The sequence below is a fragment of the Zalophus californianus genome, chromosome X (assembly GCF_009762305.2).
Source record: "Zalophus californianus isolate mZalCal1 chromosome X, mZalCal1.pri.v2, whole genome shotgun sequence".
Lineage (NCBI taxonomy): Eukaryota > Metazoa > Chordata > Mammalia > Carnivora > Otariidae > Zalophus > Zalophus californianus.
In genome coordinates, this window is record NC_045612.1 from 89,155,208 (window position 1) to 89,227,296 (window position 72,089).

Sequence of the window (72,089 nt, forward strand, 5' to 3'; positions counted from 1 at the left end):
AGGCCAGGCTTTGGCTGACCACCCCTCCCACCCCCACCCCCACCCCCACCCCCACCCCCACCCCACCCCACCCCACCCCCATTTTCCTCTGGAGCAGTGATTCTGGAGCTACTGCATGAATTTTATTCTATTATCGAATGAACAAAGCCAGGGCTGGTGATGTTGAGAAAGCACGAGAGGGAAAAAAAAAAAAGAAGATATCACGGTGACAGCACACTTTTGCAGAGTTCCATCCAAAAGCAAATAAATGACCTACTTATGGTTCTGTAAAGAACAGGGCAGATTCTCACATGGAAAAACTGCCCTCAAAAGGGTGCCTGAGACCCTGGTATGTGGAAAGGAATTTATGCAGGGCTCTCTTCACATTGGCATGCAGGTATGCGAGTGTGGGTTAGTAGACATTCCTTTCTGACTCATTACCCATTTTGCCCCTGCGCCCCTTAGTGCTTGAGGTACTTCTTTTCTGGCTTTCCCTGGGCTGGGACAGAGTTTGATGGTATCTTGGTGCTTTCCGAGGAGAAGCTGACTGTGTCCCTTTGCACTTTCCTTTTGCAGCGAGTTGTTAAGTCTTGCTGCCAAGCTCCATCAAATCAGCATGGCGCAGCTGTCTCTGAGCTGAGAGCTCTAACCTGTCACCAGGCTCTGGTATATGTAGACTTTCCTGGCAGTCTGGCAGTCAATACATATTTATCAACCAGACAGACAGTGAGACAGTAATGTAGGGGAAGAAACGCTTTCACTCTACCCTCTTATGTTCTGTACCTTGGACCTGCGAACTAAACTGACCAAACGCTAGATTAACAGGAGAAATTGATAGTAACATTTTTTTACATTCACAGGGACTTCACAGAAAAGAAGGGAAAACCCAAGAAGTAATTAGGCCTGGGTGCTGATATATCATTTTGACAAAGGGTGACAAATTGTGGAGAAGTGACTAGATAAAGGCTTGGGCTTTCAGGTGCAAGAAAGGTGGGAAGGGTGACTAAGAAATATACGGGAGAAATTAGTGGCAGGTAAGGGTGATTTAATAAGGTTTGTTTAGGCAAACTCATCTTGGTGCCTTCTCTGTCTCCAATGTTAAGTGTTGTTTCCCTCTTCCTAGTGTGGGAGAGGGGGACTCCTCCACGAGGGAAATTTTTGCCTTGCTTTTGGGCAAAGAACTTTCGGTGTTTGATTTTTCTCGATTGCCTTTGGTTCAAAATAATCCTTATGCCAAAGTGGCAAAACTTGGGGTGTCATGTTCTGATCCCGTTCAGTGAGAAGGCATCAAGATGGCCTGCAAGACTTTCAAATACTTGTGCTACTAGAGTAAGAAAGCAAACGTCTAGCATGGCCTAGGGATCCAGAGGCCAGGGTCGATGAAGCCGACATCCCCCATCTGAGTAGAGGGCTCGGAGGCCTGGGGGGAACCGAAAGTAGGGGTGGGAGCCAAGGATGAGAAGGAGTTCCAGGAAGGGCCTGAGAAAGAAGGTCTTTGATCAAGAGTCACCCTTGGGTCCAGCTACTCCTCCTGCCCCAAACCTACATCTTGGAGGTGGGATGAAGAAAGAGTTGATGTTTAGCATCTCATGTCCTGAAAAGAGGCTGAGGGAAAGAAAAAGATGGAGAAAGGAGTCACGTGCTATGAATCTGCTCCCGTGCCTCAAGTTCCTGGAAGTGTCCTGTTGGTTCCTGTGGCCTGTTGTTCTGTTCCCTCTGCAAAGGAAAGATGAAATCTGTTGCCTTGTAGGTACAGACAATCACCAATGAAGGGAATCAGAGTATAGTACCCCGAAATGTGCCACTTTGGCATAAAGGTTATTTGGAGCAGAAGGCAATTGGAAAGCAGTCGTCACAAGAACTCTCCCTTTCTGCCTAAAAGCAGGGAGTAAATTTCCCTTTGTAAAAGCGATATACATTCCCATTTGTAAAGACATCCCCTTCTCCCATACCAAGAAGAGGACAAGACCCTTTTCAGAGAACACCTTGCGCCTCCATAGCAAACTCACTAAACAATCCTTACCTACCGTACATTTCCTAGTCACCTTCCCACAGTTCACTGCCCCTAGGAGCCCAAACCTGTTTTCCTTTGCATGGTCACTTCTTCACAGTTTACTGCCCTTGGTTAAAAGATCTTACTGCCGGGCGCCTGGGTGGCTCAGTTGGTTAAGCGACTGCCTTTGGCTCAGGTCATGATCCCGGAGTCCCGGGATCGAGTCCCACATCAGGCTCCCTGCTCAGCAGGGAGTCTGCTTCTCCCTCTGACCCTCTTCCCTCTTGTGCTCTCTATCTCTCATTCTCTCTCTCTCAAATAAATAAATAAAATCTTAAAAAAAAAAGGTATTACTGCCTTTGGGTTTCATGTCTGTTCTGTGAAACCCCTGTGCACATAAAAATATTAACATCAACAAAGAAACATATGTCTTTCTCTTGTCAGTCTGTCTTTTGTCAGTTTAATTCACAGGTCTCAGGAACAGAATATGACAGGATAGAGGACGTTTCTCCTCCACTTGCTTCACTTGACTTCGCTTGATTGCTCAGGAAAAGAGTTCTTGGATTTTTTTCCCCACCGTTTCTATTAAACACATGGTTTAACACCAATTAGAGATCCTTGTAGAAGCTCCTCTAAAATGTTGCTTATTCTGGGAGGACAGTAAGTAAGACCCTCATGGCCACGTGTTCAAGCTTCCCTGAGGGCCGCTGCTTTGTACCTTGGCAGAGCTGCTCTATTGAGTCATAGCAGTCCAGGAAAATTCCCTGGATTCAGACAGTCCTATTATTCCGGAAGATTCATTTTTCCTTTCCCCCACACGGGCCTGCTTAGACAGAGGGACCATAGATCACAGACTATAAAGTCATGGTCAATTAAAGAAAATGACTCCTCCATTCCATGTCTTCAGGGCTAATCGCGGAGGCCCAGGGACTTCCGAGCTGTCAGACTGAGGCCCTAGGCTAGTTTCCCAGTGAAATCAAGCAGAGAAAAGCAAAGAGAGGAATCATCAGGGGAGCCCTAATTATTGTTTGAATTTTATGTTCGCAATTTAACTCTATGAATCAAAAAAAGGGACGTCCACCCTGGTTTGTTAGGACACATGGTAATACCACAGTATTGCTATCAACAGCTTTTGGCTCTCTTCGTGATCAGTGGCCTCTTCGTAAAAGTGTGTATTCTGAGTTTTGCAATACCTGACACATAAATTGTAAAGAAGAGGAGTTTTCCACAGGCTAAGGAGATATGAGAAAAGCAGTAAAACCTTCTAGAAATCTGGAACATTTCTGAGGGCTGTATGTTTGGAAGAGTGTCCAGTTATTCTGTGACTAACTTCATTCCTACGGTTTTCTCAAGAAAGGTTTTGTGAAGATATCCACTTATAAACGCCAACTGCCTCCCTTGAACTATCCATGATGCCTACATTGATTTCCCCTAAATATTTATACAGCCAGGATGTTGGAGAGCTTGGGCGCCATCTTCTCTAACATAAACAATTTTCTGTGAAACCTTTCCATGTTAACTTGCGGTACCTGATTCTCAAACCTGATATAAATTTAATGCATTCCCTTTTCCCACAAAATGTCTTTGATGCTCACTGTTTTGCTATTATTCTCAAAATATACACTGTATTCTCCTAACCCTAGGCCCCAAATCCCACAGAATGAGGGTAAACCACAGAGTCACAGAGAGAAAACACCTCTCTGTTCTGTGGATACTATTTTGCATTGGGGAAAGGGTAGCGTTCACAGTTTAGTCTTCTGGATTTAATTTATAACTACTTCAGTTGGTGCCTTTTTTTAAAACCTCAAAAAAGCAAAATGGCAAGCCCTAAATGCCTGTTTTTCTACTCCTTTGGCCCAAGGGGTTATCCAAGGCTCAGAGCACGTACATTATTACCAAAATACTGCCTTGGGTATATCTTTGAGAGACAGGGATGAGTTTGTAATGTTTTACAGGCCTGGTTCAGAGCTCTATGTTGCTTTTCTTTTTGGCAGTCAGTCTGTCCTACATGTGACAAGATCTGTCCTACATGTGACAAAAACATGTTGTTGCGTGTATGTAAGTAAGTTCAGAAACAGAAACCGACAAAAAAGTGAAGATTCCCAGAACCCGGGAGAACCCACTAGATTCTGACCATCTGACCATCTCATCTCTCCACCTCCCAGTCTCCAGTGATCATAAAGGTGACTGGAAGCGTTGAGCTGCTGATTTTATCCCAGAGTCATTTTTCTGTGTGGGTGCCTTGGGTCTGGAGGTAGAGAACCATGCCTTCAGCGAAAGCCACGGGGAAGGCTGAAAGGTGGCTGGAATGATGCTTGGGGCCCCGTTTATGCTGCGGGAGCACTTCCTGTGTGCCCTTTGAAACCTCTAAACTCAGCCCTTCAAAGTGAGAGCTAACTCATTCTGTCTTTCCCCTGAACAAATATATTTGCTGCTTATCATCTTTTTTTTTTTTTTTTGCCACCCCCACCCTAATTGACTTAGCTAACTTTGATTTATCAAAGCAAAAGCATGGCTCCGACTGAGTCATAAGTTACACTTTTACCTGACGTTATCTGGGCCTTTAGAAAGGAAGGCATAAAAATAATGGAGGTTTTGTGCACAGACGTACATACACGCACACACGTCTGTGTCTCTCTGTTTGCTTCATTCATCGTGCTGTCTCTGTTCCCACTGTACACACCCTCCATGCCTCACTTGCAGGAGTTTATGAGAGAGTTACGTTTTCTCATGAGCCAGGGGGTCATTTTTCAAGTTGAACCCTATTAACATCCGTTACCAATGCTTGTTTTTCAGCAGTTCTTCTTTGCAAAACTTTGTTTTGGGGTCAGAAAGTTTATTTCTCTCTCGAGAGCCGGTGTGGCAAGAGGAAACTGAAGCTGGTCTCTGGCTGTGTGTCTGTGCTAATTTGCTCTACAATCAAATACGGATATAGGTCAATAAAAGCTGTTCTTTGATCTATTGCTACAAAGGATTCATTGTAAATACATTAGTGGATAAGGGGGTTACAACTGCGTAACTGCTCCTTGTGAACAGTGCCCTGTGTCACCCTTGAGCTCGTGCAAGGAGTGAGACATCTGGCTTCAGCCTGCCTGGGGTTTGTCGTTTTTGTTTTGTTTTGTTTTTTTCCATTGTGGTAAAAAACACATAACCTAAAATTTACTGTCTTAACCATTTTGAAGTGTACAGTTCAGTGGTGTTAAGTATGGCCTCCCTGAATTTCACTTTGCTGAATTAAATTTTTTTTTCCTTAGGGAGGGAGAGAGGGGGGCGGCGAGGGGCAGAAGGAGAGAGAGAGAGAGAGAGAGAGAGAGAGAAAATCTTAAGCAGGCTCCACGCCCGGCGCGCGGTCTGACGCGGGGCTCGATCCCACGACCCTGAGATCATGACCTGAGCCGAAACCAAGAGTTGGATGCTTAACCGACTGAGTCACCCAGCCACCCCCTGAATTAATTTTTAGTAGGTTGCCACAGTATCATTTCTTTTAGGGGTATCCCCATAACAGGATAGTATTCAGGCAGAGAAATAGCTTTTTTTTATTTATTTTTTTTAATTTTGTCTATTTATTTATTTTTAAAGATTTTATTTATTTCTTTGAGAGAGAGAGAATGAGAGAGACAGAGAGCACATGAGAGGCAGGAGGGTCAGAGGGAGAAGCAGAAGGGAGAAGTCCCGATCCGGGGACTCAATCCTGGGACTCCAGGATCATGACCTGAGCCGGAGGCAGTCGCTTAACCAACTGAGCCACCCAGGCGCCCTGAGAAATAGCTTTGAAAGAACAACAGGAATAACAGCAACAAAAAAATTTGGCAAGAAAGGCCAATATTTCTATAGGCAACTATTTTGAGTTAATACCTGTCATTATTATGTGTCTAAGCACCGGCCAAGGCCTTGTAAAGAATGCAACGAGACATGATCAGTGACCTCAAGGTGTTTACACTCCTGTTATGGGATGAAGGGATCAGAGTTACTCACATTCACTAAAATGAGAATCAAGACGTCCACCTTATCTGCCACACTCGGTGTTTGTATGTAGAGGCACGTTTCCTTTTACCCATAAACTTGTAGTGTGTGTAATTAAGTCCCAGGGCAGAGCAGTCAGTTGAAAAGGTCATTGTTTGAAGTCACAGGACCTATTTAGGTGTGACAAACAACCTTTGGTGGCAGGGGATTTGGAACCAACCTCTGCTGAGTGCTGGGACTGGTGTGGGGCCACTGGGGCCCGTAAGAGTCTCAGTGGGAGACTCTTCTATGGATAAAGACTCCACGTCTCCGATCCCATGTCGATCACAACCCTGCAGAGCTTACACTGCTTGCTGTCAGTGAGCCTTCAGCTACAGGCCGTTAACTTAAGTCAAATTGATCGTCTGACAAGTGATAAGACATATAAAAACATTTATAATCTCTAAAGTGCCGAGCAAATAGGAATGATAATGATTTCAGTGTTTATATGATTAAAATCAACCTTTCCAAAGTAACTTCTCTGCCATTTCCTCTAAAGGCAGTGTCTTCTGCTCTGGGTGCTGGGGGCAAACATGGAGGGAAGGAACTGACTTTTTCTGGTTTACGCTGGAAATCGAACCGGGTGCACCTCTCCTCTGGTCTCAGTCAGGCACTCATTTGTTTTTATTTTTTTATCGTTTGCCTTGATCTATGGGGCAATCAGCACGCACACGTGTGCAACGCCCCCACAGGCAAAGGCGCTCGACAAAGCCTATTAGACTTCACCATTGCTATAGTGATAACCTTGGATCTGTTCTAATCTGTGAAAGAGCCCATCATTCAGAACTTTCTATACTTTATCATTATTAACAAATTACTTATGACTCACCTCATAAATGACCCCATCTACACCCGTGCTCATGACTAAACGTTTCCAGCCTCAGTCTGGCCCTCCGGCAACTGAATTGTTCTGCCCTCCCTCGCATTGACTCCAGTTCTGGGAGGCTTGCAGATCCTTTTGGATCAATGGCTTCTATTCAATTCCACAGACATTGAGCACCTGCTATGCTCAGGCACTCAGATGGACTCGCGGGACGCAGACGGAAAGCAAACCTGGTTTCCACCCTCCTGATGCTCACAGTCTAGGGACCAGAGGCTTCCACAATACTCTCCCTAGCTGTCTCTCGTTTTTCCGTTGGTGCCTTCCGATCCCAGGTCTCTCTCTCCTCCCTGCAACTGAGGTCCCAGCAAGGCATGCAGGAGACCTTTCAGGGGTGTCTGAGATTCCTCTTTGCCCTTATAGACCTCTGGATTTGCATTTACCGAGGTGCATTTTACTGCATATTTGCCTATATGCCAGTGCTGTGTGCTTAACCTTATTTGATCCTTGACACCCTAGGAAGTAGGTGCAGATAAGGAAATTAAAGCTAAATAAGCCAAGGGTCTTGTCCAAGGTCACGTAAGCAGTAGCCCGAGAGTCCTGGCCTGAACGAGGGGCAGTCTAATTCCACAATCATGGTGCTATTCTCAGAGTTAAGTGAAACTTGGTGCCCGTGATCTCTAACCATCAAGTGTGAGGCATTTAAGCAAATATTCTGACCACGATTATTTGAAGACCCATTTCCATGTATTCCTGATTCATGCCACTGGGTCTGAAGATGATTTTATGACAGCTATGTCCACTGAAATCTTAATACACTGATGACAAGGAGTGAAAAAAGTACAAATAACTTTTAAAAGACCCAGTATTTACCAGCTTCCCCAGCAAGATGTACCAGGATTCTAGCCTAATCGGCAAGCATATTTTCCATGAGGCTCAGCAACCTGTTGATGACATAGGCCCCGTGCCAGAGCCCGCAGTGGATTCGAGCATGGGGTAGAGCCCAGGAATCTGAGGAAAAAAGCTTTTGTGGAAACACAACCTCCACTGTCTATGTGAAGAGGCTTGGCCTTTTGTTTTGTTTCTGTTATGAGAAATGGCCGGAGACCTGCCCGGTAGACCAAGTGAGAGAATCGACAAGAAGGACATTTCGTGAATGGAGACACCAATATGTATCACCTACCACCTCGTGACCCTCCATGAAGCTTTGATCCTGTAAATTCAAATGGGTTTCTCAACCCACTTTGCATTTAAAATCTGCCTGGCTCTGGAAGAAATTGGTCGTTACCATGGTAGCCAGCCTACATAACAGAAAGTTTTCTACTGTATTATTTTCTCTGCATGGGCTTCAATTAATAACTCGTGGGGAGCTTCTATAGACCCGGCGTATGCTGAGATCCACAGTCTAAGAACTGAGCATGCATCTCCCACCTATGAAAGGTTAAGGCCAAGGCTTAGACTGGCCGCGCGGGGAACCTGGAAGGTTCCTGGACCTCCGCACATTTTTCAGGTGAGTGGTGCTGAGAGGCAACAAAAGCTGGCAAAACCCCCCAAAGGAATACAAACTTGCTATGTGCTCGAGAATACTCACACACACTCAGAAAGAGAGGCCCAGTGTTGGAAGGCCCGCTGCTTGCCTTCCTGTTAAAAAGCCCACTGATGAGGCAGGATGCCTTGCCCCAGGGCAGGGAAGATTGTATTGTTTTACCCTACTCTGCACAGAGCCAAACAGATGAAGAAAAGGAGCTAGGCACTCCCCCTACATGTTCCCCCAGCATCTTCTCTGTTGTGATTGCCTATTGACCTGTTTGCCAAATTCAACTGCTAATTTCACATGGGCCGGGGCTATGCCTGTCTCCTTCATCCCATGGCTCAATAAATAGGCTTAATACATATAAATATTTGCTGCTGACAAAATGAATGCAGCTTTAACGATGTTAATTTGATGAAGAAATGCTACCAGACGACGATGTCTATGTGATTCAGTGATGTGATCAGAACCAGAACAGGGAGAAAGGGAAGCTGTGGAAAGAAATTGAGGCTCAGGGGCCACATCCGTTTACTCAAAGATAGAAGAGCCGTGGTGAGCGTGGGAGAGGCACGTCTCGGCTGACCAGGGGCAAATCGGTGAGAAAGGCAGGATGGGGTTTAGACGCCCTCCCCACCCCCACCCCCGCCAACAGAAGAGCACTTGACGAGGGGGATTTTGTAATTTGGGGAGCAGAGAAGCACTGTGGGAAGCAGTGTGGGGTTACACCCCAGATTGAAATGAAGTCCTAGATTATCAGAAAGCAATCTCCCTCGGGGAGCGAGGGGGATCTGGCCTGCCACCGGAGCAGAGCCAGCAACAGAAGAAAAGGGCTGGGGACAAGAACCATAGATGCGCTGAACAGCATCCAGCTGGTTCCAGGAGCAGCCAGGCATTGCTTATGCCTGAGCCAACCCCGAGATAACTTCACAGCCAAGTGACTTGGCACCAAGGACCTGGCTCTTCAGCAGTGAGGGTCCTGGAGAGGCTGCTTACCTTTGGTAGGCAAACCTTGGGCCAAATCCAGTTGGCCACCTGTTTCTGTAAATAAAGTTTTATTGGAACACAGCCACTCCCATTTGTTGACATACTGGCCGTGGCTGCTTTGTGGCCCAGTCGTTGCAATGGAGACCAGAGGGCCCACAAGACCTCAACTCTTTACTGTTTGGCTCTTGACGGAAAAAGTTTGCTGACCTTGGTGTAGCCAGCCAGCCTGGTGGCGGCGGGGAGGGGGAGCGGGCTCTCTGTTTCCTCCGCTGTGATGAGCAGGGAGTGGACCAAACAGAGCGTGTGGCGTGGAAGTGGCCTTCTTGTCTCCGGCTCCGGTCTTAGTTCATTGCAGACAAGTCACCTAACTTTCCCTAAGCATATGCTTTGCCAATCGTGATGTGGCCGGTGATTGCCACCCTTTCTCCTTCGCAGGGGCCGGTGAGAAGTAAAGGAGAGAAGCTGTGGGAAAATATCCCACAAAGCCCTCCCGTAAGTTGTCCCCCAAGATGGCCAGCCTAGGCATTAAGGAGTTGGTTGGCCGCATGTGCCCCGTGCGGAATTTTTGTGTTACCTTCTCTTAAGAAATCTCTATCCCATGATTTTTTTCCTCAGATTTTTTTTATCGTGGTATATACAATGTAAAATGTACCATCCTACCCATTTTTAAATGCTTCTGAATTCATTGTTGTCTCTGACAGTTTTCCCAAGTCTTATCACGGTTTTTCTGAGGAGAGGATTTGCTGAACTCTTTCTACAGGAACTCTGGAAGTCCCACCTCCCATGCCATGACGTGTCGTGACAGCAACAGCTGGGTCTTTCCTGTCCCGTGAAAGCATCGGATTCATGGATTTTGGTGGGGAAGATCCTCCAAGTTCATATGGACCCTCGCAGGCTAGTTCCCTCTGGTCGTATGCCCTGGTGAGGCATGTCGTTCATACCCTGTATTGAGGTGGATGGTTGTTGCTGTAGCCGGTGGGGCCCCGGCAGATCCTTGGCCTCTCTGTTACAAGTGTTTGGCAGAGCGGAGGGAATTTGTGCATCTCCGGCTCAGGGGAGATTGACAACTTGATAACAAAAGACTGTTCAAATCCTTGTATGGGGCCCTGGTTAGGCTTTCCTGACCTCTGCATACATCGCTCCCCAGGTTCAGTGAGCATCCACCCAGGTCATCTGTGGCCCAATCCCGTATGTCTCGCTCTCCCACTCGCCTAGATGAATTACCCCAGACACCTTTGGTCCAGCGGACATCACACAATAGATATTGCTGTTCATTGTTTATGCCTCTGCCTCTCTCTGGCCCGACGTGCAGTCCCTTTGAGGCAGAGAATCTCATCTCATCCAGGAGTAGTATATATCATATATTATTGAAGGAGTAGTATTTATAATAGTAAGAACTCAATATGATAATAGTAATGATATCTAAAACGAAGCACTAACTGTCGCCTTGCAGCTGTTCTAAACACACTTATTAACTCACCTAAGCCTCACCACCACCCTTGGGGAGAGGTATTATTATTATTATTATTATTATTATTTTTATTACCTTCATTTTGCAAATGAGGAAACTGAGGCTCAGAGCATGTAAGTAATCTTTCGGTTAACTTCGGCTACTCTATACCTGTTAAGAGAATAATAATTTGAAGGAAAAAAGAAAAAGTTGACTGCAGCAAAGAGGGCCAAGCCTCCTCAAGTCTCTGAGAGAATAAAGCCCAGGGATGCGAGGGAGACAATAGAGTTTGCTGATCACGGTCTGATGCTGGGGAAACAATGTTTTTGAGGCCCTCAGGCTTTGAAGCGATACCATCTCTCACTGGTTCCTTTATCCAGAGGCTCTGGGTGCTAATGGGGGTGGGGGTTTGGGGCTCTCCCGCGCTGCCCCCTTCCAGAATTTCCAGGGCAACCTCCTGAGGGTGGGCTACTCCCAGGTCCCAAACTGGCTCCTCACAAAAGGGGCACGTGTGCTGTCAAGCCTGAAATCTTTTGTCATTTAAACGTCCTTCTTGGTGGTGAAGCGGTCCTTTTACTTTTGAGACTGCAGCCAGAAACAGCTAGAAACCTGTGACTGCCCCCGGGGAGGGGGGGGGGGACTTTCCTTTATAATTTCTGGCTTTTTGAAAAAAAGGAGTGGAAGAGTCAAGCCTCCATCAGACAGACCAGCACCAGACGCCTGGAGGAATGCAGGGGTGGACCCCCCCGCCCCCCGCCCCACCGCTGTAATCATAGTGTATCCTGGGTCAGGGCCCTAACGTTACGACGACTTTTTATAGTTCACTTTAGCCATTATTGTACATTACCTTTGCCATGGTAACCCTACAGCTTTCCCAGAGATAATGTGCAAGAGCCTGCGGGAAAACGCTGTTCTTTCCTTGCAGCTGTGACCATTTTATTGACTCATTTCCAGGCTCTGAGGACACGCAGCACCCAGGCCTTCCCTCCGCCTTTCTTCCGAGAGGCCAGAGTCCAAAACGCTGGCGAATGTTCCTAGTGGTGAGTTGGTACTGCTCATTCCACCCGGAGGAAGAAAAACAGGAAGGGATTTTACCCTTTGGGGTCACAGCTATCTTTCAGACAGGGAGGGGGGCGGATTGCAAAGGTGAAATGTCTGAGTCAGGGAACTTCCTCTGTCTTTAAGATGAAAATGCTGTGGGCCAGTCTAATTGGTGCCCTGGAGCCTCCCCTTTTGCCTCCAAATGCCCCAAAGCCCTCCTTTTTAAAAAAAATTTTTTTTAATTTAAATTTAATTAATTAACATATAGTGTATTATTAGTTTCAGGGGTAGAGTTTAGTGATTCATCAGTTGCATACAACACCCAGTGCTCATCCCATCAAGTGCCCTCCTTAATGCCCATCGCCCAGTTACCCCAGGCCCCCATCCCCTCCCCTCCCGCAACCCTCAGTTTGTTTCCCAGAGTCAAGAGTCTCTCCTGGTTTGTCTCCCTCTCTGATTTTGTCTTGTTTTAATCTTCCTATGAAAATATCTGCCCCATATTTTCAACTCCCTCCTCTCAAAAGCCCCTTTCCTTACAGAACAGACATCAGATTGTTCCATTTCATTAGGTTGAACCACATGAAATGGCTGATATTTGATCAAGTTTTACCCCCCAGATGGTTCAGCCTAATGTAGTTAGAGGTTTCTGTTTGAGCAGGAGAGAGAGAAGCAGTACAGTGAATGAGAACCGGGACAGCATTACTTCCTGAGGGAGAAGCAGTGGGGCCCGAGGGAGGGGGGCCGACGGGGCTTCCCAGCCCTGTCTTCAGGTGTGGGCACTGCAGATGGTGCACCTCTGCCTGGATCCCAGCCTCAGGGTGAGGAGCTGATGCCGGTCGGAATGGGAAGACAAATATTAGGCTCCAAGAACATCAGCTTCACTGATGAGTCATGCAACCCTACAAAGTCGAAGCAGGTTGTGGTTGAAAAATGCAAAACAACCCTGTCCTCATCAGAGTTACAAAACATTGGCCATATGCACACGCAAAGAAGCACTTTCAACCCGCTGTATTTCTCTTGCTGGGCAAATGCTGAGCTTTGATTTTTTCCCCCCTCTGATGTTCTTTATGGTAGCTGCTTTCCTAGATTAGAGAGGTTTGCAGTTCCTCACATCTGTGTCTCAGGCTGAGCGTGGCTATTACATTACTTGAATCAAAGAAATAATGAAACCAAACCCCAATAGCTCAGATAGGACATGTAGAAACTAGCTAGTTGGGGAATGAATGTAACCTTTTAATCTACTAAGGAATGGGCTCTCGGGTGATTCATGCCAACGAATAACCAGGAAAATGAAGATCACAGTTTGAAATGGTGGACCTTTGCTTTTCAAACTCAGCATCACGTTAAAAAGTATGATTTGTGTTCGTGTGGGTTGTGGCATAGGACACACAGGCTTTTAGTGGAATTTATTTCGCTAGAGGCAACTGATTGACAGAATTCTTCGGATTTTGTATCTTTTTCAGCCACCAACATGTTAAAAAGGATAGACTCTCTTCTCTTTGTGTCCTCATGAAATTTGCACCAAATAGCAAGAAAAACCAGAGAAGGCATTCAATTCTTGGGCAGGGGTCCCATCAGCCACTGTGCCCAAGGCCTGTCTGTAGTGCCTCAGAAGAAGACTGACCTTTCTCTGGTTCTGGCTCTTTTTTTTAAATACAAACCACAAATCATCCAGTGCTACATTAGTGATCCCGATCCTGATCCCGCTTCTGCTTTAGAAAACCTTATGTTACTTGAACCCAGTCTCCCAGAGCAGTCCTGGACAGAGTTTACTAGACTGGGTCACCCAATGGTCTCTACTCATCTCTTGTAAGGATTCTTGGAGCATGTAAGGAGCAGTAGTGGTAGCGTTTGTTGTCGTTCAGCTAATCTCTCAATTATGGTAGCCGCCCCCCCCACTAGTGGTTTCGCTTTCTGTGGCTTCAGTTACTTGCGGTCAGCGGTGGTCCAGAAGCAGATGATCCCCTCTTCTGTATAGAGAGGGTTCAGTACTATCTGAGGTTGCAGGCATCCCCTGGGGGTCTTGAAACATATCCCCCACAGAAAAGGGGAGACTGCCAAAATTAATGAACCAGTTTCCTCTTGTGCCAGATTGCTGTAATGATACTACCTTACAAAGTTGTTGCGATGAGATTTAAGATTCGCTAGATAAAGAGCCTGAAACAGGGGCTAACCCATAGCAGATGCTCAAGAAATACTTATTCTAGTCCACTTAAAAAAAAAAAAAAAAGCAACTGCCAATTTAAAGCGTTTACTTCATGATAACACATGGAAACTGGAATCCAGAGAGATTCCATTTCACTTCACTTTGGGGCTGGTTCACTCACCATCCCAGGCCCCGGACACCCCATGTCAGTCCCTTGGAGGGGGGGGCAGGCTTAGGCTCACAACCTCGCATTCCCCTAGCTGGGGGGCCAGCCCTCCCATAGAGCAGTTGTTCTAGAAAGCGTGGCGGGGACCTGCAGCCTGGGCACCTAGGAGCTTGTTAGAAATGCAAATTCTTGGATCCCCTCCAGACCTACTGAGTCGGACGCTGGGGTTGGGACCCAGCGGGTTTTGACAAGCTCTGCAGATGGCTCTGATATGCTGAGTGTGAGAACCCCCGCTGCTTTAAAGTATGGGCCATGGAGGGAGGTGAGGGCAGGGGGCACGGTCTTGCTCTTGGCTTCGTGCCTTGGAGCGTCCTTTCTCTCCCCTTATCTCAAGGGGGAAAAAAAGAGAAAAATGTTTTTCCTCTCCTCTGGGGACCTTGAGTGGCAGCTCCAGTGGTTCCCTTTGCTGTGTGTTCTGGGCAGCCGCCGCCGACCTCTGGATGTTGGGCTTGAGGCAAGAGTAAGTTTTTCTCTCATCTTCCTTCGCTTGCTTTTATCAGAGGTAGGCATAGTTCCCTTCAGAGGCTTAACTTCCCTGCCCTCTCAATCTGCCTAGCCCTGTCCGTCTCCTCCTCCGTGCTTGGAGTCCGAGCCCCAAGGAGGAAGGGAAAATGGGGTGAACTGGAAAGGGGGAGGATGCCTAGCCAAATGGGCCCACCCTGGTCTTCGGTGATAAGCTGTGGATTGCAATTTTCCGTCCAATGTCTTTTATTATTATTATTATTATTATTATTATTATTATTATTTTATTTGAGCAGAGCTGACACACAATGTTACAGCAGGTTCGGGCGTACAACATAGTGCTTTGGCAACTCCGTACATCATGCTATGCTCCCCGCAAGGGTAGCTGCCCTCTGTCACCATGCAGCACTATTTTTTAAAGATTTTATTCATTTATTTATTTATTTGAGAGAGAGAGAGCACGAGCAGGGGGAGCGGCAGGCAGGGGGAGAGGGAGAAGCAGGCTTCCCACCGAGCAGGGAGCCCGATGCGGGGCTCGATCCCAGGACCCCGGGATCATGACCTGAGCCGAAGGCAGACGCTTAACGACTGAGCCCCCCCAGGCGCCCCCCATGCAACACTCTTACTCTTTCATCCCCTCAGTCAGATTTCTTTTTTTTTTTTAATTTTTATTTATTTATTGAGAGAGAGAATGGTAGAGAGCATGAGATGGAGGAAGGTCAGAGGGAGAAGCAGACTCCCCGCGGAGCAGGGAGTCCGACGCGGGACTCGATCCCGTGACCCCAGGATCATGACCTGAGCCGAAGGCAGTCGCCCAACCAACTGAGCCACCCAGGCACCCCCCTCAGTCAGATTTCTTGTCTTGGATTTTCTTTCAGGTTGTTTGATCTGAAGCACCTTCAAAGCCCCCCTACTCCTCCCTCCGCACCCAAACCCCAAAAGACACTCCTTCGAAGTCTCTCTAGTAATCTGTGGCTGAGAAGATTACATAAGGAAAATACAAAGCACACCTGAAAACATTAGGCGTCCTCCAGGAGGGGAGTGAAAAAGGCCTGGCATGCTTTTCGCCAGAGTGGAATTTTCGGTCTGATGAAAACAAACAAAAAATAAAACAAAACCAAAAAAACCCACAAAACAAATATTAAACCAAAAATGAAAAAAGCTTGCTGTCTTCTGTGTCACACCGTGCTCCAAAGTCATAACAACTGTGTACATCCCTGAGAAGTGATTGCATTTAAATATTAGCCCCGTGAATGGGGGTGAGGAATGACAACTGGATGTGTAAAAAATCGTATAGAATATGCACTTTTTTTAGTATTTATTTTTAAGAACTCTTCATTATGGAGAATTTCAAACATATGAAAAAGCAGACACGATAATCTAACAAAACCCGCTGTGTCATCACCTAGCTTCAACAACTATCGATTCATGGCCAATCTTGTTTCCTTTATGCCCCCATCCCCTTCCTCCTTCCTATATCTTTGGGAACAAATCTCACACGTCATATTATTTTATCCATCACTATTTCAGAAGGTAAGGCCTTAAAAAAAAATACAGCATGATACCATTATCATATTTTAAAAAGGTAACAACAATTCCTAATGTCATCAAGTATCCATCAAGTGTTCAAATGTATAATTTTTCAGAAGTAGCGTAAATTATTTGTTTTAATCGGGATCCAAATAAGGCCCGCACATTGTGATTGGTTATTCAGCTTTTAGGTCTCTTTAAAGCTATGATTTGTCATTTGACCTGTTCTCCTGCCCTTTACAATTCCTGTAAAGTGTTATTTGAACTAGACTTGATCATATTCATGTTTTGTTCCTTTTTTTGCAAGAACACTTCATATGTGGTATTGCATATAGCATATTTCACAAATATTAAGGACTATAGGCCTATCAGCTATTTTGCATTCCATGAATCACTGTTTTATCTCCATCAGAGCAGATGCTTGAGAATCTGTAGTATCTCCCAATATATTTTATTTTATTTATTTATTTATTTATTTTTAAAGATTTTGTTTATTTATTTGACAGAGAGAGACACAGCGAGAGAGGGAACACAAGCAGGGGGAGTGGGAGAGGGAGAAGCAGGCTTCCCGCGGAGCGGGGAGCCCGATGCGGGGCTCGATCCCAGGACCCTGGGATCATGACCCGAGCCGAAGGCAGACGCTCAACGACTGAGCCACCCAGGCGCCCCAACTCTCCCAATATATTTTAAATCAATTTTAATTCTTCAGAAATTTGCAATTTTTTTTTTTCCCTCTGGAAGAATTTTGTGTGTCTGGCTGTGGGGGGTGGGAGCACATTAAGCTCTAAACCAGACCAAAGGCCCTCTTAGTAAACAACTAAGGCCTTCGTTCTTTGATTTTTTTTTTTTTTATTTGAAAATGTCCCTGGAAAGGTTTTCCAGAGGCAAAATCTAGCATAAGTCAAACAAAGTTATGTGATTTTTTTTAAATATAAACTTTTAATTTTAGTAGAGTTTTGGATTTAAGGAAAAATTATGAAGACAGTACACTGAGTTCCCCGTGTACCCCACACGACGTTATACCCCACATAAAGTTATGTGATTTTTATTAGGGTTCTCATTCAGAAGGTCTAAAGGTATTTGCAACAGCAGTAAGATATTCATCTATGACTTTAGCGAATTCATTTATCAGTTTTAGTAGTGTTTCGTGAAGTCTTTCGGGTTTTCTGTATACAATATCATGTCATCTGTGAATAGTGAAATTTTGACTTCTTCCTTGCCGATTTGGTTGCCTTTTATTTCTTTTTGTTTGATTGCTGTGTCTAGGATTTTCAGTATTGTTGAATAGAATGAGAGTGGACATCCTTGTCTCGTTCCTGACTTTGGGGGAAAAGCTCTCAGTTTTCACCATTGAGTAAAATGTTAACTATGGGTTTTTCATATACGGTCTTTATTATGTCAAGGAATATTTCCTACAAATCTACTTTGTTGAGGGTTTTTATCATGAATGGATGTTGTGTTTTGTCAAATGCTTTTTCTGCCTCTATTGAAGGGATCATATGGTTCTTAACCTTTCTTTTATTAATGTGGTGTATCACATTAATTGATTTGTGAATATTGATCCACCCTTGCAGCCCAAGAATAAATCCCACTTGATCTTGGTGAATGATTCTCTAAATGTATTGTTGGATTTGGTATGCTAGTATTTTATTGAGAATTTTAAAAAAGACTTATTTATTTATTTGAGAGAGGGAGAGAGAGAGTGTGTGTGTGAGCACAGGGGGAGGAGTAGAGGGAGAGGGAGAGAATCTCAGGCAGACTCCATGCCAAGCAGGGAGCCTGACATGAGCCTGATCCCATGACGCCAAGACCACAACCTGAGCCAGAACCAAGAGTCGGATGGATGCCCAACTGACTGAGCCACCTAGGCACCCCTTTATTGAGAATTTCTGCATCTGTGTTCATCAGGGATACTGGCGGGTAGTTCTCTTTATTAGTGGAGTCTTTATCTGGTTTTGCTATCAGGGTAATGCTGGCCTCATAGAATGAATTTGGGTTTTCCCTCCTTTTCTATTTTTTGGAATAGTTTGAGAAGAATAGGTATTAACTCTTTTTTAGATGTTTGGCAGAATTTGTCTGTGAAGCCATCTGGACCTGGACTTTTGTTTGTTGGGAATTTTTTGATTACCGATTCAGTGAAGTCACAGAATACAAAATCAATGTGCTGAAATCTGTTGCATTTCTATACACCAATAATAAAGCCACAGAAAGAGAAATTAAGGAGTCAGTCCCATTTATAATTGCACCAAAAATGATAAGATACCTAGGAATAAACTTAACCAAGGAGGAGAAAGACCTGTACTCTGAAAACTATAAAACACTGATGAAAGAAATTGAAGATGACACAAAGAAATGGAAAGACATTCCATGCTCATGGATTGGAAGGACAAATGCTGTTAAAATGTCTATGCTACTGGGGCACCTGGGTGGCTCAGTCAGTTGAATGTAGGACTTTTGATTTCGGCTCAGGTCATGGTCTCTGGGTCATGAGGTCAAGCCCCACGTCAGACTCCACGCTCAGCGTGGAGTCTGCTTGTCTCTCTCCCTTCCCTTCTGCCCTTGTCCCCACTTGCATGCATGCTCTCTCTCTCTCAAATAAGTAAATAAATATTGTCAACAACGACAATAAAATGTCTACTACCCAAAGCAGTCTGCACGTTTAATGTGATCCCTATCAAAATACCAGTGGCATTTTTCACAGAGCTAGAACAAACAATCCTAAAGTTTGTATGGAAACATTGAAATTAAGTAGCTCTCTCTGAATTTCCAATTTAAAACACATTGTTTAGCAGATGTTTTCGAATTGTCTTCAGTTTTCAGAAATTTGATTTTAGTATGTCTGGATATGGATGTGTGTTATTCTATTTACGGTATTTGTTCTTTTGTGTCTGGCTTTTTTCATTTAGCATAATGTTTTCAAGGTTTGTCCATATTGTAGCACCATAAATTTTTTTATATCCTATTTTGCTTTTCATTTTAGTTTAAAATATTTTAAAATTCCCCTTAAGTGGGCCCCTGGGTGGCTCAGTCAGTTAAACATCTGACTCTTGATTTAGGCTCAGGTCATGATCTCAGCGTCAGGAGATCAAGCCCCGCATCAGGCTCCACAACTGGGCATGGCACCTGCTTAAGATTCTTTCTCTCCCTCTGCCCCCCTGCCCCGCTCTTTCTCTCTCTCTCAAAAAAAAAATTATATATTAAAAAAAAAAAATTCTCCTTGAGATGACTTCTTTTTATCCATGGGTTACTTAGAAGTGTATTGGTTAACTTACAAATATATGGTGATTTTCCAGATATCTTTCTATTATTGATTTCTCTTGTAATTTTGTGATGATTTGAGAATATACTTTGTATGAGTTCTATTCTTTTTAATTTGTTAATGTTTGTCATATGTCCTAGAATGTGGTCTATCTTGGCAAATGTTCCATGTGCACTTGGGAAGAACGTGTATTTTGCTCTTGTTGCGTGAAGTGTTCTGTAGGTTGTCAATTTGGTCAAATTGTTTGCTAGGGCTGTCCATGTCATCTACGTCCTTACTGATTTTCTGTCTACTTGTTCTATCAATTATTGAAAGAAGGTCAAAGCTTCCAACTGTAATTGTGGATTTGTTTGTTGCTTCTTTCAGATGTATCAGTTTTTGACACTCTGTTAAGATGTTTAGGAAGTCTTTTTCGCTTATTTGGAAAATTTGATTCTGATTTGAATGAGGTAGGGCATGACGAACTAAAACCAGGGAAAAAACAACCTCTTGAACTAAAACTAGAAACACAGTGTCTTGAACTTGTAGTTCTTTAGTCGTTTTGGTGAACCATCTTATTGTTTTGCTGAGTCCCTCTAGTATTAAAAGGAATCCAGCAATTGCCTGTCTCGTGGAGGTGTCCCGTGCACAGCTGGCCTTCAAGGTCATCATGTAGTCAAAGCTAAATTTAGGACTAGTCGAGTCAGTTCGGTGGTACAAATTTGCCACACTGAGACTCTTAAATATTTTAAGGTTCTAGCAACTGGTTAATGTCTCAGAGAGGGGACACAGAGAAGGTGGCTTCCCTGGGGTCAGGAACACTGGAGAGGTGACAGCTTTTCTGTGGCTGTGTGGGATGTAGGATGTATGTATGCATCTTCTGCTGACTGCAATCGACAGGCACAGTACTCACCATCTCTCCTCCAGGTTGTCACATAGACTGTATGCCTCTTACAAATAAGGCATCGCTATGTGGTTTGCCTTTGGCCTCAACAGGACCCAGAGTATAAGCTACCTTTCCCTCCAGCTGTGTTGTTCCAAGGGTTCACAGTGGGTCTTCAGGGCAGTGTCATTGGAGTTCGGTCCCTTTAAAGGAAACATATCTGCTGTTCCATGCATTTAAATATTGCTCTCAATTCTTTTCCACTTCTCCCATCGAGAAGTGGAGTTGTTTTACCCTCCTCTTGAATCTGGCCAAGTCTGTGACTTGCTTTGACCAGTAAAATATAGGGTAAGTGACACCGCGCAACTTCCAAGGCTGGGCCTTAAGAGATCTAGAGCTTCAGTTTTTGTATACTTGGAAAGCTCCCTCTTATAACCCATCTGCCATATTATGAGAAGGCCAAATTACATGGAGAGGCCACGAATAAGATGTTCTAGTTAACAGCCTCAGCTGGGCCCTTAGCCGGTAGCCAGCACCAACTGCCACCGTGCAGGGGAGCCCATTTTGGATATTTCCGTGTAATCAAGTCTCCACTGTCTGCTGCAGCCCCAGCAGACATTATGTGGATATGGAACAAACGTGTAACCTTTCCCAAAGAAAGGTTTGATCCTTGCCCTTCTTTTAAGAGGGAGCCTCGAAGGCCTTAAAGTGTCCTGTCTGATAAGAGTGTCTTTGTTTACCTGGGGGCCATGGGCCATACCAGATAGGTTTTGCTGATATGATTTATGGTGGGGGGAGGGTCTTAGGCCACATGGTATTAGCTTGATCTCTGAAGAGTCTGGAGGCTAAGAGCAGCCATGTGGGAGGTCAGCCATGCATCCATGACTGAGCCCCAATAAACTCTCCGGACACCAAGGCTCAGGTTAGCGTCCCTAGTTGGCAATATTCTGTGCACATTTCTAGAAGTAAGTTCTGTCTGCACAGTTCCACTGGGAGAGGACAGCTCTCCTGGACCCTGTCTTACGTGTCTCTTCCCTTGGCTGATTTTAAGCTGTATCCTTTCACTGTTATAAACTGTTAACCGTGAGTGTAATGGCTCTTCTGAGTTCTGTGAGTCCTTCTCATTGAACCTGAGGGTGGTCTTGGGGAGCCCCAAATGGCAGTGGAGGAGAAGCACTGCCCAGCTGAGCCTTGCCAACCCACAGGATCATGAGCAATAGTAAAGCGTTGTTGTTTTCTTAAGCCATTACATTTTGGGGTGGTTTGTTATGCAGCTGTAGGTAACTGAAACACCTGTCTTCTCTACTAGATGGGTGAGATTTTTGAGAGCCAAGGTAGTTCTGTAATTTCCACCTCTGTTAATGTAGCACCTTATGCACTGCAGATATACGCTAAACATTTGTTAAATTGTTACACTGGAGTAGAGGCATCTTCATGGACTAACTGAGATGGGGAACTCGCAGAATGACATTATTTCATCTGGATATAAAAGAAAGGACTCTCTACCCCTTTTGTATGAAATCATAAATGCAGTTTTTCAAGATTGCTGTGCTAGCAATGATTTGTTCTTCTTCTTTTAGGATAATTGTACTGTGGTGTAAAGAATACATATCCTAAGAATATGACAGTTCAAGTCCAAGTTCTGCCTTTGCTCAGTACTTTTATGGACTCGGGCAAGTCTCCGCTTACCAAATCTCATCTTGAACCGGAGATAATAAAGGCAGTCCTACAAGGCTGTCATGAGTTTTTTTTTTTTTAAATAGTTTTTTTTTTTTTTAAGATTTTTACTTATTTATTAGAGAGAGAGAATGGTAGAGAGAGAGCATGAGAAGGGGGAGGGTCAGAGGGAGAAGCAGTCCCACCCCGATGTGGGACTCGATCCTGGGACTCCAGGATCATGACCTGAGCCAAAGGCAGTCGCTAACCAACTGAGCCACCCAGGCACCCCCCTTTTTTTTTTTAATTGAAGTATAGTTGAGACACATGTTGTATTAGTTTCGGATGTACAACGTAGTGATTGGATAGGTCTCTACGTGATGCTCCCCACAAGTGTAGCTACCATTTGTCACCATACAGCGCTATTACATTATCATTAACTCTATTCCCTCTGCTGGACCTTTTATTCTCGTGACTTATTCATTCCATACCTGTAAGCCTGTATCTCCCACTCCTTCTTCTGAGGTTTTAATGCAAGCAAAAGTGCTGTGAGAGATATAAAGTGCTATGTAGGTATAAAGTATCATTGTGTGCAAACTTTCGACCAATGATGCCTGTTAAATTTTTATCATTTTTAGCCCTTTTAGCCCATTATCTATTATAAATACTTTTAAATATGACTGGCATCTCAATAGCACCAGGCATCTCAAGCAGGTTCCACACTCAGTGCGGAGCCTGACACGGGGCTCGATCTCACGACCCTGAGAGCATGACCTGAGCTGAAATCAAGAGATGGGGATGCTTAACCGACTGAGCCACCCAGGCGACCCAAAAAGCAAATTTTAAGTAGTAGTTTTCCCTCTAGTTTTCTTATGTCACCTCTTCACCCCCACAAACCACTCCACTTCAGTTTTCACAGAAGAGGAATGGAGAAAAACAGTCAGAAGGGACGGCATGGAAGCAGGATTTCTTTTCTCCAACGTCACGTGTGCGTGAGCGTGTCAGATGTCCCTACCTCACATTTCACCTCTCTTGCCACTGCACCTTTTAGTCCAATAAACAGCAACTGCTAAGTATTGACAAGATACTATGTGCTAGGCCCTGACAGGCTTTGTGAACTCGGGCCCTTCTTACTGAATCAGGTTTGATAGCATCAAGTGGTGCTGCTCCCAGCACTTTGGAACGGGCCCACAGGCCTATGAGAGCCACTTCTGGATTCTTCAGGTTCATACCTGCAGCTCAGAGGAGAGGATCCAAAAGGGATGCCAAAGTCTTGCCATGAACCTTCTCAAGGATGCTGTAATTCCTTGGGGTCTTTCCCACTATGTTGCTTTGACGCCATTTACAAAACATCAGTTGTCTCCTTGGGTCTCCTAAGGTGCTACCCTGCCTCCCGCACTTACGTGCGCCTTATCAACCTCAATGATTTTGAATATTTGCCAGTTTCTAACAGAGCAGCATGAACGATCAGAGTTGGAAGGAGCCTCAGAGATTGGAGCCCTGGCTCAGAAATTGGTTGTCATTGACTCGACAAGAGTTAAGAGCAAGGAGTAGTGGCCTATAACAGGAATATGTGAGCAGGTTCTAAGAGTCCAGCAAGGAAGGGTTTGAACCAGAGCCTGGAGACAGAGTGGTAAGTTCCAGGGATGCGGAGCACGGGAACGAGAGTCAGCCAAAGCAAGTTGATACGCCCGATGAGAAATCAGGATTGAAAGATATTTTGACAGCCTGGAAAAATTAGCAGAAACGGAAAGAGAGGCAGTTTCCAGAAGTCAATAAAAAATAGTTCCAATGGATCCCAAATCAGCCATATACGCATGTAGGGGAAACCAGGATTAACAGAAATTCAGTAAAACACTTAGGGTCCAGCTGTCAAATGGGCCAGAATGAGTCAGTCGTAGGACACCATTCTCTATAATGTGAATCTTAGGATGCATGAATTAAGGCCAGAACAAAAGAGGTGTTGGTCCCACTGTCCTCTGCCTGAGTTATGTGTAAATTGCATTCTGTTCTCAGTGCCGTATGTTAAATTGTACGGATAAATGAAGCGGTATTGAGAGAAAGAATGTAATACGGTGGGGGGTGTAGAAGTCACTTCACCTGAGGAATGGGGAGCTAAACTGGACTAGTCGCAGTCGCCAGGTAAGAGAAGATAGTTGGGGGTATACATCAGGTGTTTTTAACAATTCGAGGGGCTCGATCCCAGGACCCCGGGATCATGAACTGAGCTGAAGGCAGACACTTAACCGACTGAGCCACCTGGGCGCCCCGCCTTCTATATATCTTATCTCATTTATTTGTTGTGATAAACCCAATGTATAGGTGAGGGAACTGAGTTTTCCAACAAAGGTGAATAGTTTGCTTACTGCACACAGCTAGTCAGCAGCAGACCTGGTATCTGAACCCTAACTTGTCTGACTTGGGAACCCATGCTTGTTTACACTACCTGTTATGCTAACTGGTGATGTAAATAAATACACATGCACGTGTGGGTGTGCACGTATAAACAGTTTGAACCTGGAAATGGATTTCAAGTTAATAATAATCTCGAGAAGCCAAAACCACAACCATTTACTGAGTTATACGAGATGCTTAAGTTATGCAAGAGTTTTTTTTTTTTTTTTAAGAACAACCCCAGCAGAATTTTAAAAAGAGGGATGGAGGACTGAAGATGAAGGGAGTAAATGCCATTATTATTCACTGACATACCAAAAAAAAAAACAAAAAACAAAACACACACACAAGAAAGGAAAAAAATGGCACACCTTTGTCTTTTCTCTTAAAGTGAATAATAGCTATTTGCTTGACAATGGCTTATTTTTGTCCCAGAGTGGTGGATGAAATCTGGGTCCGTGTTCTCAAGGCTAAAAATTCCCTGTCTAAAATGGCTACCCCAACCACTCAGAGAATGGAGACCAAGCACTAATATTGGAAGCTCGTTCTTGTGCTAGGAGTTCTAGCAGTGTCTCTCTGCCTGCTTTTAGACGAATGAGAAAGGTTGACTTTATTTTGGGGGCTGAGCCCATATGTTAGTCCGTGATGCCCTTCAGAAGAAGGGAAAAGGAAAGAGAAATAGGGTTTAAGGTGTGAGAGTGAAGAAACTTACACTCCCCAAGGATCTGGAGTGAGCACAATCCAAGTGTAGCCAAGTAAGACATTTAAAGAAAGTGTTGGGATCCTTATATTCTCTTTGGTGTTGGCAAGAAAGATGTCGAAGATGTAAAGAAATGTCTGAATAAATACACGGAAAAAATATGAACCCCGGCCTTCTTTCATAGCGCTAGTGTATCCTCAAGGAATGGAAACTAATTTTAATAGGAGACATGGTTCATAAAATTACAGATAACATTTACTAAGCACTCATAATCTGTCAGGCCGTATGCTTTGTCATGTATAATCTCAATTATGTCAAGGGCACCCCAAAGCAGGCTTTATTTTTAGATGAGGAAACGCGGGCTAGAGAGAGAATTTACACTGCCCACGCGCTTGCAACTTCTACATGATAGAGCTGGAATTTGGAGCTCGAAGAGTCAGACTTTAGAACTTGTTTTCCAGGATGAGTATGTTATACCGCTTCCCTGTATGCTAAAACAGAAGCATGGCCCTGGTCATAAAAAATTTCCTTGAAGTGCAGGGGTGCATAAATTAGTTTTGGACTATCTATTCCTTCTTAGCCTACATCACCCTTGTGAGTAAATTTCTGAAATATTGACTCGCATCATGCCTTCCTGCTGGGTTTTAAGCACGATGAAGGCAGGATTCTGTCTATTTTGTCTGGCTCCATGTGCCCAGTACCAGCACGGGTAGTTACCGGACAGAGCCGGCACTGAGGAAATTTTGTTGATTGAATAAACCATCCATTCCTCTATTTCTCTCTGTTAATGGGGGGGGGGGGGCGGCGAAAACTCCCAAGAGTTGCTGAGGAATGCAATATATTTTTAATTCATTGGTTTCTAACATAATGGTGCCCTGTCCCTATAGCTCCTTACACTTGTAATGTCTAATTATTCAGGAGGCAACATTTGTTAACTGCCTTGTTTTAGGCAGAATATCAACTCTTAGATGCGAATTATATTTTCATATTCATAGGATCCAGAAATGTACCTTTTGAAGCATTCACGGGGGTGGTGTTTTAAATGTACTTTTAAAAAGCTGCACTCAAAGGAACTGATTTGGGTGTTTTTTCGGTTTTTTGGTTTTTTTTTGGCTGACAAGCTTTTCCTAGGTGTGGCTCAGACTCTAAAAAGTCTACTCTTCTAGTAATGTGTTCATATCATAAGGTGCTGTATAAAGAGATGTCTTTGTGTGCTCCTTCCCTTCCCTTAGAACTTTAGGAGAGGAGCCTACATTTGAACTTTCCACAATCTGCAGTTATCTGCCCCATAAAATGTTTAGTTGACCTTCATTCATAGTATCTAAGATGAGTTTTATATCGAGTCTACTACATTGCCTGGTACATAGTGAGCACTCAGGAAATGCTAGTCGGCCGGCTGGTTGAATGAACGAATGCATGAAGGTATGGTTTGAATCAAGTTGTTATGATGTGAAGAGACAGAAACGCTCCCCCTCTGCCTGCAAATGACTGAAACTCTCCCATGCATCCATATTTGGTCTAAAATTTTGGAATGCACTTAGAAGGCAAATATACTAAATGAGTCCCTAACCCACTACCTTGAATTAGTATTCCAGATTTAGAGTTTTCCAAGCTCTAGATAGAAAGGAAGATTCAAGAAGATGGGATGCAGGACAGGTCCGTCTCAATGAGGAGTGGGGAATGTGGTGAGGGGTAGAGAAGCTATGTGCGGGTTAGGAAATCCACAGGAGGGAAGAAGCCAAGATAAGATTGTAGATAAATGCTATGGTGTGGGGAGGCACCAAAAGTCATATCCCAATTTCCCATTTGCCGCCTGGGTCCCCTTAGATCGCCACGTGGGGCGAGCAGAGCATTGGGCTCTCTGCTCAGTAGGGAGTCTGCTTCTCCTTCTGTGCTCAGGCTCTCTCTCTCTCTCTCACTTGCTCTCACTCTCAAATAAACAAATAAAATCTTTTTAAAAAAGATGTTTAAAAAAATTTTTTTAAGAGCTATAGAATGCTTGACACAGTAGTAGGTGGTCCATACATATCAGCAGCCTCTTAGAGGGGAGGTATAGGCAGGGAGTCATGTGTAAACTAAATTTCCACAGGCTGCTCATGTCTTTATGTGTCAACAGTAGAAACTCAAACCCCACTGGTCCATCTGCCTCATCTGTACCAGGACACCTTTCTTCCAAAGTCTCCCCCATTTATTTCTGAGAATTCCTGGAAGAATGTGTTCTCCAATCTTCTTCCTCCCTTGGTGTTGGTTTTTGGGGTTCCCAGTCCCGTGAAGCCAAAAACAGACCTGCCCTGATTTTCCATGCCAGGGAAGCAGCTTTTGCTTTACCTCAAAGCTGTGAATCATGAGAGGTTTGAACAGAACTGGTTCATTTTAAGTCCCTATGCTGATGGGCCACGCTGTGTTCTAGGCATTCATATGGAAAAAGCCCCTCCTCCCAGTTCTGTGCTGCATTTTGTCACCTGGCCCTTAAGAAGCATGAGTCGTTCCCCAAGTATCACGAGTATCAAGTGGAACCTCATGAGAAAAACTTCTTTGGCTCTTGCTAGAAGCCCTCTGTTCATGGGCCTCAGATCTCATCCCTGGCAACAAGCTGGGGTGCAGACCACGTTCTCCTCCTGTATCACGTGCTGTCTATGTCCTGCCTATACCTCCTTGGGCCTTACCAATGGCCCAATAGGTGCATTGCTTTGCCTGTGGGCTTTGTTAGTAGCCTGCCTGCCCTGCCGATGGCCCAGCTTCTTGGGCACGGTGCTCAACCAACTTCTGATAAGAGCAGGTGAAGACGACTCTGAGGCTTGTGTTCGACATTGGCTTCTAGAGTTCCCCACTACAATGAAGCTCCAGTGAACGACAGTGGTAACTGGCTTGATAAGGCCTCGTGTGGTGGCTCTTTCTGATGAATGTCACTTCCCCACTCCCTTAATAGTGTTTTTGGGGGGCGCCTGGGTGGTTTAGTCAGTTAAGCGTCTGCCTTCGGCCGACTGCTGCCAGCAGCAGCCTACCAGGCATGTGAGTGAGCCCCCTTGGAGGTAGATGCTCTAGCCGTGAGATGACAGTAGCCCCACTGGCATCTTGAGTACAACCTCATGAGAAACCCCACACTAGGACCACCTAGCCAAGCCATCCCCAGATTCTTGACCTCCCGAAACCGTAAGATAATACACGTTTACTATTGTTTTACATCACCACGCCTGGGGTAATTTTTTGCACTGCATCAGAGACTACTACATTTTCTTGAAGTCTGTGATCACGATTGCTATTATACTTACTACTTTGTCAAATAGGTGTCGAAGTCTTCCAGATCTCTTTAAAGGTGGTGATTTGTTCTTTTTTCCTTTTTTTAAATTTTGAGAGAGAAAGAGCGAGAGAGTGAGAGAGCTTGAGAGTGTGCACGAACCTGGAGAAAAGCAGAGGGGGAAAGAGAATCTCAAGCAGACTCCACGCTAAGCTGGACATGGGGCTTAATCTTACGACCCTGAGATCCACGACCTGAGCTGAAATCAAGAGTTGGATGCTTAACTGACTGAGCCACCCAGGCGCCCCGATTTGTCCTTTTTTAAAAGCTTCATGTAAAGACCTAAGAATATGGAAGGACTCTCAATCCAGGCAGACATGAATTGGAGTACTGGGTTGGCCACCTGTGTGGCCTGGATCAAGTTACATAATCTAACTCGTAAATGTATTATGAGCATGAAAGAAGCAAATGTATTTGAAGCACTTAGGAGAGCTCATGGCTTATGGTAAGAACTCAATAAATGCTATGGCTATTGTAGTTTGTCACTTTGTAAAAAGAGAGGCCTCTAAGGGTCTTACCTTATGGGTTTGTTAACACTAGCCAGTACTCCAAAGGAGCTGCAGTGTGTCTTGTACCCTAAGTGGGGAATTTGGTTTCCATTAGAATTGTTAAATAAATTCATTGGGGCATAATTTGTACACCATAAACTCACCCATTTTAAATGTACAATTTCTGAGTTTTAGTAAATTTACCAAGTTGAACAACTATGACCATCATCCAGTTTTAGAATATTTTTCATCACCCCAAAAAGAAATCTTGTGCCCATTTGCAATCACTTCCCATTCTTACCTCCAGCTCCAGGCAACCATGAATCTATTTTCTGTCTCTATAAATTTGCCTTTTCTGGACATTTCATAAAAATAGGACCATATAATATGTGGTCTCATGTCTGGCTTCTTCCTCATAGCCTGTTTCTGAGGTTCTTCCATGTCGTAGCATGTGTCACTACTGCATTTCTTTCTCTTGTTGAATAAAATTCCATTGTTTGGCTGTATCACCTTTTGTTCATCCATTCATCCATTGATAGACACTTGGGTTGCTTTCACGTTTTGGCTTTTACAGAAAATGTTGCTACGGACATTGGTGGACAAGTTTTTGTATAGGGATATGTTTTCGTGTAGCTTGGGTAGATACCAAAGAGTGGCATTGCTGGGTGATAGAGTAAAAGTGTGTTTAACTTTTTAAGAAATTCCCAGTTTTCCAAAGTGGCTGCATCATTTGCATTTCCCCCAGCAATGTATGAGAGTTCTCCTTTATCCATATCCTTGTCAACATTTCTTGTTGTCTGACTTTTTGATTATAGCCATTCTAGTGGATGTGAAGTAGTATTGCCTTGTGGTTTTAACGTGCATTTTCCTAATGATTTATGATGGTGAGCATCTTTTCATGTGCTTATTGGTTATTCATATCTTTTCTTTGGGGAAATATCTGTTCAAATCGCTTGCCAATTTTGAATTGTTTGTCTTATTATTGAGTTGTAAGAGTTCTTGCTATAATCTTTTTTTTTAAGATTTTATTTTTAAGTAATCTCTACACCCAACATGGGGCTCAAACTCAGAACCCTGAGATCAAGAGTCGCACGCGCTATTGACTGAGCCAGCCAAGTGCCTCAAGTTCTTTCTATACTCTGGACACAAGTCTTTTGTTGCATATGTGACTTGCAAATATTTTCCCCCAGGCTGTTTCTTGTCCTTTTATTTTCTTAATGGTATCTTTTGAAGCACAACAGTTTAAAATTTTGATGAAGTCCAATCAATCACATTTTTTTCTTTTATGGATCATTCTTTTTAGGGTTGTATCTAAGATATCTTTGTAGAACCCAAGATCTTGAAATTTTTCTTTTAAATATCTTTATAGTTTTAATTCTAACATTTAGGTCTACAGTTTATCTTTTGGCTTGTGGATGTCCACTCATACCAGCACCATTTGTTGAAAAGACTACCCTTTCCCAGTGAATTGCTTTGGAAACTTTGTTGAAAAATCAATTGACCACAAATACAAAAGTGTAGTTCTGGACTCCCAGTTCTGTTCCATTGATCTGTACGTCTATCCTTAATGTATTACCTTACTGTCTTGATTGCTGTATCTTTCAGGTAAGCTCTAAAATTTTTGAAATGAAAGTCTGCCACATTTCTTTTTTAAAAACTGGTTTAGCTATCTGGGACTTTTGATTTTTCCTATAAATTTTATGTAATCTTATTGATTGAGAGAGAGATAGAAAGCCCGATGAAAATTTGATGGGGATTGCACTGAATCTATTGATCAGTTTTGGAAGAATTATTTTTTTTAACAATATGGAATCTTCCAAAATCCAATAACATGGAATGTCTATTTATTTAGATTTTCTTTAATTTCCCTTAGCAAAGTTTTGTAATTTTTAGTATACTTGCTTTGCAATTCTTTTGTTAAATCTATTGCTAAACTTTTATTCTTTTTGATGATATTATGAATAGAATTGTTTCCTTAATTTCACTTTTGGATTATTCATTCCTCATATATATAGAAAGACAATTGATTTTCATATATTGGTATTGTGTCCTTCAACTTTGCTGAACTTGTTTATCCATTCTAATAGTGTTTTGAGAATTCCGTAGGATTTTCTACACACAGGATTATATCATCTGTGAAGTTTTACTTTTTCCTTTCCAACCTGAATATTTTCTCCTTTTCCTTACATAATTGCACTGGTCAAACCTCAAGTGCAAGCCTGAATAGAAGTTGCGAGATGGACAGCCTTTCCTTAGTCCTGATCTTAGGGGGAAAGCATTCAGTCTTTCACCATGAAATATGGTAGCTGTATGGTTTTCATAGATGCCCTTTTTCAGTTTGAAGAAATTCCCTTCTATGTCAAGTTTGTTGAGAGTTTTTATCATGAATGGGTATTGGATTTTGTGAAATACCTGTTCTGTATCTGTTGAGATGATCATGCAGTATTTGCCCTCTATTCTTTTTTTATATTTCCATTTATTTTACTTTTAGTAATAAAAAATTCTTTCTGTCTCATACATGATTGAACACATATTTTGTCTTAAAATTAACAGTCACAGTTGAAGAAACAATGGTTTATTTTTCTAATGAAATTACCAAGCTGCTGAATCTTAAGGCCTCAACAAATGTTGCATCTTATTATTTTCATTCAACAATAAGACCTCCTATTTTGATTATTCTCGGTAAATAGCAATTTTGTTTATCCAGTTGTTTCCATTTGCCGAAGTTAGGACAGACAGTTTAATATGGTGGCTACTGCTTTCAGGGGATTCTATCAGATGAATCCTCATTTCCATCACAATAGCTGCTGGCAATCTTGCATCAAAAGTCCATCCATTAGGACTTCTCTATCGCGGTTGGCCAAGAAGTCCTGCTTTGGCTGCCAGGGCTTCATTCTGCTGAATATGATATTCCTGAAATCTCATGGATATTCTTTGTGTCCTTTTTAAATATTTCTGTAAGCAATGTTCAGAACAGGTGGTCTCTTCAGGCTTTACTTCTCTTGTTGTGAAGTCTTTAACGCAATCCAAAAAGCAGGTTTCTGTAAGTTTATTGTAGGTTCCAAGAAATTCCTTAAACTGTTTTATCTGATCAGATTCTGGTATTCGTGCAGCCATATTCTATTGGTATGTTTATTAGTCACCTTTTCTGATGCATGAGTTTCCTTTTGTTCCGGAAAATTAGTTGTCCAACCTTTGCTTGAATGTTTCTAATGACTGATTTCTTGCTTAAGCACAACCTCTCGCATCCGACACCAGTGCGAGGTTGGGGGGCTGCGCTGCCAGTCGGATCTAGGGGCGGAGGGTCTGGCCCCTCTATTCTTTTTTTAATATGGTTTGTTATGCTGGTTGGTTTTCAGCTTTATTTTAAAAATTTTATTTATTTATTTATTTAAAGATTTTTATTTATTTATTAGAGAGAGAGACAGAGAGCACGTACATGAGCAGGGGGAGGGGCAGAGGGGGAGGAAGAGGGACATGTAGACTCTGTGCTGAGCATGGAGCCCGATGTGAGGCTCAATCCGAGGACCCCGAGATCATGACCCAAACCAAAACCAAGGGTTGGATGTTTAACTGACTGGAACCATCCATGTGCCCCTGGTTTTCAGCTTTAAGCCAACCTTGCATTGCTAGGATAAATCCCATTTGGTTGTGATACATAATCCTTTTTATATCTAACTAGATTTAGCCTGCTATTTTTTTTTTTTGAGAATTATAGTGTCCATATTCATGAGGGATGTTGGTCTGCAATTTTCTTTTTTTCTGATGTCTTGGCCTGACTTTGATATCATGGTTATACTGCCTCATAGAATGAATTGAGAGTTGTTCCCTCCTCTATTTTTAAGAAGAGTTTGTGTAGGACTGGCATTATTTCATGTTTACATCTTTGATAGAATTTACCTTTGAATCCATCTGGTCCTGGGTTTTGCTTCATGGGGAGATTTTAGATTACCAAATCTATTTCTTTACTTGTTATAGGCCTATTTCGATTTTCTATTTGTTTTTTAGTCAATTTGGCTAATTTATGTCTTTCTAGGCATTTGTACATTTCATCTAAACTGTCTGATTTGTTGTCATAAAGTAGTTCATGGTATTTCCTTATAATTCTTCTGTGTTTTGTAAGATCAGTAGTAATGTCCCCTCTTTTTTATTCTGATTTTGGTGGTCTGTGTCTTCTCTCTTTTTTCTTGGTCAGTCTAGCTAAAGTTTTATCAGTTTTGTCGATCTTTTCAAAGAATTAGGTTTATTGATCTTTCTTTAATGATTTCCTATTTTGTCTTTCCTTGATTTGCATTCTAATCTATTATCTTCTTTCTGCTTGCCCTGTGTTTAATTAACTCTTTTTTGGGATTCATAAGGGGAAAGCTTACTATATTGATTTGAGACCTTTCTTCTTTTCTAACATAACTATTTGTGGATATAAATTCCCCTTTTAATATTGCTTTGGCTGCATCCCATACATTTTTATATGGTGTGATTTCATTTTCATTCAGCTAAAAAGTATTTCCCTTGTTAATTTCTTCTTTGACCCACAGAAAAGTGATATTCAGTTACCAAAGATTTGTGGATTTGACAATTTTTTAAAAAGATTTTATTTATTTATTTGACAGAGAGAGAGTGTGCGCAAGCACAAGCAGGGGGAGAGGGAGAAGCAGGCTCCCCGTGGAGCAGGGAGCCCGATGCTGGGCTCGACCCCAGGACCCTGGAATCATGACCTGAGCCGAAGGCAGATGCTCGACCGACTGAGCCATCCAAGCGCCCCATTTTTTTTGTTTCTTTATTTCTAAATTAATTCCATTGTGTTTCAGAGAATATACTTTAAATTATTTCAATCCTTTTTAATTTATTGGTGCTAGTTTTATTGCTTAGAATATGGTGTATCCAGCAGAAAGTTCTGTGTGTACTTGAAAGAATGTGTAGTATATTGTTGTTTAGTGGAGTGTTCTATAGGTGTCAATTAAGTCAAGTTGTTTGATAGCGTTGTGCCTATAAGGCACAGCAAGTCTTACATATCCTTGCTGATTTTCTGTCTAGTTATTTTATCAATTTTGGGGAGTTGAATATTGAAGTCTCCCAATTTATTGTTAAATTGTATATTTACTCATTTTTGTATCATGTATGTGTAGGCATAATTATGGCCCCCCAATATATCCAAGTCATAATCCCTAGGATCCATGAATACACATTACACAGCAGAAGAGAATTAAAGTTGCAGATGGAATTAAGATTGCTAATCAGCTGACCTTTACAATATCTGAAGTAGCTCTTAGTCTAAAGTGAATCATCATCCCTTCCTGCCCACAAAACCACACAGCCAACACCAAATTAGAAAACCATGTGCTGTCTTTAGAGGGTAAGGAAACAAAATCCAGTATCCCATTCATTATGACAAGCAGTAACAGATTGGGATTCTTCTTTAGCTCTTTGTGTGATTTTGAGTGCACTACTTGATTTCATCATGCTTTAGTTTTGTATCTTTAAAATATTTTATGCCTATTACAGGGTAATATATACTTCAAATGATGTCAAGATGTAGAGCGGAAATAATCCAAAACTCATTTTACGTGGTGAGAGAGGTGGTGTGTTTGAAAACATTCACTGCCTGGGCACTGGGAGGCAGCAACTCTTTTTCACAAAAATGCCAAGGGTAAAACATGGAGAAAAGCTTGAGATTGCTTTGCATCTCACAACAAATGACATTTGTGACCAATTTTGATTTTCCTGCGCATTCTGTACGGTTAGCTTTGAGGGAGAACTGTCTCACTCAGACTTCTGAAAAATTTTTGCTGCCATGGTGAAGATGAAACTCTTCCGCACCCCCCTCCACCCCATCTCTTCATCATTTGACTTGGAAAATTTAAGATGATAATATCTCAGCATTTTTTCTGTGACTTTAATACTGAGTGTGAGCCCCTCAGAGAGTCCAACTACCACCACCTTTTCTGAAACCCCTCTGTGTGTTCTTAATTGGGACTTGCCACTGTCAGCTTGCTTTCCAGCACCTTCCCCACCTCACCCCACCCCTGCTAACACACACCCACTCACACAATTTACACCCACACAGTGACTCCAACATAAAGTGTAGGCTTGTGAAGCAGCAGACTTTTTGAAAATCACAAATTTAGTTATCAAGGCAATCTCCAGTTACATAAATTTCAGGGCTCAGTGCAAAAGGAAAATGTGGGGTCATTTGTTCAAAAGGCAGGAACAAAGTGCCATTAAAGTTACTAAAATAGAAAGCTTTGCCTTATCTCCCTTGGTTTCTCTCTCTCTCGACTTGTCATGATGTTTTTTATTTGCTATTTAATGGGTTCTAAACAAAGAAAAATTTAAAAATTTGAATTATTGGCATGAATTTTACCATTCATTTTTGTATTACCCAATGCTACTTTTAACCTGTACACAGAATTGCCAAAACCACACAGTCAGTATTTTGTAGCTCATACATGCATACATATTTCATTCTTACCAGAACAGTGGAAATCCTACACAAAATGAAGCCAAATACTTTTATTTCACTTCTTGATGTGCTCACAGTCTACCAATGGTCCACTTTTGGCTTACTGATGAGTAAAGAAAAGGTGGAAGGAAAGGAACTATAGGTTGCTCTATCTTTCCCCTTCCTTCTTTGTCATCACTTTCAGAGTAGGTGGTTAGCTAATGCAATGCAGTAACGGGAGTAAGAAAGGACATACTAGGGTCCCTGGGTTGTTTGTGTTGCTTAGAACACCACTGCCATCTTAACAAGTTCTAGTTTACATGGGAAATGTGCCTTCTGGGGGCTGTCAGTGGCCCTGAATATTCGGTCATAGACATAACACATAGACATAACTTGTACTCATTTTTAGTGTCACTGAACTCTTGATGCATCGTAGATCCACTAGAATTTGGTGCTCATGAGATAACATGAATGCTATATGTGACTGGGGTGACAACAAACAGTGGACATGCATGTTGCCCACATCTCTTCTGCTCACACTCATGCTCCATTGTTCCATCAGATTTCCCTTACAAAACACAAGTTTGGAGATAAAATTATTAAGAATTTCAAGGCAGCGGGGTGCCTGGGTGGTGCAGTCGGTTAAGCATCTGCCCTTGGCTCGGGACATGATCCTGGGACCCTGAGGTCCTGGGGTCCAACTCGTGTTGGGCTCCCTGCTCAGCAGAGAGCTTGCTTCTCCCTCTCCCTTTGCCCCTCCCCCCTGCTCGTGCACGCGCTCTCTCTGAAATAAATAAAATCTTTTTAAAAATTATTTTTAAAAAAGAATTTCAAGGCATCAACAGCACAGCATTAAATCTTCTGAATGTGGGGGGCCAGGTACAGCCGCACAGGTCACAAACCCGTGAAGTTGGCCCTGAAGCAATCTTTTCTTTCAACTTCCTCCCCTTTAGCAGGCATGTCAGCTTTGTTGCTTACTTCCTTTCTAAATCATTTCTGAAGCAGTTTATAAATACACCTTTGTACCCATCACCGTCGGTTGGCATGCCAAGGCACAGGTGCTCAAGCAGGATTGTTCTTTCTCTTCATTTGCCCCCACAAACAGCACCCAAACTGGATGTTTCAGGAAGCTTTCTGAAGAGAATACTGCTACAGTCTTTTGCAGTCCTGTTGTACCGTGAAGTTACATTGATGGATTCAAAAGATGCTGAAAGTAGCTTGAGGCCTTTGCCTTGCTGTTACCCAGGAGGCCATGTGACATCCCTATGGCGAGGTTGTAGCTGGTAAGTATTCCCGCCCCATCCATTTTTTCCTTATGTTTTCTTATTTATTATATTTTAATAACAACTTTATTGTGATATAAGTCAGATACCATAAAATTCATCCTTGTAGACACATTCAAGTTTTCAATATATTCACAAAGTTGTACAACCATTGCTACTATGTAATTGCAGAACATTGTATCAACACTCCCCAACCAAACTCCGTATCTCTCAGTAGCCGTTTCCCATTTCCTCCTGCCCCAGCCCCTGGAAAACCACTAGTCTCGTACCTGTTTCTGTGGATTTGACTATTCTGGCCATTTAATATAAATGGAATCATATAATATGGGACCTTTTATGCCTGGCTCCTTTAACTTAGCATAATGTTTTCAAGATTTATTCGCATTATATTATAGCATGTATCAGAGCTTTAGTACTTTTTATGGCTGAATAATAATCTCTCATATAAATATACCACATTTGGTCTATCCATTCATCATTTGAGTTGTTTCCACTTTTTGGGTTATCATGAAAAATGCTGCCATAAACACTCATGTACAGGTTTGTGTGTGTGTGTGTGTGTGTGTGTGTGTGTGTGTGTGTGTATAATTCTCTTGAGTATCTAACTAGAAGGGGAATTACGGGGTCTAACTTTGTCTGTGTCTAACTTTGTGAAGAACTGACAGACTGTTTTTCCCTGTGGCTGTACCATTTTACATTCCCACCAGTGGCGGATGGAACACTTTCCACTTTCTCCTCATTCTTGTCAGCCCTTGCTATTATTGTATGTACTTTTGATGATAGCCGTCCTGGTGAGTGGTATCTCATTGTGGTTTTGACTTTTATTTTTCCAATGACTAATGACATTGAGCATATTTTCATGTGTTCATTGGCTATTTGTAGATCTTCTTTGGTTAAATGCTTACTCAGACCTTTGCCTAACTTTTAATTGAGTCATTTGTTTATTTTTATGTGGTAACCTTTTTTGGTAAATGTATCCTTTTTATTCCTATTTCTTTTTTGATGCTACTATAAATGGAACTGTTCTCTTAATTTCATTTTCAGATTGTTCACTGTTGGTGTATAGAAATACAAATGGTTTTGTATGCTGATCTTGTATCTTGCAACCTTGCTGAATTTGCTTATTAGTTCTAATAATTTTGGTGTCAATTCCTTTTGATTTTCCACATATGGGACCATGTCATCTGTGACTAGCTTTACCTCTTCCTTTGTAATCTGTATGTCATTCATTTCTTTTTCTTGCCCAATTGCCCTAGGTATAACCTCCATTACAATATTGAGTAGAAGGTGTGAGAATCCTTGTAGAAGGACATCCTTATCTTGTTCCTGATCTTAGGAGAAAGCAGTCTTTCACCATTAAGTATGATGTTAGCTGTGGGGTTTTTGTAAATGTCCTTTCTTAGATTGAGTAACATCTCTTCTATTCCTAGTTTCTTGAGTGTTTTTATCATGAAGGGGTGCTAGATTTTGTTAAAGGCTTTTCTGCATCCATTGATATGATCATGTGGTTTCTATTCCCTATTCTATCAATATGGTGTACTATATTGATTGATTTTTGTGTGTTAACCTAACTTTGCATTCTTGTGATAAATGCCACTTAGCCATGGTGTATAATATTTTTTAGATGTTGCTGAATTCAGTTTGCTAATTTTTTTTTAAAGATTTTATTTATTTATTTCAGAGAGAGAGAGAATGAGAGATAGAAAGCACGAGAGGGAAGAGGGTCAGAGGGAGAAGCAGACTCCCTGCTGAGCAGGAAGCCCGATGTGGGACTCGATCCCGGGACTCCAGGATCATGACCTGAGCCGAAGGCAGTCGCTTAACCAACTGAGCCACCCAGGCGCCCCACAGTTTGCTAATTTTTAAAAAGGATTTTGCATCTACATTCATAAAAGATACTGATCTGTAGTATGTTTAGTGACTTTCCTGGACTCATTCTATAAAACCTATATTAATTTGCTGTGTGTGGCCACTGAAGTCTCTGCATGGTTAGCATAATAGTCAGCTATCCACGGAGCAGGGATTTTCTTAAATGCTTAGAGCCAGTTAGTCTCCCAGCATTTGCTGAGAGGCTCAGTACATGTTTTGGGGCATGCTTCAAATGCCCCAGCTCGCAGTTTTTTGCCTTTGTGCTAACCTTCACTTCTTGCTTGTGAAGAGCCTCAATATTGGCCAAAGGTAAGAGTTTAGGTCCTTCTGAGGTCTTTTTTGGGCTTGGGCAAGCCCACCACATTCATGTGGCCTTTTTTTTTTTTTTAAAGATTTTATTTATTTATTTGTCAGAATGAGAGAGCGCACAAGCAAGGGGGAGCGTCAGGCAGAGGGAGAAGCAGACTCCCCACTGAGCGGGGACCCCAATGTGGGGCTCCATCCCAGGACCCCAGGATCATGACCTGAGCCAAAGGCAGACATTGAACTGACTGAGCCACCCAGGTGTCCCTCATGTGGCCCTCTTGATTCCTGATAATATGTCAGAGCTTTTCAAAGCACCCTACAGAAATCTTATTCCCCGGTTTTTTCTTTTAAAGTTGTTGGTCAGCCTCTTGTTAACCCCAGCTTGAAATACCATCTCGGGCAGCTGTGATTTTAAATAATTGTCAATGATTGCTTTTTCAGTGCCCTGCAGATAGAGTTGTTTGCACAGAGAAAGTTCTGAGTCAGGTCAAATAAAGATGAGCTCTATGAATGGAGCTTTTTAGTGAATTGCCAGACAGGTCAAATAATGACAATTCTCTGGGGTTGGGTTTTTTAGGGACTTTTCAAGGCTGTTCTATTCTCCCTCCAGTGAATGCTAAGCTGTCAGGTTTCCCAGCTCCCATGATTGTGATTTCATGGGTTTTCAAGGCTACTGTGGAAATGGAGAGAAGGGGTGGGATTAGGGCAAGTTAAAAATGCCACAGTATTTGTTGTTCTTACCAAGATTCAGCCACTTTTCTTGAATAAACATTCCTAATATTGTTGTAAGCCTTTAATTAATTTCCAGAGTCCTGAAAATATTGATTATGATCATTTTATCCAGTGTTCTTCTTGCTTTTATGAGGAGTGGATGTTTGGAGGTCTTTATTACATCATACTACAAGTTGTGGTTGAGCTGCCTCACCTATCTTGAAAGAGAGAAAGAAAGAAAGAAGGAAAGAAAGAAGGAAAGAAAGAAGGAAAGAAAGAAGGAAAGAAAGAAAGAAAGAAAGAAAGAAAGAAAGAAAGAAAGAAAGAAAGAAAGAAAGAAAGGAAGGAAGGAAGAAAGAAAAGAAAGAAAGAAAGAAAAAGAAATGCCTGGGTGGCTCAGTTGGTTAAGCTTCTGCCTTCTGCTTGGGTCATGATCCCAGCGTCCTGGGATTGAGTCCGCATCGGGCTCCCTGCTCCGCGGGAAGCCTGCTTCTCCCTCTCCCACTCCCCCTGCTTGTGTTCCCTCTTGCCGTGTCTCTCTGTGTCAAATAAATAAATAAAATCTTAAAAAAAAAAGAAAAAAGAGGAAGGAAGGAAGGAAGGAAGGAAGGAAGGAAGGAAGGAAGGAAGAAAAGCAAAAGTTCCCAAACAAGGAAATAATTCTAATTTTTGTCTCCTTGTGCTCACAACTGGTGCTTATCAGAAATAAAGGGTATTCTCAGGGGCACCTGGGTGGCTCAGTTGTTAAGCATCTGCCTTCAGCTCAGGTCATGATCCCAGGGTCCTGGGATGGAGCCCCGCATCGGGCCCCCTGCTCGGCAGGAGGCCTGCTTCTCCCTCTCCCACTCCCCCTGCTTGTGTTCCCTCTCTCGCTGTCTCTCTCTCTGTCAAATAAATAAATAAAATCTTTTAAAAAACTAAAGGGTATTCTCAAGCATTTTTGTACCAACTAATGCTCTTGAAGCCTGGGACTGGACTGGGAGTAGAGAGAGATCATAAAGTGTGGCACTGTTCTCCAGGGTCCCATCCTCTATGGAGATGAAATCTCTTCTTGTGTCATGGTCAATCAGTTACAAGTTTATGATAATCCTTTGCTCTACTGTAACACAGATGACATATACCATATTTCCATGGGTGTACTCAGGGCAATGGATGTCTACTTTACAGTCCACTGGCTCTCCCATCCAGCAAAGTATGTCAGAGAAAAGAAGTAGGTGCCTTAGTTGGGTTTACCCCAGAACTAGACCCTAAGACAAAGATTAGAGTGGTAATTGTTAATTTGGGAGGGAATCCCAGAAAGTGCTGCTTGGGAATTGGGGAAAGAAAACAGGGAAAGGAAAGAAGGCAACAAAAGGTCTTTTTGCAAGTTACCACCGTGGGAAACTGGAAAGCCATCCCACTGTGGAACTCTAAGAGCCAGTGTAGAAGATACACCTCAGAGTTATCTCAACCAAGGGGATAGAAAGCTGGGGTATTTAACTACTAATGCCTATCCCTCTTTGGTTGAAGGCTACCCGGGGGACATTAATTTTTCAGCACTTTCATTTTGCCATGCACAGGGTTGCGAATGCTCTGGTAGCCAGCAAACCACTCTCAGGCAGAAAGTCACAGATACTCACAGCAGACAGCCTTTAGTGTGTAGAGATGAAGGCCAAGGGGCTTTGGGTAGGGCAATAACAGTGTCTGCTACAGTACTAATAACATTATTATTGGGATAACTTTGAATATTTGAATATAAGTAAATAAAATATTTTAGTATTTAACTCTCCTTAGTAACAGGTAATTTATGATGATCTCACAGGAGATGATGAAGCTTACTGCTTTTTAAAAAAAATTTTATTTATTTGAGAGAGAGAGAGTGCACAAGCAAGGGGAGTGGCAAAGGGAGAGGAAGAGGGACAGGAGGAAGGACAAGCAGACTCCCTGCTGAGCAGGGAGCCCCAACACGGCTCAATCCCAGAACCCCGAGATCATGACCTGAGCCAAAGGCAGACACTTAACTGATTGAGTCACCTAGGCAACCAGAGGCTTACTGCTTTATAACAAACATTTTCAAAAAATGGGCCAGTACATCTGGCCCAGCCACTGCTGGGGGTGTGAGAGATGGGCTCCACATGCTCCACGGCAACGTAGTCAGGTCCCCTCCCCCTGGAAGGTTCACAAAGAAGAAGCCACCACTGCCCGGTCTGGGGGGCGCCATGGTGACCAGAGCGCATGCCAGGATGCTGCCGGCCTTCCCAAGTATGAAGCGGAAGAGGAGCCACTGGAACCAAGATACAATGAGACAGAAGATGGGGAATCCAGGAATGCCTACAATTTTGCCCCCTGGACTTACTTGGGAACAAGAAAGAGCTTATATAGTGCAACTGCAGATAGAACACCTGACTCATAAACTGTACACAGGAGACCTGAGCATCCCCCCTAACCCTGAGGACAGGTCCCCTTCACCTGAGCCCATCTATAATAGCAAGGGGACGAGGCTTAATGCTCGTGAGTTCCACACTGGCAAAATACCTGAAGAGGAGCGGCGCAACCTCATCATAGAGATGGTTGCCCTCAACCCCGATTTTAAGCCTCCTGCAGATTATAAACCTCTAAAAACATGTGTGAGTGATAAAATAATAATGATTCCACAAGATACGTACCCAGAAATCAACTTTGTGGGACTGCTGATTGGGCCCAGAGAGGACACATAAAAGGAGTGTAATACCAAGATTATGGTCTGGGGAAAAGGGTCTGTCAAAGAAGAGAAAGCTGGGCGCAAAGATGGCCAGATGTTGCCTGCAGAAGGTGAGCCATTTCATGCCCTAGTTACCGCCAACATCATGGAGAATGTGCAGAAAGCCATGGAACAGATAAGAAACATCCTGAAACAGGGTAGTGAGACCCCTGAGGACCAGAATGATCTATGGAAGATGCAGCTTCGGTAGTTGGCTTGCTTGAATGGGACCCTTCAGGAAGAGGAGAGCAGGATCGTAGGACCCTGGCAGAGCTCAGAGACCAGCAGCATTACCAGTACCACAGTGAGTACCAAGTGTGGCCACACTGCTTCTGATTGCAAATTCCAAAGGCCTGCTGACCCCCAGTCAGCTCAGCATAAAGGATGGATAGATGAAGAATATTTGTCCCTCATGGCTGAACCGGGTGAAGTGCCTGTGGGCTCCACTTCTGAGCCCACTACCACGCCCCTAACCAGTGCACCTGGGCCTGCTGCTCCCGCCAACAACCCACCTCCACCGTCTCTCATGTCCACTACCCAGAGCTGCCCACCCTGGATGATGAATTCTGGCGCTTCAGAGAATTGGCCCTACCATGGCATGCACAGAGGTGGTCCTGGTGGGCCTGGAGGTGGCCCCCACAGTCTCCCACACCCATTACCCAGCCTGACAGGTGGGCATGCCGGGCATCCCATGCAGCATAACCCTAATGGACCCCCCACTCCCTTGGATGCAGCCACCACCACCACAGATGAAACAGGGCCCCCACCCACCTGGGCACCATGGCTCTCCTCCAAAGGATCAATACCTGGGAAGTATGCCTGTGGGCTCTGGGGTCTATTGCTCACATCAAGGAAAAGTTATGATGCCACCACCACCTATGGGCATGATGTCGCCACTGCCTCCCAGTGGGCAGCCCCCCCACCTCAGTCCTTTCCTCCCATGGCAGCAACAGCAGTAGCAGCCTCTGCCACACCCTCTCTGCTCAACAGCAGTATGTCTTTCAGCACCCCCTTGCCAGGGCGGCAAAGGTCCCTCCCCGCAGCAACAATGGCCTGCCTGAACCATCAGAGTGAGCCTATTGGTGACCTTTCCAGTCAGAGCCTCAGCAGCGCCCCTGGTGGACAGGCTGGCTCGGCAAAGCAGCCTGAGTTTGTGGACAGAGTTGGAACACGGGGGCTCCATATCATGGAATTTGTATTAATTTTTTTCTCTTTCTCTTGTTATTTCCTTATCTCTTCCTTCCTTCAGAGTGTCCAAGGGGACGCTCTTCCCTGATCTGCTGCTGCAGTTAGATTCCTTTCCTTTCTGTCCATTCCTTATTCTTTTCTTCCCAAGGAGAGGAGGGAGCAAATGGTTTTAGGCATAGCTTTGGCCATTAATGTCAGGCCAGTTATGGGGGAGGGGGGCCTTTTGGTTCTAAGATTTTCAAGGTTGCCATTACTTTTTTTTTTTTTTTTTTGTGCTGTGAGATTTTTGTCTCTGCCACCTTTGTAGAATAGTGGGTTAATTTCTGGGTCTGGGGTTGACATCCATCTTAGAGCTCCTGCCAGTGGTAGGTGGGGCCACTCAAGCCACCTTTGGCTTGTCTGCCACACTGGAGAGTCCTTTCCATGCTTCCTGAGCACCTAAGCTGCCTCAGATTCCATTTGTTCCCTTCCTTCCTGGAGGGGAAGGGAAGATCCCTTTTACATTTTATTTTAATCCCAAGCATCTGAATGTTTTGCAGTGTTTAGGGGTTTGAGCCCCTTGTTTTTCATTCTACTTCCTTTTTTCTCCCCTTCCCTCCTCATGGAGTGATTATGTTGACAATAATGTATAATGTGCATTCTCTTCACTGGTTTATCTGCAGAAATTTCTCTGGGATTTTTTTGGCTTATGGTTCAGCACCATGTTAAAGGGGAGCCATTGAATACAAGAGCAATGTGTTAAAAAATTAATTATAGCAAGGATGTCATTGGTCAGCAGGCTTGTACTCTCATAATGAGTTTACAACACTCATTATGACAATTGAATGATAATTGTAGTCAATTGTGTCTTTCCACTAACCGGTTCAATATCTTTACAGACCTTCTCTAGAGATTTTACAGGCCTTCTGGATGGAAACACTCATTGACATCTTTCTTGCTGCTCACACACAGCATGGCCAGTCACATCATTTCCCGAGATCTTCCCTTGGTCATTGCCTTTATCTCAGCTCCGGCATCCCACTATAGGTAGCTGTTTTCAGCTCCAGAAGGTGGTGTGTAGGTCTGAGAATGCCTTCACGGTGCAGGACCAGCAAATTCCCAGAACTCCAGGAACAGGCAGAGGTCTTCTTCACATAAGTGAAAGTCTCCCCAGGGCTCAAGTATCTCAGCTCCTTGATGTGTAACCATGTCTGATGCTGAGATAAGACCACTAAACCTCTTTGACTCTTCCAAGCCTTTTGCCAGGGAACTTGAACCACCAAGCATTGCCAATCCCCAGTCCAGGCTCAGGGTTTGTGGGACTGAGATATGTGCTGGACTCAAAATGGGAATGCGTCTATAGCTCACTTGGGATCTCCGTAGACTTTCTTCACAAGGTGAAAATTTACCCACCTGCTGTTAGTAACCTGCTGTGGCTTCTTCCATATGCTTCCCTTTTCCAATAGGGTCTTGCATAAAATATATCATTACTTCTTTACCGTTTCTGCTGATGCTCTTGTTAGATCTTTCTCCATTCCTTCAAGCTTCACATAAACTTTTACTCCAAATTTCCCCCAGTTACTTCTGATAACAATTTCAGTTATATTTCAAGGGCTTAAAGGATGTGAAAATTTTCAGACTATTTCACTTTTTATTCACACATCGTCTCCCTTTCCTCCATCCTTATCATCTTTATTAGTTTCTGGTGGGAATCTAGCAATATGGGCCAATGGAAGGGGGTTTAGGAGAAACCAATTTGGCCTTGGTGGTTGGTTCTAAAGGACAGCAAGGTGGCCTGCTACAGGTTCAGAAGTCAATCTCTGTGGCATCTAATCTAGCTGGCGGGGCATAGCCCTGAGATATTTCATGTGCAATTCCTGTGAGTAGAAGCTCCATGGTTATAGATAACCAATCCATCCATGATCCTAAGCATGGTAACACTTAGGCAAGATATGAGGGTCTTCGCCACGAGAACTAATTCCAGGAGATGATGGGTAAGAGCATGGATTTGGACATCAATAGATCCAGGTTTGAATCCTAGGTCCAGCCTGTAGTAGTCCTGGTACTTCAGGGACTTGCTAAACCTCAGTTTCTACATCTATAAGATGGTAATAACAATGGGGCACCTGGCTCACTCAGTCAGTAGAGCATGTGACTCTTGATCTCAGGGTCATGAGTTCAGGCCCCGTGCTGGGTGTAGAGCTTACTTAACAGATGGAATAACAATAGTATTTACTATTATTATGGGCTTTTTGGACAAGTTACATGGGACCTAGTGCATATTATATGCTCAAAAATGTCAAATGTATGGCGGATAAGACTCCCATCTCAGCCGAGGAATAGGAAGACCAGTCAGGAACACAGAGGTGGAAGCCATGGCATTTGAACTGTCACCACACCAAAGACATTGGTGTGGGAGAAACGTGGGCATCTGAGTTCCACCAGGCAATGGATCTAGGCATTGAATTCACCCACCACGGTGTGCAAGGTGGCTCAGCAAGTTGATAGATCTGGGGCTGTCTCTGGAAGAAAAACATGACTATTTGCTCCTGCTGGAAGGACAAGGGCTACACAGAAAGACTCTTCATTCTTGCTTCATTTTGAATGACTATCTAGCAAATTTTCACACACTTTCCCTGAACAGGGAAACTGTGTCCCACATGATCTTGAGTTCATCTAATCATAGAATTACAGCATTTTAGACTCGAAGGGACCCAGAGCTACATGCCCTCTGCGTCAACCTGGATACTTACTGCCTTGAAGGTAATCTGTTTTATTTATGGGCAGCTTATATAAATTTTCATTCAATTCAGCAAATCTATTTTATGTGTGTAATATGAGGGTAATGGTAATACTGACTTCATAAAACGGAGTGAGGATTAAAAGAAAAATTCCATGACACAGCGTGAGTCTTCAACAGTATTATTCAGATGCACCACCTGTCATAAAGTGCTCATAAGTGCTTTCTCAAGTGTTGAGAAATATACCCCCTTCTAACATTCCCCGTCTCCTCTATGTTGCCATGTAAAATAAGCGATCCATCAGACATTTGGGAATGATTCTCAGGTTCTCTTTCTCACATGGAACATTCCCAGTCTTCTCCTTTGTGTCCAGTGTGATCTGGCAAGGAACGGTCCTTCCTTGAAGGGAGATACCTGTCTTGTTTCAGGTGTGGTTCATCCACTACAGATGACCATAATGCTGGCACGTCTCATGTCTTGAACAGAAATGCATTGGTGTCCTCTAAGATTGCACTGAACTTGCACTCAAAATGCCTTCATCTTTTTAAAAAATTATTTTTTAGAGCAATTTTAGAATCACAGCAAAGCTGAGCAGAAGGTAGAGATTTCCTACATAACCTATGCCCCCATACATGCAGAGCCTCCCACACTATCAACATCCCCCATCAGAATGGTGCATTTGTTACAATGGATGAACCCACAATGATACATCATCATCATCCAGAGCCCGTGGTTTACATTAGGGTTTGTTCTTGGTGTGTATTCTATAGATTTGAACAAATGTATAATGACATGATCCACTAGTATAGTATAGTATAGTATAGTATAGTATAGTATAGTATAGTATAGTATAGTTTTACAGGGTAGTTTCACTGCCCTGAAAATCCTCTGTACTCTGCCTGTTCACCTTTTCCTCCCCCCAACCCCTGGCAACCACTGATCTTTTTACTGTCTCCATAGTTTTGCTTTTCCCAGAATGTCATAGTGTTGGAATCATACAATATGCAGCCTCTTCAGATTGGCTTCTTTCACTTAGTATATGCATTTAAGTTTCCTTGTGTTTTTTCGTGGCTTGGTAACTCATTTATTTTTAGTGTTGAATAATATTCCACCTCCTGGATGTACCACAGTTTATTTATGTACTTACCTACTGAAGGACATCTTTGTTGCTTCCAAGTTTTGGCAATTATGAGTAAAGGTGCTATAAATATCCATGTGCAGGTTTTTGTGTGTTTTTAACTCCTTTGGGTAAATACCCGAGAGCATGATTGCTAGATCATATGGTAAAAGTATGTTTAGCCTTGTAGGAAACCACCAAATTGTCTTCCAAAGTGGTTGCACCACTTACATTCTCACCAGCAATGAATGAGAATTCTTGTTGCTCCCCATCCTTGCCAGCACTGGGCATTGTCAGTGTTCTAGAGTTTGGCCATTCTAACAGCTGTGTAGTGACATCTCATTCTTGTTTTAATTTTTATTTCCCTGATGACATAGGATGTAAAACATCTTTTCATATGCTTAATTGCCATCTGTATATCTTATTTGCTGAGCTGTCTGTTAAGATCTTTAGCCCAGTTTTTAATTGGGTTGTTTGTGTTCTTACTGTTGAATTTTAAGAGTTCTTTGCATAGTTTGGATAGCAGTCCTTTATCTGGTATGTTTTTTACACATATCCTTTCCTGGTTTGTGGCTTGTCTTTTCATCCTCTTGACAGTGTTTTACTCAGAGCAGAAATGTTATTTTTAATGAAGCCCAGCTTATTAATTATTTCTTTTCTGGATCATACCTTTGGTGTGGCATCCAAAGAGTTATTGCCAAACTCAAGGTCATCTAGATTTTTTCCTATGTTATTTTCTAGGACTTTATTTTGATATTCTGCCATATTGCATTTTACATTTAGGTCTCTGATCCATTTTGTGTTAATTTTTGTGAAGCGTATAAGGTCTGAGCCTAGATTCATTTTTTTTTCATGTGAATATACAGTTGTTTTGGTACCATTTGTTGAAGAGACTATCTTTGCTCCTTTGACTGGGCCTTTGCTCCTTTGTCAAAGATCAGCTTATTATATTTATGTAGGTCTATTTCTGGGCTCTCTATTTTGTTCCTTTGATCCATTTATCTATTCTTTTGCTAATAACACACTATCTTGAGTAGTGTAGCTTTGTAGTAAGTCTTGAACTTGAGTAGTGTCAGTCTTCCAGCTTTGTTTTCGCCTTGAATATTGTGTTAGCTCTCCTGGGTCTTTTGCCTCTTCATATAAACTTTAGAATTAGTTTGTTGACATCCACAAAATAACTTTATGAGATTTTGATTGTGATTGCATTGAATCAATAGATCAAATTGGGAAGAACTGGCATCTTGACAATATTGACTCTTCCTACCCATGAATATTGAATATGTCTCCATTTACTTAGAATATTACTGCATTTACTTCTTTTTTGATTTCATTTATCAGAGTTTTATAGTTTTCCTTATATGTATCTTGTACATATTTTGTTAAATCTATAACTAAGTACTCCATTTTTTTGGAGTATGAATGGAAATGATACTGTGTTTTTAATTTCAAATTCCACTTGTTAATTGCCGGTATACAGGAAAGCTATTGACTTTTGTGTGTTAACCTGGTATCTTACCACTCTAGTGTAACTGGTTATTAGTTCCAGAAGTTTTTTTGTTGATTCTTTCAGATTTTCTACATAGATGATCATGTTACCTCTGAACAAAGACAGTTTTATTTCTTTCTTCCCAATCTGTAAACCTTTTATTTCCTTTTCTCTTATTGCATTAGCTAGGATTTCCAGTATGATGTTGAGACTCCCGTGGTCTTCTAAAATATAAACTCTTACCTACTCTAGGCTAACCCATTCTTTGAATTAAATGTGGGACTTTGTATTCTGGTTAACTCTCATCCTGTCGGTGAGGTCCATCATTAAGCTTTGCCAGATATTTCTTGACTCTTGATGCCCTCAACTTTTATGTTAACTATTCCTCCCATCTTTGAGTCATTTGTAAATGCTTAAAGCGTATATTTTGTGTCTTCATCCAAATCATTTAAAACATTTTTGGAGGGATCAGAAAGATCAAGTGCAGCATCCTGAAGTATGCTAGTAGAGAGTGATTATCAGATACAGTTTTGCAATGGACCTATCAAATTGATTTGCTATCCTTCCAGCATTTTCCATTGAGATCCATACAGAGAATGGGAGAGTACTTCTGAAACATCTTGCAGAAATCTAGATACACTAGTTCTATGTCATTCTGCCCCGATGCCTCTGGACAGAGTTCATACCTATTTCTGTGCTCTCTTATGGGATGAGTCTGAATACTCTTGCATTCACAACACTGTATTATAATTTTCCATTTGTTTGTTATCTTCTATCGTTGTATTATGAATTTCTTGAGGCCAGGGATTACATTTTATTTACATCTATATGTCTAGTACCTGGCAACTATAACCCACGAGGTGTACCAGGAATTCTATACATGTATGTTAGGGGTTCTAAACACCCTCTATTTTTATTTTTAAAGATTTTATTTATTTATTTGACATAGAGAGAGACAGAAGGGCAGGAACACAAGCAGGGGGAGTGGGAGAGGGAGAAGTAGGCTTCCCGCCGGGCAGGGAGCCTGATGCAGGGCTCGATCCCAGGACCCTGGGATCATGACCCCAGCCGAAGGCAGACGCTCAACGACTGAGCCACCCAGGTGCCCCTAAACACCCTTTAAATGTGTTGAATTCCACTTACATATTAGTCTACTTGTCCCTTCCTTTAAAAAAGAAATGAAATTAACTTGACAAGACTTCTTATTAATGAATGGATATTGAGTCATGCAAAAACATTTTCCTTACTGATAAACTGTTTTTAAAAATAGAACTATAAAAGCATAATATTCTCTCATATGCTTGTACCATAATTAACTAATCTGTATTGTACAACATTTAGGTTGCTTTAAATTTATCATGGTTTTAAATATAACTGTGATGAACATCCTTTATATAAATCCTTGACTGAATCTCTGACTATTTCTTTAGAATGCATTGCTAAAGGATGATTTGTTGTGCTAATGAGAATTAATGCTTTAGGGATAGAAGATTGTACCAATTTACATTCTCATCAGAAGAGAATGAGAATGTTCATTAAAATGTACCTTTACTGGGGCGCCTGGGTGGCTCAGTCGTTAAGCGTCTGCCTTCGGCTCAGGTCATGATCCCAGGGTCCTGGGATCGAGCCCCGCATCTGGCTCCCTGCTCCGCGGGAAACCTGCTTCTCCCTCTCCCACTCCCCCTGCTTGTGTTCCCTCTCTCGCTGTGTCTCTCTCTGTCCAATAAATAAAATCTTAAAAAAATATATAAAATGTACCTTTACCAACTGGCTTATTTTTAATCACTAGTGTGACATTTTGCTGATCTAAAAATAAACTATTTTATTTTATTATTTTAATCAGTACTTTATGTTTCTATTGAGGTTGGAGATAAACCAAATATATTCTCTATGGATTGTCTGTTTATGTCTTTTGACCGTTTTCTAATTGAAGTTTTGGTGTTTTTCAATTTTATACATATTTACTGATATAAATTAATGTGCATAGGGAAATCTGGAATATTTAGAATGTGATTAAGATGGCATTTCATACTGTGGAATATAATAGACTGTACAATAAATGGTGTTGTGAAAGATGGTTCTTTCTTTAGAAAAAAAGTTAGATATCTACCTTATACCATGCACAAAAATAATTCCCCAGCTAGAATAAAGAGCTAACCATAACAACAAGACTATAAAATTAGACAAGAGAATATTTTTCACATTTAAAATGGAGAGGGATTTTTTTTAAGACACAAGATTAATTCTCTGAATTCACTAAAGTGAAAGACCAGGTATCTATATGAAACTACAGACCTTCTGTATGGCAAAGACACATAAGCAAGCATAAAAAATTAGTGAGAAACTGAAAGAAAATATTTGCAACGTTGGAAGGCAGGCAAATTATTAAGATCCAGATTATATAAAGCCTTCCCAATTCATAAGAAAAAAATAGGCAACCCAGTAGAAATTGAAGTGGCTAACCCATATAAAAAGATGGTCAACCATATAACAGCCTTAAGCTGATTAAGCCTTAACAGATTAAGGAACCCCAGCTCTACTGTCCCCCTATTGCCTCCATAAAGAAGTTCAAATTTCATATTTCCTTCCTTGATTGGGCTCCTCTCTTCCTTCTGGCCTCATCTTGGCCCCACTGTCCCTACTCCTAAACTTCACACTTCAGTCATGAGGACCTCTTCAGGACTCCCAGCACCAACTTTGCTGTTTTCTGATATACCTGCCCTGGCCCTGTTTGACATGCCACACTGTTTGCCTGCTCAACACTTGCTCATAGTTCAAGACAATGATCTCATCTACAGGAGCTTCCCAGCCCCTCCACCGATACTCTTTGTGAAAGCTCTTGGCAGACTCTCCATCATCTCTATACCTCTAATGCCTAGTATTATATATCTGGGGCAGAGAATGTATAGTCAATGTTTATTAGGTTGAATCTAGCAATATCCTCTCTTCTTGAGTCAATGAAATGTACAGAATTTATCCTGTTAGCTAGATAGAATTAAGTTTAGATTAAAACCCATTTTCTGGGCCGCCTGGATGTCTCAGTCGGTTAAGCGTCTGTCTTCAGCTCAGGTCATGATCCCAGAGTTCTGGGATTGAGCCTTGCATGGGGCTCCCTGCCCAGTGGGGAGCCTGCTTCTCCCTCTGCCTCTGTCCCTGCTTGTGCTCTGTCTCTCAAATAAATGAATAAAATCTTAAAAAAAAACCCCACCATTTTCTCTTGAATCCTAGACTTTTTAACTTTCTGATTAACCTTATTTAACTTAAATTACTTTATTTTGAAGATTAAATGTTCAGTATAAAACCTCATATTTATTTTAAAAAAGCATAGAAAGTAAAAAATTTAAAGCATAATTAACTGACCTCTCATTCAAGTATCTAGGAGGAGAACCAGAAGAATACCTATCTTCTAAGAAAGGACAGTTTTAGAACCTAGGCGGTAGACAGCTACACCAACTGCACCCAAATTCAATACAAGTGAGGACAAAAATGGTGCATTTATTTTGGCAATAAGAAAGTACCGTGACTTTTTTCAGGGTAGTTTCAGTGGAATGATGGAGGACAATGCAGTAGGATAGAGATAATGAGGGGGAAATAAGTGGAAACAGTAAAATGGGGACCATTGTTTAGAGCCACATACCTTGTTTTGTGATTCTCAAACCGCTGGAACCAAGATCTGGGCCTGCTGTTCTGGGTTTTGCAAAGCTCACTTGTAGGAATTTAAGTGAAGACAGAGACATTTCTGTCTTGTTCATACAAACTGAACACTGCCTACCTAGCACAGTACCTGGCACATAGCATGTGCTCAAAAACTATTTGTTGAGTACTGAAATCTTACCATAGGCAGAGAGGAGGGAGAAGAAACTGAGGCTCCAGAGGTTAGAAGCTCAAGGTTACTGTATTGACATAATTTGGGGCAGATTCTGGGTCAAAATGATTCCCCAGTGGCCACATCCGGGCTTTCCTTAACACGTTTCTTGTGTCATATCCTATCTATCATCCTGGCCATGGAGAGGGGAAGGAGTGTGAAGGATCCATGGATGGGCGCTTGATCCAATTTTCTTCCCCTGATCTTCTTACCTCACCCAAGCTAGAGAAGATCCTCTTTCCTTTCCAGGGCTAGGGTCATTCATATTTGAGTCCAGAACTGCCAGAGGCCGTGTTCCCTGGTGCAGAAATCAAGTCTGCTGAGGGGCGCCTGAGTGGCTGAGTTGGTTGAGCGTCTGACTCTTGATTTCGGCTCAGGTCATGATCTCAGGGTCTAGAGATTGAGCCCTGTGTTGGACTTTGTGCTCAGTGGGTAGTCTGCTTAGGATTCTCTCTCTCCCTTTCCCTCTGTACCCACCCCCCCAACTCCCTCTCTCTCTCAAATAAATAAATAAATCTTAAAAAAAAGAAATCAAGTTTACTCACAGTAGAGGAGATCAAAGCCAAAATGTTGAGTAAGTAGAGGGCAGGTCCTAAAGAGTTTGAGGTCTTAGAACTGTTGTTCCTGAGGCCAGCCCACCCATGGTTAGATTACCTGAGTCACTAAGTACTCCTTCCCCTTACTCTATTTTCCTTGAGCTCATTTGAATTGGGTTTTTGGCACGGATATGTGAAAGAGCCAAAGCCGGGGAGAGACAGGGCTGTGGTTAGAAGCCCGGTCTTCACCACAGTCCACATCTGCCTCTCATACCCAATGCCAGTGGCAGACCAAGATCACAGTTTGTTTCCAAAAGGACAGGTGGAAGACACAGTAGCCTGTTTTTGTAAATAAAATTTTATGGGAACACAATCTTGTCCATTCATCTACATTTTGTCTATGGCTACTTTTGTGCTACGACGATAGAGCTGAGTGGTTGTGACAGGGACCATATGGCAAGAGCTTAAACTATTTACAATTTGGCCCTTTATGGAAAGTTTGCTGACTCCTGATTTAGAAGATAGTGATGGAGGGAGTGGTAGTGGAGACTGCTGATGCCTCACCCAGATTCTTTTTTCCTGCCCTTACACTCATATTCCAGCTGCTGCAACTGTTAGCTGATAACTTACAGATGCCTTCTTCCCTAGATTGCCTGGCAATCTCCGTGCCCCTTTGCCTACAGCAGACCTTGGCCAGTAACATACAAGGGTGTGATTGGTGTGCCAGAGCTGCCCTGTGGGATCAGGCTAAAGCTAGTCTCCTGCTGAGATCACATTCCTGCTAGCCACCCCGCCTACCCTGCCTAGAGCCCTTCTTCAATACATCATTTCAACAGAAATTCCTGTGTCAGCCACTGCTTCTAGGAACCCCATCAGAGGCAGGGGGTAAAGAATCTTTTGCAGGTAAAGAATCTTTGGCAGGTATAGCCTAGTCCTGGAAGCACGTGGAGAGCTTGGAAGCTCTCCATGAGCTACCCTCATGGAGACTGGTGATGAGCTTTGTAATGTTCCTGGATAAGTGAGCTAGACCAGGGAAATGACCCCACACATCTGTTCTGATACACTCTTTGTTTTGCACTTGTAATCCTCCATGTGTCAAAGCCCCTTCTTGACCCAAGGCACTTCAAGATCAAATATAAAAAGAAAAAGAATTACCCTTCCAGTATTGGAACCAGAACAAGAATAAAGAGAAGGTGTGGTGTTAGGGCTGCATCAGTAGCTTTTACGAAAAGCCCTGATATCTTGACTGAAGTCATTGATCAGCTAGAAAGTTGGACCTCTCAAGTTCTCTCTTTCCTCCTTACCTTACCATCCTTACATAAAGCTTTAGGACTTTGAACTTCTTAATGATCTGATCTTCAGATCCTGTGAATGGTGGATTCTGCCAATTCTGGAAGAGCTCATTGCTGAGCAGAGAAATGTATGAGGAAAGCTAAATTTATCAAGTGTTTATTCACAGCTCGGTGTTATTCACTTTTGTGTTCACTGAGGCTGGCCCAGAGTAGCTGCTTAATGCCTGCTTGCCAATGAGTCAGCCCGTGTCCTGCTGCTGGCCAGGGAAATGCAAGACTGCCTGAGCCTCTAGTGTTTATAGCCTCTGGGAAGAGGGAAGAGATCAGACCAGCTCATTTCCCCATAGACACAGGTGTTCCTCAGCTCTGAACTTGGCCGTTGGCTTGTGTGTGAATTCCATGTTCAGGAGCGGCCAGGGCCTTAGGGTGGGGCAAGGGTGGGGCTGGGCAGGGTTCAGGAATGCATTGTTCCAGAAAATTAGTCTGAACAGTTTTTCTGCCTCCCTTTCCCTGGCTGGCTTCAGTTTAAGTAATAGAAAACCTGCCCATTAGGGTTTGCTTTAGCTGCTACTGCAGTGGCCAGAGGACTCTTGCTCTATTTGGGAGGGCCATTGCCAAGGTCTTACTAGATGCAAAGCACAGGCTCAAACCCAATTGTCACCAAATGGTTAAAGGAGAAATGTCCTGCTTGGGTCCTGCCCCTAAATGAACCCAGGTTATTACTGCCTATGGTAAAAAATTAAAACAGACCCCAGTGTTTTGTGCTTAGACTTTTGCCTCGGTTCCTTCCACCCCACCCCCACCCCCTTCTCTGCTGACCTTTTCTGCTTTTCTAAGTGTTGCTCTCATGAACCTTACCTGACATTAGATAGCCAACAGACAACCATCCAGGCTTACAAAGAGCTCGCCAAAGAATCCTGTCAGCTGCCAAAATGAAATTGCACCAGTGACCTGAGACAGAGGCACGGAAACCACTCCATCCCAATCTTTCCAATAGCAAGCTTTGCAGCAATTACAGATAAAGAAAACTGGAACCTGGGACAAGACCAAAATCACGTACCTCTCTCTCCTTGTCCTATGGCAACTCCAATACTACTTCAGTGAAGAGTGTTACCTAATTTTGAGGCGCTCGCTGAAGCCCATCATCTGAATAAAGCCTTCAACCTCTATTTGGATCATTTAACTATTTTTTGTTTCTTGGCAGTTGGATGCCATGACTTACATAGAGCCGAGATGAGCCCTGACTCCTGCTGAGGTTTCAGAGATGGAGAGAAGGTGCTGAGGAACCCTTGCTTCCTCCCTTCTTGGTGAGCTCTGTTGGGTCCTCCTCCAATCTTGTGTTCCAGTTTTTCCTTGTTGCATGGAAATTTCAGGCTTGGATTTCTTTGAAAGGTTGACCTCTTGTCTGATAACTCGCTGCATCTATTTACCTTCATCTTTTGGGATTCTCTGGGCAAGCAGAGAATTAGATGATAGTCCTAAGGTAGGACAAGGCTCTTCCCCCTTCTTCCATCTAGGATCTCTTTTATTATGGAAAACACAAACCCTACCTTTCTCCCCCCCCCATCCACCCCCACGGGTCATATGTTCTGCCACTATGATTCTAACTGTTAAGTTCCTCCTTAAGTGATGGGACTTCAAGAAAGAATATATTGAACTCCAATGGGGAGCTCCAAAAGGGGGGGTGGTTCTTGAGACAAGTCAAGACTTGTATATTTGCATGGTAACTTGGAACCAAAGAAAAGTAACTCACTTAAAATGGGTGGTTTCCTTTAAAATGTAAGAAGAAGCCACTGAAAAAAGGAGCAATTCAGACAGACTTCCGTCTCTGAAGGTCTCTTTTAAACAACTTCAGCTTTCTTCCTACACAAAGGTTGACTCCCCTCTTGTCTAGCTGTTTGGGCCTCTTATAACCCCATTCTCTCTGGCCTCCCTCCTTTCCTGATCCCTGCCCTCCCTTTCTCCTTTTGTCCCTCCTCAACTGCCTCTCACCTTTAGACCCAGACCTTCACCTGCTCGCTTCCAAGAAGGCCTGACCCAAATCCAGCACCCCCAACCACAACCTAGTTTTGGGCTGACTTCCACACCATTGTCAAAGATTTCCCAAATCCTTGAAAGAACAGAGAGAAATTATCTGAGCAATCCAGGATAATTTGGGGGGCTTTATGCTCCTGAGCGCCCTGATCTATATCAGTTAGCACACCTCTTAGTGGGACCAAAGGGTGACAGCACCTGGGTTGACAAGGCCAAACGGCCACCATAAATGAGGATATAGCTAACTCGCGTAGAAATAACACACCTTCTCCAGATATGCTAAAGCCCTAGAGTTAGGAGAGTCTTTTAAAGGTGATTCCTGAAGGTTTTATCCCCCTCTCTCATTGACTGGGGAATGATCTAGTCCTGTCAACAAGGGTGTGATGAGTCTGTCTCTAACTTTAGGGACTGATTAAGGGACCACCCCTCATCTGTGATCACCACCTTTTTATTAATAATCCTAAGCCTGAAATATCAGATGCTGTTCCAAAGCATAAAATAGGCTGACAGACCACACCTTTCCATGAGTTACAACACTTAGCCCAGCGTTTTGCAGATAATATGATAAAAAAAGAGAAAAGCTCATACCATGAATTTATGACAGTACAGTTTAAACAGCTTGAGGGAAATAAAGGGCCTTCCACAAACACAGCAGTTTCCTGTCTCCTTGGGACCATTAACTTGTCAACATGCTTTTTCCTTCAGTCTCTCCATCTTCCTCTGGCCCCCTATTAGGAGTGGGACCTTTTGCCTCAATGAGAAGCCAGGATTAAGGGCTTACTGGAAAGACTTTCTCTTGACCTCCCCGACTGGGATGACCCAGTATGCCCTCACATGGTGGCTTCCCTTGATTACCCTACACTCTTATTTCCCCACCTCTCTTCTTAGAATTACCTCATTTTTCTGATTTACATTTCTTAGTCTCTGATGTCCTCTGGATTTCATCATCTACAAATGTGGGTGAAAGAAAGACTCTAGTGCCTTATGAGATCCCATAATGCCTCTTCCTAAATGGTCCCAGTATCTCTTAAGCCCGAAGCACCAGAGGGACTATAACCCACTGTTGCGGATTTACTCATTTCTTGTACCTGATCCTGTAGCACTCCTGTCCTCTGCTTTATATGAGGCTTGAGGGCTATAAATATTATAGTGCAACCACGTTTCCCTGCCTTTATACTCCTCCAAATCTAATACACTACATAGGAATAGATCTCAGTTCAATCTTCTCCCTTAACTGGAGACTTAAAACTGAGAGTTTCCTGAAACTCTTCTGAAACAGATGATGACACAAAGGAGACAAATTTCCCAAGAAACTTGGTATAAGAAGATGCTCTGGGATAGTGGACAGCTTCTGCCCAAGATGACAGAACAATCCTGCCCCAATTTTATCATCTTCCTTTTCATGTTAGCCTTGTTTCTCAGTCTTTATTTCTAACTTCTGAATATGTAGAATAATCTCCAACTGTTATCCTTGCTCTGTTATTTCTCCTTCCCTCTATCTTTCCTTTTCCTCCCCCCTCTCTCCCCTTTTCCTTCCTCCCTCAATATTCCCAGTCTTTGGCATGTTCTGGGTCAGCCTTATACTTTTGAAGCTAATGTCACCTATGATTGTTGACTCCGCTCATCTTTTCCATCAGTTCCATTGCCATTTTAGAAGTACCTGTTTCCTACACAGAGGGAAATCTGTCTGTCATTACTGTTGGCATGTGGGACAAGGTCCCGCCCAAACTGGGTCTCCAACAAATCTCCACGGTTAGCACACCCTACCTAGAATACTCCCTGAAGAGGGGGAACCTGTTTCTCTTGAAAGGAAACATTTGTTCCTAATCCTCAATTCATGGGTCCTGAGCTATTATAATAAAACCTGCCAGGCCCAATTTAAGGGCAGGAATGTCATTGGGCCAGCTTTACCCAGGAAAGAGCCCCAAGGGATTCATACTTGTGTGTGTGTGTGTGTGTGTGTGTGTGTGTGTGTGTGTGTGTGTGTGTGTCCGTCCACTGCTTATTTGTTTTTGCCAATTAGCAGTTGGACAGAACCATGTTCTCTCATTTATCTGAGATTATCACCTCTTTGGGCCAGCAGTCAAATTCTTGCTCCCAAACCAGAAGAATAATCCGTGATTGAGGACAAGCACCCTCTTTGCAAAGCATCCATTTTTAGCAAGTGATAAAAAGGAACTGTGTGAAGAAGCTAAAAGACTCAGAAACAATCTAGATGTGTTCACCACTACCTGGGGCAGGTCTTATGCTGATGTTATTACTGAAGGAGCAACTCTGTGGGCTTCTGAAGATTTTGATGCAATGCCAGAGTTTTTCATGTCATTTGTGAGCTAACCCATGCCACCAACAATGTCACCAAAGTAGTAAAACACTTGCTCAAGAAATGTCGGAATTCCAGAGGCTGTTGTCCATCATTGACTGGCATTTGACATCATCTTGGCTTCTAAGGGATGTACTTGTACAGCTGTCAGTGATGATTTTTGCACACACACACACACACACACACACACACACACACACACACCCCTCCCAAACTTTCTGATGTCTTCTCATTGAATAAACACCTCTGTGAAGCCAGTCAAAACATTTGCCGAGTGAATGAGGTCTGTCCTCTATGACCTATGGATCATTGTCTGGTGACTGCAGAAGGGACATTTTCCCCTGTGTAATCGCAACAGGGATACAGTCCTTGGGATACATTTCTCTCCTAGGGCTAGTGATCATTTTCTTCTTCTTCTGAAAAGAGTACCCCTCCTCAAGTGCATCCAATCACACCTCATCAAGGCCAGCGGCACTGTCCTGTCCAAACAGATGATCCAAACTATGATTGAAGAGAGAAGACCAAAGAACAGACTGTCCTCCAACCCACTACGAGAGGCTTCCTGACTCAATTCCTGAACCTTATGCATCTCTGTAATTTTGTTTTCTCTCCCAAAAGATTTGCCTGGAGATGAAAGTTATTTATCTTGGCCAAGAGGAGGAGCTATAAAAGAATTAGAGCAGACCCCTGTTTTCCTTGCTTAGATCTTTGCCTCTTTTCCTTTTTTCCTCTCTTTTCCATTATTTTTCCTTTTCTATCTTCCACTCCCCTGAAACTTGACTGACATTAGGCAGCTTACCGACAACTGTCAAGGCTTACAAAGACAACTCCAGAAAGAACTATTCCATCAGCTGCCAAAATGAGATGCACCAGCGATTCCAAGATAGAGGCATGAAAACCAACCTATCTCAGTCATTCCAACCACAAGTTTTGCATCTGTTACAGATAAAGAAAATTGTAACCAGGGACAATACCAAAGTCCCGTATCCCTCTCTTCTCCAATCCTGCTTCAGCTCAGGGAGTTACCTAATTTTGAGGTGCTCTTTGATGTGCATAGTCTGAATAAAACCTGTAACCTCTATTGGGTCACCTTAACTATTTTTTTCCTTGATTTTAAAATCTTTTCCCAAGACACATACCATCATTAAAGTGTATAAAGACATTTGAGCTGCCTGTGCTGGGCCCAGTCACTGCATCTAACCCCTTCCTTATTTACATGTTTTGATATACATAGGTGTTTAAAAATTTTTTTGAACTTGGAGAAGAAAGAGAGAGGGAGAAGCATGGAGGTGAAGAGTGGAGGGGTGGTATAGTATTTGTTCCTGGTTCGATCTAGAACTGATTACCTTCCATGTGCTCCTTCAGATTCACTATCCACCCTCTCTATCCTGCTCTGTTCTTTAGGAGACTGGCATCTATGGGATGTATCAACAGGCTCCCCACCCTTGGTTTTGTGTTGGGTTCAGTCAATGGGAAGCACCAGAAAGATGTCAGAGGGTGGACATAGTGAAGTCAAGGTACATATTCTCTGGGTCCTTTCCTGCCATGGGTTGACTGAATCCTTGACCCAAAGCTCTATGCAAGGCTTCTGTTAGTCATACTTTCCCTTGTTCCTGTAACTTCTTTTTCTTATCTCTTCAGGACTGAGGGATAACAGCTCCCTTCTGTTGTTAACCTCAGAGAATTACATCATGCCCTGACCATTTCTGAAAACTCTGCCTCTACCTTTGGAAATAGCCCTTTATGAAATTGTCCTCAATTGACTATTTTTACTGCCATCTGTTTCCTGATAGAATTCTAACTGATATAGGCCCCTGGACCTGGATTTGAGCCTCTGTGGTTAGAAGAGAGAGATACTGGCAAAACTATAAATATTTTTTAGATTGAATAATATTCCGGAAACAAGCAGAGTTTCTTTGAGACTCAGGTGGCAAATTGTTTCCCATTATTTGCTAGATGATCAATTCTTTTTTTTTTTTTTTAAGATTTTATTTATTTGACAGAGAGAGCACAAGCAGAGGGAGTGAGAGGGAGAAGCAGGCTCCCTGCTGAGGAAGGAGCCCGATGTGGGACTCGATCCCAGGACCCTGGGATCATGACCTGAGCAGAAGGCAAACACTTAACCGACTGAGCCACCCAGGCATCCTTAGATGATCAATTCTATTTGGACAGAGATGACGTCAGTCTTGATCACTGCTAAGTCCTCTATTATAGCAACTACCATTATTGAGTGCTTACTTTATGCCACATACATACTGTTCTTAGAAAATTACACGTATTCATTCATTTAATCCTCACCAAGTTTCTGTAAGGTGACCATTGTTTTTTTGCTTCCACTTTTTACAGCTGAGAAAACAGACACACATCAGCTAAGTCATTCTCCTGAGGTCAGATGGCTAGTAAAATAATGGAGCCAGGATTCAAATCCAGGCTGTCTGGCTCCAGAGTCCATGTTCTTAAACACGCCACTGTTCTGCCTTCCTAATGCTTAGCACTGTGCCTAACACATAGTAGGCACTCCATAAATATTTGAATGAGGAAATAAATAAAAGGATAAGTAAATGAATAGTTGGAAAAGAGGCCATTCACTCTCATTCACTCTGCCACTGCCTGGAAATCAATCATGCTTGGGAGCACCCTGGCGGGCAGTTTTGCAATCATCAGAACTGGCATTCTTGGCATGAATATAAGCATTCTGTTGGCGGGTAGTAGCAGCAGAGAGGCTTCCCCACAAAGCCAGTGGACAGTGGCCATGAACAAGAGGGAGCTGCAGTGGAGAAGAAGAACGGGATGGTTGCTGTACGGAGACTGCAGCTACCAGACTATGTTGTGGATTCATGGGAGCTGCCCTTTTGGGGATCTCAGAAATAATGGGGGGAAGGATGCAGGAAAATACTTAATGATTAAAGTTAAATTAACATTGAAATACTTTAAATATTTTGGAATTTAATTTTTTTAAGAATTTAAAATATTTCGTAATAAAATAAGTAATTTCCGGAAATAGTCCAGTGTGGTACCCATAATATTATTTGTTTCCTAAATAAGATGCCACCTTATGTAGTAATCACAGCCTTATTATGGGTTGAGGACACCCAAGTAACAGATGGGATGAGATGGGGTCTGATTGAGCTCCTCACTGCAACAGAGAACACAAATGGGGGTGCAGAGACCCACGTTCTATCCCCAGTTATGCACCAAAACAGCAGTATGACTCCCAGAAAGTCACTGACCTGCTCTGAATTTTAGATTCTTTATCTGTAAAAGGAGAGGGTTGGACAAGGTGATCACTGAAGTCCTGTGAACTCTAACTCTGACATCCTTTGATAAATGCTTGCTGAGTGAGTAAATGAAGTCCTTATTAAATAAATCAAATTTGGAAGGAGGTTCTTAAATTTGCTGAGCTCTATTATCAACCTATGAAAGTAGGGCCAGAGAAGGGAAAATAAAGAGAGCAGACAGTGTCAAGGAGTCCCAGGGATCATGTACACAGGAGACAAAGAGAAAGGTGACCTTCATTCGTGAAGGGTGGAGCAAATCCACTCTGTCTCCTCGGCAACCTCACCCTTGCCCTCCAGGTCCTGGTGAGAGCAGCACCAAGAATAAAATGGAGGTAGCAATTCCTTGTCTAGTGGCTGGAACCCCTGACCTTGTCTTCTGAAAGAGGGACATGCTCAACACTCCTCGTTCCTGGAGTCACCCACGAGATGCAGGAAACCACTGGTACTCTTCAATCTAACATGTGGTTTACCCTGTGTCCTGTTTATGAGCCACCTTGAAAGCCAGTGAGGTACAGTAGCTTGGGAGCAATAGAAGACCAGTGAGGGAATGGGGACAACTTTGAGAATCAGCCTTTCCAGGAGGCTTTGTAGTTCCCTCCTTCTCTTTGTGCAATCATTTTATGGGTGAAATCACTCCTGAGAATTCTCAGATATCTCTAGGTCCATCTTTGGATAATGTTCAAGATCTCTCTACCCTGCTCCTGGCTGACTGGGCAGCTTCACAATCACAGAGTGGGTGAGAAAGGCAGGGGGTGGGCTTGGGCGGTGGGAAGATTACCTGGAATTTCAGTCACTGCTTTGTGCCCAGAAGGGAACTGGATGAGCCACTGGGTTCCAAAACTTACCAGGGAAGGGACTGTCATATCAAAACATTCTTGGTGCTGTATTTTGGGCATAAAGCACATTTGAGGTCCTTGTCTCACACCCATTTCCTCTACCCAGCGCTCACTCCAGGATGGCAACATTCAGGTCTCCACTCTTCTCCTGCCCAAATCCTCTGCTCCAGCCAGCTTGTTCTTTCCACTATCTTCCAAACATGCCCCTGCTCTTTCCTGCTTATGCACTTTTGTTCATGCTGTTCCTCCTTCCTGAAATACATTCCTTTCCTTTACCTGCCCCCCGCATCCTCTAAGGCCAGTACTGAGTCCCATGTGCTTCTTATGGACTACACAGTCCTTGTCAACTCATAGGAACTTCCTCACTAAATTTCTCTAGTGCTTATTTTCTGAACATCTCCCTTGGGAACGCAACCCTTTATCTGTATTACTCCACTGAAATCCCTCACATCAGGCTTACCAGTCATGTACCTGTGGCCAAGGCCAGTGGTCTCACCCTTTTTTTGTCTTTTCTCTTTCCAGCTTTATTGAGATATAATTGGCATGGAACACTGTAAGTTTAAGATGTACACCATGATGACTTGATACACATGTATGTTGTAAAATGATTACCACAATAAGGTTATTTGAAACCTCCATCACTTCACATAATTACCTTGTTTTGTGGTGAGAACGTTTAAGATACTACTCTCTTCACAACTTTCAAGCCTGTGACACAATATTGTTAATTATAGTCATCAGGTGATCCAGTGATCCCCAGAAATTATTCATCTTATGGCCAGGAGTTTGTACCTTTCAACCATCTCCCTATTTTCCCCAACACCCCCCCCCAACAGTCTCTGGCAACCACGATTCTACTCTCTATTTCTACGAGTTCAGCTTTTTTTAGATTCTGCATGTAAGTAAGAACCTACGGTATTTGTCTTTCTCTGTCTGACTTATTTCACTTAGCGTAAAGCCCTTAAGGTCCATCCATATTTTTGTAAAAGGCAGGATTTCCTTCTTTTTATGGCTGAATAATTTTCCATTGTGTATATACCACATCTCTATCCATTCATCCGTTGATAGACACTTAGGTTGTTTCCACGCATTGGCAAGTGTGAATAATACTGCAATGAACGTGGGGATTCAGATATCTGTTTGAGACAGAGGTTTCATTTCCTTCAGATATATACCCAGAATTTATTCATCTTGTAACTGGAAGTTTGTACCTATTGACCAACAGCTCTCCTTTCCCCCTACTCCTGGCCCCTGGTAACCACCAGTCTACTATTTGTCTCTCTAAGTTCAGTTTTTTTAGATTCCACATATAAGTGAGATCATACAGTGTTTGTCTTTCTCTGTCTGACTTATTTCACTTAGCATAAAGCTCTCCAGTTTCATCCATGTTGGTGCAAACGGCAGGATTTCCTTCCTTTTAATGGCCGAATGATATTCCATTATATATATGGAATGTATGTATATAAAAATCACATTTTCTTTATCCATTCATCCTTCAGTGGACACTTAGGTTGTTTCAATGTCATGGTTAATGTGAATAATTCTGCAATAAACATGAGAGTGCAGACATCTCTTTGAGATAGTGATTTCATCTCCTTTGGATATATATCCAGAACTGCTACCATATTCTACTTTTAATTTTTTGAGGAACCCCTATAGTGGAGGTTTTCCATACTAGCTGTATCAATTTACATCCCCACCAACAGTGCACAAGGGTTCCCTTTTCTCCACATCCTTGCTAGCATTTGTTATTTCTTGTCTTTTTGAGACTAGCTCTTCCAACAGGTGTGAGGTGGTATCTCATTATAGTTTTGATTTGCATTTCCTTGATGGTTATTGATGTTAGGGCTCTGGGAGCAGGCCTAGTGCTGGGGTTGGCCAGGAGCCTGGGTTTGTGGGAGACGGTCTGGAGTCTAGGTCTGTCTTTGTGGACTGGCTTGGTGCTGAGGAGGGCAGGGGGGCCAGAGGCCAGAGGAGCTGCCTGGTACCGGGGTGGGCCAAAGGCCTGGGTTCACAGGATCCCCCCTGGAACCTGGGTTTGCAGGAGCTGGCCAGGATCCTGGGGCCCCAGGAGCCACGCGAGGCCACGGGAACCATGTGAGGCCACAGAGTCTGCCTGGTGTTGGTGTGGGCCTGTTGCTTGTGTCCATGAAGAAGTTGGGTGCTCACTTCACCTTTTCCCCCACAGGGAGGGTGTCTGTCTTCATGTTGGGCTACCTGTCCTTGAGGGAAAGATGATGAGAGTAATGTGAAACTGTTCTTCCTACTGTCTGCAATGTGTTTTCTTTTATCTGGGCTCTACCCAGTTGCTGTAATCCCTGACAGAGACTCCTTAGCCCTTGTGAAGGTACTCCCAAGTGAGCGTAGTTGTTCAAACTGATGCTTCTGGTGGGGGAGACCAGTGCTAGAAATTCCTATACCACTATCTTCTGATCTCACTCTTTAGAATTCCCTCACATATTATCTTACTCCTTTTCCCAAAGTTAGTCCTTTTTCGAGACGCTTTTTTTTAAGAGGAATTTTTTTAAAAGATTTATTTATTTTTTATTTTAGAAAGAGAGAGACAGTGTGAATGCGTGTGCAAGAGCGGGGGTCGGGGCAAAGGGAGAGGGAGGGAGGGAATCCTCAAACAGACTCCCCGATGAGCACAGAGCTTGATGAGGGGCTCAGTCCCAAAGCCCTGAGATCATGACCTGAGCTGATATCAAGAGTCAGATGCTTAACCGACTGAGCTACCCAGGCGCCCTGAGAAACTTTTTTTTTTTACTTGACTTTCAGGATACTTCTTGGCTTTCCTCCTACCTCACTGGCTGCTTCACTTTTGCTTTCCTTTCTGGATCTTCTTCCTTTTCTTGTAAAGATGGGGTAATCTGGGGGTTCTCAGATCTCTTCTGTTCTCTATCCACACTTATACTATGGTTCTCAAACTAGGTGTCTTGGGTATGCTGGTCAAATTTACAGGGACACTATGAGATATTTAAAATTTTGGAAGGAAACATGATGTTTCTTGACATGTGGCGGGCTCTATACAAACAACTGGTTTGAGGTAGTTCATAGCTCCAACCTTTTGTGAAAGTTGGGTTTTGGGGGAGTGGTAAAAAGCAAATATTGTATGAAAATTAGTGTGCAGAAGGAAATGAGGGCAGCAGTATTTGATCTGTGTCCAAGGTTTGAGAAGTTGTACAGTGCCCAACATGGGCATGCTTCTGGTTACCAAGTATTTATGGTTATTTAGGAATGAAAGGAAAATATAATTTTGTCTTTTAGTTATGTGTATTACTTTTTCAAATGGCTGCTAAGTTGTTAGGACAAAAATACTTACTCAGATGACTAAACTACTTGGTAAACAGAATTGCTGGGTGTTTTCTTTTGGTGTGGAAGTTCTGCGAAAAAAATTACTGAGACCCCAGTGAACCAAGAAAGTTTCTGTGAACCAAGAAAGTTTGAGAACCTCTGCTCTAAGTAATTATATATGATTCCATGACTTTAAATTCCTCCAATGTGTTGATTACTCCCACATTTTTATCTCCAGCTCTGATTTCTCCCCTTAATGCCAGACTCTACTTATAATTGCCTACACTACATCTTTGATTGGGTATTGAATAATCATCTGAAATGTGCCTTTGCGAAAATCAAGCTTGGATTCCTCCAGGCCAAAGTGGCCTTCCTGCAGGCCTCACTGTCTTGGCATATGGTGTTGTCATTCACACAGCTGCTCAGGCCAAAAACATAGGAGGTGTTCTTGATTGTTCCTATTTAGGGACCAGCAAAATTATCTGTAAAGGACCAGAGAGTCCTTTTATTTTAGGCTTTGCAGGCCATAAGGTCTCTGTCACAAGTATTCAACTCTGCTATTGTAACAGGAAAGCAGCTATAGAAAATAGTAAAGAAGTGGGCATGGCTGTGTTCCATAAAAACTTTATTTACAAAAGCAGATGGTGGGGTGGATTTGGCCTGCGGGCTGGAGTTTGCCAACTCTGCTCTATTTTGCCCACACCCTTGCATCCAATGCATTGCAAACTCTGCTGGCCCTTCCTTCAAAATATCCTTTGGATATGAGCCCTTCTCATCACTTTTGTCATCTCTTGCCTGAACCACTGAATATCTTCCAAACATCCACCCTTGCCCCCAGCAGCCAATTCTCCATAGAGCAGTCAGAGTAATCTTTCTAAAATATAAGCCAGAGGACATCATTGTCCTGTTCAAATCTTTGAATGGATTGCCATAATAAGATAAAACTTGAGGTCCTATTGGACCACACATGATTTGCCCCCTTTGTATCTGTCCAACCTCATTTACTCACCTTGTTCACTGTGCTCTAGCCGTAACTGGCTTTATTGTTATACACCTTAGGGTCTTGCTATTCCTCCTGCCTGGAATAATCTTTCCTCTAAATAATCTACGTGACTTATTCCCTGAATTTATTTAGCTCTCTGTTGAAATGTCACATTCTTAGAGGTCGCCCCTGATTTTCCTATCTAAAGCAACCCTTCTCATATTTCTATCACTTTTTAAATCTCATTGCCCTGATTTAATTTTCTTCCTACTGTCTTATACTGATGGAAATGATATTATATATTTATTGGTTTATTGTCTCTCTTCCATACTAGAATGTATGTTCTAGCAGAATGAAGAATAAATTGTATTTTCCTCTGAATTACCACTGCCCCAGCATAGTTTTTGGTCTATAGGAAATCCTCAATAAATACTTGTCAAATAAATGAATGAATGGATAAGCTGTTGTACTAGCCAGGATCCTGGCAGAAACAATCCAGCTCAGATGGTTTTAAAGTTCTTTAATGAAAGGACTACTCAAGGAAGAACAGGCTGGGTTAAAGCAACCAGGTAGGAGTGTTGAGGCCCTCAGAGACCAGCAACAGCAGGAGACCATTACCACCCCAAGGCCTTATGGGACAAGGGGGGGGAACAGTGTTACTGTAGCCAGTGTGAACTGGAGGCCTGGAAGAAGGCCCACACAGTAGGAGCTGTAGACACAGGAGGATGCAGCCACTGCCAAGAAAGTGGCCCAAAGCAGAGGGGAAAGCAGGGAAAACATTTTTTGACCTCTGTATCCTCCTACCTTCCAATTTACTGCCAGCGCCTCACTTGGCCAATCTCAACTGGAAGCCAGAAGCCAAAGGAGCCCAGGCAATGGTCTCTTGTACAGCATGGATCAGGGTAAGTAAAGTTGGAGAGGGATGTGGATGGGAGGGGTAGACAGAATGACCAGGACAACTGTTTGCATTATGGCTTGGCAGGTTTAAGTGCAGATGCCTCACACCTCTGCGGTGTGTATGCCAGCTTCTTAAGCACAGGAACCTTACCTTTTAACAATCTCACGTATCTCCTCAAGTTGGAACCTGTATTGGATGTACATGTTTCGTGCTTCTTGACTTGAATCTTTCTCATTGCTTTAAACTCCAAAGACTACAATGATCTGGCATATTTCATTCTGCCATATTGCTCCCCCAATCCAGGCAGCATGATGGCCTCCCTTTTGAACATAAGATCCTGTTGATTGAAGAGCAATCTTTCACCTGGCTGCTTTACACTGACCAGAAGCTGTTTGCCTCTCTTGATTTCTGTAAGTGCCAACATCCCTGCCCTTCACAGTGGACCTCCATGCCATCCTGAAAGCTTCCTTTCCAGAGGATTTATGTATGGACAGCTCCTCCATTTTCTGTACATCACATACTTTCATTGTTCTCTTGCCCACTGGTTGTCTGTTAGGGAGTCAGTACCGTGGTACTTAGGTGCTTCTGAAAAGGTGAAATGAGGAAAGGATGCTTTTGATCATGGGATAGCTGAGCTGTGATGAGCCTGGCTTTCTTCAAATTCCATTGTACCAAGAAACTCCATAGTTAGGCTGCCCCATCCTTGATGTACAGGGCAGCATGGACCGGGGAAGCTATGTGAGGAAATAAACGTGTTTATGAGAGCAGATAATATCTGCCTGCAGCCTGCTAAAAACTCAGTCTTTCCCGGAGTCAGGAGAGGTCTGTCTTCAGTCATTGCCTTCCCACATCAGCTGTGGGTCCGACCCAGTGTATGAGTTATCTATTGTGATGGAACAAAGTACCCCAAAACGTAGAAGGTTAAAACAATAAACACTCTGTGACTATCTCACAGAGTTTCTGAGAGTTTGAAATTTGGGAGTGGCTTAGCTGGGTGGTTTTGGCTCAAGGTAACCTCAGGAGGTTGCAGTCAAGTTGTCAGTGAAGACCGTAGTCATCTTGAAGTGACTAGGGAATTCACTTTGAAGCTCACTGACATGGCTGTGGGCAGAAAGAATGAAACAGCCTGTGTGGGCTTCTCCATAAGACCACTCACAACATGGCTTTCCTCAGAGGGTGATCTGACAGAGCGCATCCAACACAGAAGCAGCAGTCTTTTATAACCTAATCTTGAAAGTGACAAACCATCACTTCTGCTGTACAGCGTGGGAGGAGACCACACAAATGATCATTGGGGGCCATATTGGAGGCTGCCTACTACACCCAGATCTTGGCAGAATGATACACAGTGAGGCTTCTCATGATGGAGTGTTGGCTGGAGTGGGGTCAAAGCCCAGGAGCGCCTATCAGCAGTGACTAGTCAGATGCAAAAGGCTCTAAGGGACTTAAACTGTGTGGCTAGAGAAACAGGAATAAGCCCTCTGGACACCAATGTAACTCTGGCTGGGCTTATGCACCATCTAAGGAGTCAAGAACTGAGGATCCAGATTGCTTCCCCAACTTCCCTGGCTCCAAAGACAAACCATCTGTGTGAGAATCACCTGGAGAACTTGTTAAAAACATCGATTCTTTGCCCAAGAAATACTGTACCAGGACCTCTGGTGTGGACTCACAAAATAATTTTGATGTGTACCCAGGTTTGGAAACTACCGTAAGATGACACGGGTTTTGAGGGAAGAACATTTGGCCTGTAACTAAAGTGAGGGTCTGGCTTTGACGGCTGAATGCATTAAGTGAGTGTAGTCTGGGTCTATAACTGCAGCTGTTTGAAGGCACAGTGGTTAAAGACATCCAAGTAGCTCTTGTTTACTTATTACTAGAAATGATTTAAGAGATGCAACTTTATTTTCCATAGGATTAAAAGGAAAAACAGACAGAACTCCAAATGCATTGGATTAAATAAAATACACAAACACAGTGTGAATTTACAGTTAAATCAAATCCTGACCTTCTTGATATTGAACGGTTGGTCATGGAAAGAAGAAGAGACACAGGGAAGTTTCTGCAGGCTTAGGGGGTAGACAAGAAAATGCAATTAAGTTTTTCCCAGAATATAAATGTTCAATATCATCTTCTCTTCTTTGTCTTTTGTTTCATAGCAGACTGATCTGAACAATCATTTGTATGCTGTGCCATAGGAACTGCAACTCTATGGCCTTCGGAAGAGTAACCTCTTTGCCATGAAGATAGTTAAAAATTGCTTTTGAACATCTCCCTAAGGGATTTCTGATTTCAATACAGGGATCTAGAAAGCTAGAGAGAGCCATTCCCACCTTTACAATAAAAAGGCCAGACAAACTGCATGTCCATAACTCTTCTTGAGAGCTGAGCAGCAGGATAGCCACCTAGTCTGAAGCAGAGACAGGCATCTTACAGATAGGATGTAAGTACTTGTTTACCTAGGGCAGAAGTTCCTGGACACTGGTATGAAAAATTCACCTAGAATCAGTGAAGGCTGAGTGTGGACTGGTGGTAGAATATGGAGACCCTGGGGGCTACAGATATTAGGCAAGTTTTTCTCCATGGACCCTACTTGCTGAGAGTTCTGAGAAAGCATCCCTCATGGTAAAGGCCTCAGGGAGAGGAATAGCGACCATAGTGGAAAAGGGGAGGAAACTGTGCCCAAGACTTTCTCCCTTGTATCCTCTATGGAACAAAAGCTTTAATCTATGCAGGGCAACAAGCACTGTTGTCCATAGAGTGTTGTTGAAAAATCTGTTGCAGCAGAAGGAAGGGACCAGAAAAAATAAATCTATACCCCTGAGGGAAGGGCAACAATGGGTACAGGGCCCTGAATTATATATGAGGGAGGGACTGGGGCACTCAGAAAGGACATAGGCCCTGCCTAAAGCTGAGGTTTAATCAGAACAACAAATATATGACTCCCATGCTTTCTGACAACCATCTACCAAGTGTCAAGTAACAAGTAATAATGGAATACTGGCAGAAGAGTTGCAAGACTGTGGAGACCATCCCAGTTTAGAAGGAAAATCTAAAGCTGATGTGACATTGAAACTAATCCCTCTAGCAAACCAGTATCCAGCCTCAACACAAGGCCTTGCTAGAGGAATTTGAAGTCTATGATATATTGAAGGTACACTAAAGCAATAACAAGCTTAAGCAACAACAAAACTCAAACTCCACTCAATTCCTGACTAGAGTAACTCAAACTTCCACACTAAAGACTTGGCAAAAGAAAAGGCATGCCCATTTCCAGGTATAAAAATGATTTACTTTGGTCTTTACCACACAAGAGGTCTGAGTTTCAACTAAACATTATGAGGCATACAAAAGGAAAGAAAAAAAAACCCCACAAGAGACAAAGAAATTAACAGAATGAGATTCACAGACAACACAGATATTGGAACTACCTGACATAGTGTTTAAACAGCCATGAATAATATGCTAGAGGCCCCAGGGGAAAAGATGGACAATGTGCAAACTCAGGTGGGAAATTTCTACGGAGATATCAAAACTATAAGAACGAGTCAAATGAAAAACACAGTAGAAGAGATGAAGACTATCTTTGACTGGCTTATTAGCAGACCTGACACAGCCTTGGAAAGAAGCAGTGAATTTGAAGAAAGGTCAATAAAAATGATCAAAACTAAAACGCAAAGAGAGGGGCGCCTGGGAGGCTCAGTTGTTAAGCATCTGCCTTCGGCTCAGGTCATGATCCCGGGGTCTTGGGATCGAGCCCCACATCGGGCTCCCTGCTCTGCGGGAGGCCTGCTTCTCCCTCTCCCACTCCCCCTGCTTGTGTTCCCTCTCTCGCTGTGTCTCTCTCTGTCAAATAAATAAATAAAATCTTCAAAAAAAAAAAAAGATGCAAAGAAAAACGTAAGTGAAAATAAAGCACACAGAACAGAGAATCCAAGAACCACGGAAGAACACCAGGTAGTCTAACAGACACAGAATTGGAATCCCAGAAGGAAAAGCGAAAGAGAATAGGACTGAAGATATATTTGAAGAAATAATTGCTGGGCATTTTTAAGAGGTAACGACAAACTCTACACAGCAGAGAGAAGAAGCCAA

General features: G+C 42.9%; 1 protein-coding gene and 1 pseudogene across 2 annotated transcripts; one reads left to right on the plus strand and one right to left on the minus strand.

Moving 5' to 3' along the window:
* Window positions 1-31,668: 31,668 nt before the first annotated feature.
* LOC113931262 (mitochondrial import inner membrane translocase subunit Tim9-like) lies at window positions 31,669-32,130 on the minus strand. 2 transcript variants are annotated; one of them, XM_027609047.1, is made up of 2 exons: window positions 32,050-32,130; window positions 31,669-31,964 (listed from the first exon to the last, which is right to left on the minus strand). In XM_027609047.1, exon 2 carries the CDS (start codon window positions 31,936-31,938, stop codon window positions 31,669-31,671), a length of 270 nt encoding a protein of 89 aa, XP_027464848.1. In that variant the 5' UTR covers window positions 31,939-31,964; window positions 32,050-32,130. The 2 variants fall into 2 exon arrangements, with proteins under 2 accessions (XP_027464848.1, XP_027464849.1); XM_027609048.1 differs by having other exon boundaries at window positions 31,669-31,721; window positions 31,806-32,118.
* A 9,497-nt stretch (window positions 32,131-41,627) lies between these two features.
* On the plus strand, window positions 41,628-43,297 carry LOC113931334 (annotated as a pseudogene).
* The last annotated feature ends 28,792 nt before the right edge of the window (window positions 43,298-72,089 follow it).

Coding starts and splice junctions, on each gene's coding strand:
- LOC113931262 (XM_027609047.1), bottom strand. CDS start 31,938: ATGGCTGCACGAATACCAGAATCTGATCAGATAAAACAGTTTAAGGAA.